At 43.9% G+C, this 72089-nt stretch overlaps 2 protein-coding genes and 2 pseudogenes across 2 annotated transcripts in view; 3 read left to right on the top strand and 1 right to left on the bottom strand.

The window, feature by feature from the left end:
• LOC124694718 (ADP-ribosylation factor-like) overlaps positions 1-3485 on the top strand; it is a 5866-nt gene extending 2381 nt beyond the window's left edge. The window contains exons 2-5 of the mRNA XM_047227671.1: positions 2092-2290; positions 2826-2896; positions 3064-3183; positions 3363-3485. Of these exons, the coding sequence (XP_047083627.1) occupies positions 2143-2290; positions 2826-2896; positions 3064-3183; positions 3363-3485 (462 nt within the window). The 5' untranslated portion in view covers positions 2092-2142. The remainder of the gene's footprint in view (positions 1-2091; positions 2291-2825; positions 2897-3063; positions 3184-3362) is intronic.
• A 32616-nt stretch (positions 3486-36101) lies between these two features.
• LOC124694717 lies at positions 36102-42393 on the top strand (annotated as a pseudogene).
• Positions 42394-48247: 5854 nt separating this feature from the next.
• On the top strand, positions 48248-49114 carry LOC124694714 (probable tRNA-splicing endonuclease subunit Sen2). Its single transcript, XM_047227667.1, has one exon. The coding sequence runs from the start codon at positions 48248-48250 to the stop codon at positions 49112-49114; it is 867 nt and encodes a 288-aa protein (XP_047083623.1).
• Positions 49115-49680: 566 nt separating this feature from the next.
• LOC124694362 lies at positions 49681-51467 on the bottom strand (annotated as a pseudogene).
• Positions 51468-72089: the final 20622 nt, after the last annotated feature.

The raw sequence follows: 72089 nt of genomic DNA, 5'->3' as shown, positions 1-72089 counted from the left end.
GTACAACATCTTAAATGCGGCTTGTTTGGCCTTCCATGCCTTCCCGTACTTGACGTCGTAGGCAAACCGGGATTTGACCATATCTTGCACGGACTTAATTCTCATGATAGGAAGTGATGATATCTCCGCCGAGAGCTTGTATGCAATGAACTCGGATGTGAGTTGACGGTGGTCCGGCTGCGCATCCTTGCCATCAAGCTTCGGCCCCCGGCACATGTGAGTGGCTACACAACTTGTTATGTGCCAAGAGGGCCCTTTTTGAAAGGTCTTGCACGGACAACCCATGGGCACCTTTTATCCACACATTTTAGCGTGTACCGCTTCTTCAAGTCGGAGTGAACAACAATGTAAGGGCGATGATGCTTAATGGAGAACTCCTTCAACCATATCTTCAATTCCAAGAAGGTATCAAACGTGAGCCCTTTAGAGATCATAGCCGTCGTAGCATCCACATCTCTCTTCGATATTGGCCTAGCTCCAAGAAGAAAACTTTTGCCACCATCAACCACGGCTCCATCCGCAAGACTAACATCACGGAACAATGGTACCCGGATATCCCGTCCGGTTACCTTCTTGAAGATCTCGGCTCTTTCGGCTTCCTTAGCCGTCAAGCCATCCTCATCAACCTCCTCTTCGGGTCCATCATCATCCGAGTCCGACGCATAGCATCGGGAATAAGGAATGGAGTGGTCCATCTCCTCTTGCGTCCAATATTTATCCAAATCACCGATATTGTTGCCATTCATCTCGAAACCATCATCACCATCGTCATGCTCGTCATACTCATTATCCAACGGTGGTTGTTGGGCAATGGGAGATTGGACAATGGGAGATTGGGTGGCTTCTTCTTGGCTCATGGGTGGTGGACTCCTCTCTCGAACGGGGGAGGATGGCCGGTTAAGGTCAAGCTCGATACGAGCATCAACCGTCTTGGTTGCAAACAACTCCAAAGCCTTATCTTGTGACCCGGCCACCGTCTCCTTGTAAACGGACCAACGTTGCTCGGAGTTGATCCGCATTGTCTTCCAACGGGTGTGCATTCCAAACCCCACATTATGCCTTCCCTCTAGCTCAACACCATCATTTGGCTCATTCCAATTCAACTCAACCCTCACTTGTGCTACCACCTCCGCAAAGCTAGGGCTAAGGTCAAACACCAAGTCAACCTCTTCCGGGTCCGGCTCTATGTTTCCCTTCAAATAAGCATCCTTGTCCACATGATGAACATGAACAATTCTTTCCATCCCCCTAGCATAATGGGAACAACACATACACACATGTGTTCATTAGTTACCATAATCAACATAGTCTATCCATACAAACTAGCACACTACCATTTCTCCTACTTCAACAACCCTAACATCCAACTAAATCCATCTCCACCCTCAAATCAACCAAATCCACATCTAGGGTTTGACATTTAGATTCAACCAATGGCACAAAATCAATGGATGAAAAGAAGGGGAACGGAGGAGATTACCTCAAGGAACGAGTTGGGAACGATCTCCACGGACAGATCTGATGATTTGGTGGTGGATTTGGTTGGGGGGAGAGGGGGGAGAGAGAGACGGGCGCCTGTGAGGAGAGAGGACGAACGGAGGGAGAAAGAAAGAAGAAGAGGGTCGGGCTGGCTGGGCGCGCGCGGCCAAACTTAAGTGGATGTGTGGCGCCCTTCCGAGCGGCGCCACACTTTCAATGTGTGGCGCCGGCGTGAGCGGCGCCACACGGGCTGCCACGTCGGATCGGCTCACCCAGCTCAGCGTCGACGGGCCACGTCGGATGGGTGTGTGGCGCCGGCCGGACGGGCGCCACATGGGCATGTGTGGCGCCCATGAGAGGGGCGCCACACAAAAGGGTTAGATGGGTGAAATAGTTTCGCCGGAGGGTCAGTCTGTGCTTTTCTTTCACTTTTGGGTTATTTTTGTGCAAATCGCCACTCGTTACCATACAATAATCAGTAATTTATATATATATTAATATTTATTATACATATGCCAACATAAAAAAAGATCCGTGTTTTTGGAGAATCAGTGTATCGGCGTGGTTATCCGTATCTGAGACGAGGTGGGATCATGTTTTTGTGGGCTGCAGGATATATAGACGAGGTGGGAGGAAGAAAGTACCTGCGCTGGAGGAGAGGAGATGGGGCTGACGTTCACCAAGCTGTTTAGCGGCCGGCTCGCCAATAAGGAGATGCGGATCCTGCTGCTGGGTCTCGACGCTGCCGGAAAGACCACAATCCTCTACAAGCTTACGCTTGGCGAGGTCGTCACCACAATCCCCACCCTAGGTGAGCATCTGGACCATGGCGCGATTGTGTGCCTTATTGACTTAAATGATTATCATAATTCATAACTTTGGAGAATGTGAAAAATTTATTTTAAGCTTTTTTGGCACTTCATGTATTTTGTTAACCGGTTTAAATTATACACTCTATACTCTTAAATAGATAAAAAAAAGTGGCTTATATGTTCTCCATTATGCATCTTTGCCGATTGGTTTTTGTTGGTGCATGTATGTTAGAAAAAATTTGTGAATATTTATTATAAAATGTCTAATTTACTACTGGACCCCACCAAGTAAAAATAATTCCTACTTATTAATATTCAAATTTGGAAAAAGTTGACGGGACGCGTACCGAGAAGTTTCCTGTCTATGGGCCAGATTTTTTATATATAAGTGTCTACCATCGTACCTTACTTTTTTTTGTCCTCCGGCGTATGTTTATTGTAGTTATATAACAGATTGAATACTTCCTCTGCAATTTTCGTTCTCCAGGATGATTTATCCAATTTTTCACAAAACTGATTTTCCTCCTAATACAGGGTTCAATGTTGAAACAATGGGGTACAATAACATGAGCTTCACTATGTGGGACGTCAGCGGTCATGCCAAGGTACATAGATAACAATAACATAGTCTGCACCTTTTGACAAATTTATTTTCAGGAGAATATCTTCAATTCGCTTCCATTGATATCCATTGATATGTTATTTCTTTGAATTCCCCCGCAATCTTGCTGTTAAACTGGGTTCTTAAGTTGTTGTGTATTTGTAAAAACAGGTCAGGCCTTTGTGGACGCATTACTTCGGGAACACCCAGGCTATCGTCTTTGTGGTGGACAGCAGCGATAGGGACCGTGTTGATGATGCCCGGTGTGAGCTCCACAGGATGCTGAATGAGGTATATTCTTAGATTCGACCTATCAACATAACTATAAATTTATCACCTGGCAGTTAGGGGAATGCAGCGTGTATGGTCTCCTCTGCAATGCTTTTTGGACTTTCTCCTCTGATTTTTTTTGCAGGATTTCTCCTAGTGATTTTGGAGCTCACTATTATTCACATGTCCACTGATTGCAGGATCGGTTACGTGATGTTGTGTTGCTTGTGCTTGCTAACAAGAATGATCTTCCAAATGCTATGGATGCTGCTGAGATTACTGATAAGCTTGGGCTGCACTCCCTTCGCCGGCGACACTGGTAGCTATGCGCCTCTTGCTTGCCTTTTCAATATACTGAGGGGGTGTTTGGTGTGGCTTTTTTGACTTTTGAGCTTTGCAATGCACGCAAAAGACCTAAATAGGTGTTTTTTTGCTTTTGGATTTTAAGCCAAAAAATAGGATCTTTGTTTTTGGCTTCAAAATCCAAAGCTAAAAAAGCACTATTTAGGTGCTTTTGGTGAGCTTCTTAGCACAGCAAAAAGCCACACCAAACACCCCCTGAGATGCGACTGTGATGTTTCAGCTGTCACTTTAATTGGCTGATTTTCCCATATATTTCTTATTTATTTCTTATTTTTACCGAAGAATGTATATCTGCACTTTGGCTTGCTAATTGGCATAGCTACATCTTGCTTTGTAACACAGCAGATGACGTTAAGCATTTTTTTTTCTTTTGCTTGCAGGCACATCCAGAGCACTTGTGCTACAACAGGTGAGGGATTGTATGAAGGTCTGGAATGGATGTCCAACACTATTGCTAGCAAGGTATGCATCAAATTTGCTTTTTGGTTCTCTGCGAGCCTTTTTCTTATGTATGTGTGCATCCTCCTTCTGTGAAAAAAAATTGAGTACCTTGTCGGTTCTCTCATCTTGTTCATTTTAATGTCCTCGCAGGCTATATTTTCGCTGAGATTTTGGATGAATGAGCTAGGAGCTTTGGTTAGATCGTTCACCCGGAACCTAGGGGCTTCGTTTCAGGATTTATCTAGACATGAGCGCGACGATACCGCTTAAACTAATCCGCATGTCCAAGCGTGACGTCTGTATAAATTGGTTCATCAGAACACAATGAGCAGACACTAGCTAGTTTGTACACTCTGCTATTTCCTCTTTGCAATACTTTGTTACATATACATTTCTAGACATTAACAATTTTTCATTTTGAGAGAAAACTTGCATATAGTCTGTACTCCATATGGCAACGGAAATAACAATAATCTTTATAATTCTTTTTCTTTTGCATTTCTCTTCTCTTTGAAAATACAAACTCCGTATAGACTGCGGATTCAAGTCATGATATTTCAAACTCTGTATAGATTGCGGATCTAGCAACAAAAACTCATCACGATCAGAACCAGCATCAACAACATTCGATGCTTGGCTACACAACACGATGGCCAAGCTAATTTTGACTGAATCACGCAAAGGAGTGATGGTTTCCTCAGCTTCCATGTCAAACTCAAGCAGCAGGTTTTGCTAAGATCGGTTCTTGCAGACACCCAGAAAACAGAGGAAATTTCATTTGGCAAAGCTTCTATACAATCTCCAGCCGTCAGTCAAGCCCGAGAGAGTTGAGAGAGGTTTTTCAAACCTACTCAGCAGACCTCAGTGTCTTGGCAACCTCAGATTTATAAGACTCATTGAACAGCAGTTTGAAACTGCCCTCGATAGCCTGATTGCCATACAGAAAAAAGTTGTATTTTCGATAATGGATGCTTTATTACTTTTAAAAGAAATTAAACATGGGTTATCTTTCAAGAGTGCTTTTTTTAACGCCTTTCAGCTAGGCGTAGAAAAAGAGCTAGCATCAAGTATTTTTAAGTGAAGAAGCATCAAGATGCAAATTCAAAACCCATTTAAGTCTAACCCACTTCCTATGCATAGAAATCTTGTACACACAAAAATTCACAAAGAACAAAGTGACAAGCGTAATAAGATAAAACAAGAGTAACTTCAAAACTTTCAGCATATAGAGAGATGTTTTAGTACCATGAAAAGTTCTACAACCATATTTTCCTCTCTCATAATAACTTTCAGTAGCATCACGAATAAACTCAATAATATAACTATCACATAAAACATTTTTATCGTGAGCCACATGCATAAAATAATTACTACTCCCCACATAAGCATTCTTATTAGTTGTAGTGGGAGCGAATTAAACAAAAGAGCTATCATTACTATTCTCATCACCATAATAATCAAATATAGGAGACATATTGTACTCATAATTAATTATGTCCTCAATAGTAGGTGGAAAAATAACATAATCATCATTGTAATCATCATATATTGGAGGCATAGTATCATCATAGAAAATTTCCTCCTCAAAAGCTGGGAAACAAAAAAGATCATTTTCATAAAAACTAGCTTCCCCAAGCTTAGACTTACCATAGCATTAGCAATAATGGTGTTCGAAGAATTCATACTAATACCATTGCTACCAGCATGCAAGTAAAATCATCATTGTAATCATCATATATTGGAGGCATAGTATCATCATAGAAAATTTCCTCCTCAGAAGCTGGGAAACAAAAAAGATCATTTTCATAAAAACTAGCTTCCCCAAGCTTAGACTTACCATAGCATTAGCAATAATGGTGTTCAAAGAATTCATACTAATACCATTGCTACCAGCATGCAAGTAAAGTTCCATAGGTTTTTAAATTTTCTCTTCAAACACCTCATGTCCTAACTCAAGATAAATAATATAAAGCTCTCTAATTTTTTGTTGTTTTCCATTAAGCCTAACTAATGAAAATAAAAACAAGAAACAAAAAGATGTAATTGAAGAATCTAAAGGAAATAACTTCGAGCACTCACCAGCAACTAAAAAACTTAGTAGCCAGAGGATGTGAGTACCTTTTACCTTACCTCCTAGGCAACGGCGCCAGAAAAGTGCTTGATGTCTATGCACGCTTCTGTTCTTGTAGACAGTGTTGGGCCTCCAAGTGCAGAGGTTAGTAGAACAGCAGCAAGTTTCTCTTAAGTGGATCAACCAAGGTTTATCGAACTCAGGGAGGTGGAGGTCAAAGATATCCCTCTCAAGCAACCCCGAAATTACGATACAAGAAGTCTCTTGTGTCCCCAACACACCCAATACACTTGTCAGGTGTATATGTGCACTAGTTGGGCGAATAGATAGTAAAATACAAGTAATATGGATGATTGTAAGTGGTAATTGCAATCTGAAATAAAAATTGCAGCAAGCAAACATGTAGCAGAATTGGTTGTAAATGGTGTTTCAATGCTTGGAAATAAGGCCTAGGGATCATACTTTCACTAGTGGTCAATCTCAATAATGATATCATAAAGGAATATAAATATAAGCACTTCACTATGCTACTCTGAACTACTCCCTGGTTGGATAACGAACACTAATTCACCGTGTAGGGCTGCAAAAGAAAACCTTAAAGATGTATTCCCAAGTACTAATGAACACCCCACGATGCCACTTTGAGCATTCATAGGATATACTGACACACCACAATTTTATAAAGACATCCAACTCAAATCATAATTCAGTGAACAAGTATTCTGTGAAATATAGCCTAAGAGACCCACACGGTGCACACACTGTCACCTTTACACACGTGGGACAACGAGTCTCCGGAGATCACATAAGTAAAATCCACTTGAATAGCATAACGACATCTAGATTGCAAAGCTCATGATCACATAAAGATCACACCATGGGAGAGAGAGATAAACCACATAGCTACCTGTAGAGTCCTCAACCCTGGGGATAACTACTGCCTCTCATCATGGGAGTCAACAACGGTGATGAAAATGGCGGTGGCGTCGATGGAGATGGCTCCGGGGGCAATTCCCCGTCCCGATAGGGTGCCAGAACAGAGACTTTTGTCCCCCGGATCTTGTCTGCGACGGCGGCGGAGCTACGGAACTTTTCGTGGACGGAGGCGGATTCCTCTAGGGTTTTTGATTTGGGAGCTTTATATAGGCGGAAGGGCGAGGTCGGTGGAGGCCCGGTGGCCCTAGAGCACCCCTAGGCGGGGTCCAGGGCCAGGCCGCGCCTAGGCATGGTCTGGCCACCCTGTGGCCCTCCTCCGTCTCTTCTCTGGACTCCGTCTTCGCTCCGGAAAAATAGGAACTTTGGCTTTTGTTTCACCCAATTCCGAGAATATTTCCTTTACAACTTTTCTTAAATACAAAACAGCAGAAAACATGGAACTGGCACTGTGGCATCTAGTCAATAGGTTAGTTCTGGAAAATGCATAAAAGTGCCACGAAGTGTAAACAAAACATATTGCAATTAGTGTAAAACAAGCATGGAGCATCAAAAATTATAGATAAGTTTGCAACGTATCAGGCCACGCCACCTATGCTCATTTGGCCCTCGGGCCTCTCCATGTGTGCTTCCAGGGTCCACGTTGTTTCTCCCAATGAAAAAATGATGCTCCAAAAATCACAGGTCAATTTGACTCTGTACATGTTTCTAAAAGTGAAAATTATGCAAAACAGGGTTTTCCTGTTCTTCAAGGTTATAAACCAAATAAAGGGGAACATTGGTAAATCCTCATAAATCAATGTAAAACATGATATTATGATCATATATGTTTTAAATATGTGGGAAGTCAATATGGTAAAGGACAAAGTTCATGTATGCATTTTACATGCATCAGCCGCCTTAGGTTCAGGAGATTTCTCAATATTCTCTTTAACAGATCAAACATATTCATATAAATCTAAGCGCATCTCTCATCACGGCTTTAAGTTCCCATGTGATGACGGCTATTAGCAACGCCAAAAAGATCTCGATATGTTGGGACTCCAAGTGCAAAGTGTTGTATCAGTAGAGTATCTTCCCCACAAGGGTGACTCGAGGGTTTATATCGAACTCTCGGGGAACTAGACAAAGAGTATTCTCTTCTCCCTTCTTCTAGCAATCCTGCAAGTAAAATAAAAGTCTTGTGTCCCCAAATCCAGCGTGTGGTTGTCAAGCACAAGGTTTCACGTAAGTAAATAAAACACAAGTAAAAATAAAGCGAGTAAAACTAGATGAAATAAAGTAACCAAGTAAAAAACTGTAAATAGGTTGATAGTTTTTGGTGTTTTGGATGGAAATAAGAAAAGGAAATATTTTTGGATTTTTGGATTTAAATACTGTAGCAAATAGAAAACAAGATAAAAGCAATATAAAGGTGTTTCTTATGATAAACAGTGGACCGGGGTTCATGGGTTCACTTGACGATCCTCTCTTTTAAGTTGCAGTGGACAAATAGTAATTTATCAATGAGATATTAGGATGCAAAATAATAATATGAGTAAGATAAGCATTCATATGGGCATCACGTCCTAACATAGAGATGATGCAACACATCTCTCTTATACTCCACAAGAAAGGGAAAACTCCATGCAATCTTGTATTAAGAATTAACAGAGCATAGCAATAAGTATGTTGGCATGATGTTTGAATATCAAATATGCTACCTTGAACAAAAAAGATCCACTACTATCACGTGACGAACATAGCACATGCATTTACTTCATTCCTATTGAGGTAGCAAAAGAAAAGGCAAAGCCATAATAGATCTTGAATTTATTATCACTATCCAATCACTAAAACCATGCTACTCTATCTAATACACACATGACTCCACACACGCTCTTGCATAGATGTTGGATCAAAACAAATACTTAAGAACGGGGCACATACTATGCATATATCAATACATCTTACACATAATACAATGAGATCTCATAGCACAATATCATAGAATAAGGATCCACCACATAGGTATTAGAAATATGACTATAATCATGTGACGCAACTCATATGGCACTAAGAACTATGAAGAACATGAGAGAAATAGATCAAGTTACTGCCACAAACCCGTAGTCCAGAGGTGGACTACTCTCCCTTGATCATGATGATGATGATGAAGACGTTGAAGAAGGTGGAGATCCCTCTGGCGGTGATCCTGGCGGAGTTCCCCCTCCAATCTTCTATGCTGCAGCCTCCATTTCCGTGTTTCTGTATTTGTGCGGCGCTCTCCTCCCGAGAACTCTCCGGGGCCATATATATAGTGAGTTTTAGGTCAAAATACGTCGGTGGGTGAAAGAACCAGGTCGATTGGATGATCGACGGTCGAAAGACCATAGGTGGCGCACCCTACATGTTTGGGCGTGCCACCTGTGCTATTTTGGGCCTCAGGCCCACCCAGGCCTCCTCCAAAGCTCCAGGGTGCTTTTCCCGATGAAAAAGTGACGCTCCAAAAATTACAGGTCAATTTGACTCCGTATAGGTCTCTGAAATTGAAAATAGACAACACAGGGAATTCCTGTTCTACAGATTTATAAACCAAATAAAGAGGATCATTGGTAAATCCCCATAATTCAATGTAAAACATGGTATTTTCATCATATATATATGTTGCAAATTTGTGGGAATTCAATATGATAAAGGACAAATTTCATGTATGCATTTTACATACATCAACATCCCCAAGCTTAACCTATGCTCGTCCCGATCATCAAGGTGATAAAACTAACATGAACTTTGGAGTTTATAATATATTGCTTCTAAGTAATCATGCAAAGTATCACAAGGTTCAGTCAATAAAGAATGACAATAAGTAATATGAACTCATCAAGTTATAACTCTTAAATTCTACAAAGCATGCATAATAGTAAATAGCATTGTAAGAAACATGAATGATAAGTAGTATCAATCATAAAGCATGCTTAGGAGAATCCTATTGAATTGTTGGAAGACTCTTTGTCCTCTCTTTTCAGGAATATTTCTTTTGACTCTTGAACACAAGAAAGTAAGAAGGGAATGTATGTGCTAAACCTCCAACAAAATAAAAAGTAGAGAGCATAAAACATGGTTTTGAGCTATGCAATTCATGTCAACAATAATAATAAGGATGGGGTACCAAGTATCTAATGTATGAAGATATCTATGTGTCATGAGTTTGACTTCTTATGAGTAAGTTTTGCCTCACTTTTTTGAATGCTAAGGACTACACCTCTCGTTTCACAACTTCAGGGTACCAAGACCTTTCAACATACATGTTTCAATAAAGTATCACAATGGGGTACCTTCATGCCGCTTGTACAAAGGACCAAAGCAAATGTGTATCTCAACTATAGGCCATCCATATCGGGACAACATGAACAACAAATGTTGAGAATCCTCTTTAACTCTCTCTCACTTCTATTCTTTTCCACTCTCTTTTTTCACAACTCTTTTTCTGTTACTTTTTTCACTCTTCCTATTAAGGATGCTCATTGCTGAAACTTCCACTATAATTAGGCATGGCTTCGGTTAGCGGCCCATTGCTCTTCTCTAAAAATGCATGCCTACTTGCTTAAAATAACCTCCATTCATTCCATGAGAGATAGCCATCAACAAAACAAAATAAATGATGATCAACGCAGGGTGCAATACCCCAAAAGTGCAATGTTGAGATACTTCCCCAGAAAACATGGTTACGGTCTAGCTCATCGCTCATAATCAGTCAAACCAACAATATGCATAGTGGTATTCCTACCAAATCTTAATTTCTTATGAGCTTTAAATTACACAAAAAGGAAATCTTGAAAAGGTTGGAGGCAAAACACACACATTATACTTGGAATAGAAAGTGCTATATAGTAGATATGATAGACATTAGATTTGAGTTGAGCTTAGAAGCAAGTCTATGGTTGTGTAAGAATTCAAATATTTTGGCTAGCAAGAGGTCTAAAAGCATGCAATAGTGTAACATCCCAAATTTCAGTAAATAAAGAAAAGGAGTTTCCGAATATCAAAAATGAGAACTAACAAAAACTTTTTATTAATACATGTGCTATGCATAGTACCTAGGTAAATTCTTGTGCAATTTCCATGATGCTTGTTTGTATGCGTAGCAATGATGCTAAAACCCTAAGAGATGATCCAAGGATCAAGAAATAAGAAAGAGAAAGAAATAGAAAAATCCAAATTCAACACATACATGTGCTTATGGCCATTTTGCAAATCTTTGATCTAGGCCCCTTTGGCTTGTGCCATTAGTTTTAGAATGTTACTAAACACTTATAAACACTTTTGGAATCAAACAAACCCAAATAAAATAATATTTGAATGCAAATTGTGCTCACATGCACTAATGGTCAAAACTGCCAGTTTTAACCTGATACCTATTTTGAGCCCCTGTATTGGGAGATTTTCAAACTAAACAATGCCAACTCTTTGCACCTCATCTAAGACAACATCAAGGTGAACAACTTTTCACAAACACACCCCTGCAAATTCTTGCTAGATTTCAAATGATGATCAAGCAAAGTTGCAACATTGAAACAAAAACAAGATCATACACTTTTTGGATTTTTGCATTTCAACTTAATTTTGAACACCACCACCACCATTGTGTGTCTTTGATCATATGAATCAACTCCACCAAATTTCATTCAAAAATTTGAAAATATTTTTCATGCGGCCATTATGTCAAACACCTTGTGGGCAGAATCAAACCAGATCAAATTTCACTATTTAAAATAGTGTTTGGCCCAATTTCTGAAATCAACTTGATCAAACATTGTCCCCTGGTCCCCTCCAGCACTTTGCCCCTACATTGCATCCCTAGAAGTGGGCAGACATGGCAATGCCACTGCCATGCCGGCCACACCTCACATACAAGTTGCCATCTCCCACTCCCTTCCTCTCTAGCCTTGCCCACCTTGTCTACCAGCTCCACCTCACTCTACTGAACAAGTCTGGGCTAGCCATTGTCGGAGAAACGCAACACAGCGACCAGCACACGTCGTGCCCAGCTTCCAGGGCATGCCAGGGTTGGCATGGACGCCGTCCCTGGACGCACCAGAGCACGCGTCGCCTCGACGCTCCAGACCTCCCCTGGACCCCCTCTTCCGCCCTGAGACTCACCACGGTACCAGGAACCTCACGGACACCTCCTTGTCCCCGACCCGCGCCCGCCGTCACCTGAGAAGGAAAAGCCCCCCCCCCCGCCATGGACGCGCAGTACACCACGAGCTCCCGACCGCGTTAGGCACTGCCCAGCCGCGCTGTTGCCGCCAGGAGGACCGCCAGGAACCGCAGAACAGTGCCATGCCTTCGCCTACCCCCTCTATGCCGCTATATCCATGTCGCCATGCTCGACCTCGCCGCAGTACCCTGCTCCCCTCCGCCACTATATAAAGAGAGCTCCCCCGCTCGATCTCTCCACACCAGTCAGCTTCCCTCTCATCCCTCAACCTCCTCGACCACCTCCCACTCTCCAATTTCCACCGGAGTTAGCCAATTGATCGCCGGATTCCGCGACGGTGCTGAGAAGGATGCCGTCCATTGAAGCCTCCCCAGGAAGAGCCGCTGGTACCAGTCGACTCGCCGTCATCGACAACGTCCTCGTGCACACTGCCAACCCTCGCTGGAGCACCGGTGAGCTCGCCGGACCCCTACCCTCGCCACGCCAGTGAACCCCTCTCGCCGTCGACGACGACGATCATGATCCGTTGGATCTCGTTCTAATCATGTGTCCCACATTCACCGTATCGCTTCGCGTTTTAAACAGAGGCCGACAGGTGGAGCCCACCTCGTCAGGCAGCCCACGCGTGCGAGACGCGTGGTGGGCTGGCTTCCTCCCATTTAAATCAATTCGGCCCAGTAACGTTTCCCGCGCTGGCCCAAAGTTTGAATTTCAAATTTCTGTTTTAAATTAATTAGCTCTCAGATGCTTTTTCAAAATTGAATAGAATCAATTTGGCTAAACCAAATTTGAGGAATTTTATATGGTTGGAAAGCTTGTGAAAAGATCTACCCAACCCCACTGGTCTCAACCTTTGATCTTGTGTAGAATTAATGTGACAAAAATAACAAGGCAAGGCCTTTTCAAACTACAAACTTTATTTAAAGATCAACCAAAAATTCTTTTGAGTTGATTCCAACTCTCATAAATCACATTTCACATACTCTACATGTTTATGTAAAAATATCACATGGTTACTTTGTATGATCATGGCCTAGATTGAATAATGGCTCTATGGCTATTCCTAGTCCATTTTAATTTACTCAAATTTATTTATTAAATAGTATGGGAGCTATTCTCTCATTTAAATCTTGCCTCAAATAATTCAACATGAGGTCGTGACCGTGGTCTAATAAATCTCATATTGTATCATTTGATGATATTAAATTATTCATAAGGTAGTATTAAATTGCATGAGGTATATTCCCTCATTTAAATCATTTTTCCAAATGATGATTATGAAGAGTTGACCTTGGTCAACATAGGTTCATACATTATTATTTGAGGAGTAACAAGGTTCAGTGAGAGGAAATTATTTCTCAAAGAATTAAATAGAAACCCTAATCAATATATGTAATGAGAGGAAATTATTTTTCTTAAGAAGAAAACAAAGTCAACCAACATGATAATAATGTGGTTGTGATGCTAGAATAGCTTGTGTGCATCATTGGTGTGCTTAGTCTAGTTCTTAAGCATTGTTTGGTGATTGTGTATTCCGTATGCGTTTTTAGACGCTAGTACCGAGGAGTACCAGGAGGAGGAGGAGGTCTACTTCCAGGGAGAAGAAGACCACTTTGATCAGTACACCAACCAAGGCAAGCTAATATTCTTGCAAAGTGCAAAGCTCTACCAGAGCAAGGCACAATCATCTTTTTCCTTATGCTTCATGATCCAATCCAAATTTTTATTCTTACAAGCTTTTACTTTGATTATTAAAGCTTACTTTTATAGTTAACTTTGGTCTAAGTATAGAGTACTACAAGAGTATCAAACTTATCCTAAAGCATTACAAGCTAGTTAGCACCCCTCATGACTAGTTGCTAGTGCTAACAAATAAAATTGGCTACTCTAGATGGGAACATGTGAAATGAAATGACTTTGAAAGGTTTTGAAGGTGAATATGACTTGAATGACATGATGAATTTTGATAAAAACTGATGGTTGGGTTCGGATGCGATACCATTCCAATTAATTAGTACCCCCACAATACCTGATTATGGGTAGGGCTTAACTAGAAATTTATGTATCTTAGTATGGGTTCCCTCTAAACAAGCGTCATAGGTGTTATGCCGAGGCTGCCTCCATTGAAAGTGAAATGATGTGAAATGACGTGAAATGAGGTGAATGTCCGGCCCAAGCCCTGTGCAGTTCCCAGGCTGACGATTTGTCTTCACTGGGAGGCCAAGCTCATGGGGAGAGGTGCCTATACTAGGGTATGTAAGTGAAAGGTTATGGTTGATGATCCGCATACTGAGTTACGATTATTCAGGGCTATCCCTGACGGATGTAATCAAATGTTGTGGCATAAGAGTACAACCTCTGCAGAGTGTAAACCTATTCGAATAGCCATGTCCACGGTTACGGACGGTTGGAAAGGCCATACTGTTCCGTTGTCAGATGTTTCTTAAAAAGGAATGGTGAATAGAAATGGTGACTTGACTTGAATCAAAATGGAGTTGTGGGAATGACACTAATGTTCCCACTTGAGTTAGTTAGCAAATGAAGAGTCTTTTACTAAACGCTTATGAACTAAAATTAGCTTTATGCAAATAAACCTAGAGCTTAGCACCCCTTGAATAAAATTGATAAGTACTTACATTAGTATTAGTTTGCGAGTACTTTAAAAGTACTCACGGCTGTGTCCCTGGCTATTCAAATGGCCAGACTATGAAGAGGAGTGATACGTCTCCAACGTATCGATAATTTCTTATGTTCCATGCTACATTATTGATGATATCTACATGTTTTATGCACATTATATGTCGTATTTACGCATTTTCTGGAACTAACCTATTAACAAGATGCCGAAGAGCCGGTTGCTGTTTTCTGTTGTTTTTGGTTTCAGAAATCCTAGTAACGAAATATTCTCGGAATTGGACGAAATCAACGCCCAGGGTCCTATTTTTGCACGAAGCTTCCAGAAGACCGAAGAGGAAAGGAAGTGGGGCCACGAGGCGCCGCCACAACAGGGCGGCGCGGCCTAGGTCTTGGCCGCGCAGCCCTGTCATGTGGGGCCCTCGTGTGGCCCCCTGACTTGCCCTTCCGCCTACAAATAGCCTCCGTCGCGAAACCCCCAGTACCGAGAGCCATGATACGTCCAAAACGTATCTACTTTCCCAAACACTTTTGCTATTGTTTTGCCTCTAATTTGTGTATTTTGGATACAACTAACACGGACTAACGCTGTTTTCGACGAGAATTGCTTCAGGTGTCTCGTTTTTGTGCAGAAATCCAACTTTCGGGAAAATCCTCGGAATTTATGCGAAGGCCCTATTTTACCGGAATGCGACGGAGCCAGAAGGACAAGTGAGGTGGAGGCCCGAGGGCCCCACACCATAAGGCGGCGCGGCCTAGGGGGGGCCACGCGGCCCTATGGTGTGGCCCCCTCGGTCGGCCTCCGACGCCCCCCTTCGGACTACTTATCGGGTTCGACCTAAAAACGCACGGGGAGAAGTCGAAATCGCCAGAAACCCTCCAGAGAGCTGCCACATCGCGAAACTCCGTCTCGGGAGCCAGAAGTCCCCGTTCTGGCACTCCGTCGGGACGGGGAATTGGAGGAGATCTTCACCGCCATCACCGCCAACGCCTCTCCATCGACCAGCCATGTTTCCCCCATCCATGTGTGAGTAATTCCCCCGCTGTAGGCTGAAGGGGATGGTAGGGATTGGATGAGATTGGTCATGTAATAGTCATAAGATTGTTAGGGCATAGTGCCTAGTATCCGTAGATGTCACTTTTATGATATTGTTGCAACTTGTTATGCTTAATGCTTGTCACTAGGGCCCGAGTGCCATGATCTCAGATCTGAACATGTTATTGATTCATGAAGATATTCGTTGTTTATGATCTTACCTGCAAGTTGTATACACATGTCGCTGTCCGGAACCAATGGCCCCGAAGTGACGAAATCGGGACAACCGGAGGGGATGGTAGTGATGTGAGGATCACATGTGTTCACGGAGTGTTAATGCTTTGCTCCGGTACTCTATTAAAAGGAGTACCTTAATATCCAGTAGTTTCCCTAGAGGCCCGGCTGCCACCGGCTGGTAGGAGAAAAGATGTTGTGCAAGTTTCTCATTGCGAGCACGTACAACTAAATATGGAACACATGCCTATTGATTGATTAGTACTTGGATACCGTTTTATTATTATCTGCAAATGCCCTCGCTTTGATTGTTACATGAGTTTCTCTCATCCATGCAACGCCCGTTAATCCGTCCATGTGCCTACGGTATTTTAATCCTGCTCGTTTACTATAATCACTACTTCGCTGTCTTTATTTCACTGCTCGCTTGTTATTTCACTACTTCTACTGCTATAAAGCGTCACTACTCGATAAACTCTTGCGAGCAAGTCTCGTTTCCAGTGCAGCTGAATTGACAACTCCGTCGTTAAGGCTTACAAGTATTCTTTGTCTCCCCTTGTGTCGAATCAATAAATTGGGTAATACTTCCCTCGAAGACTGTTGCGATCCCCTATACTTGTGGGTCATCAAGACTATTTTCTGGCGCCGTTGCCGGGGAGCATAGCTTTATTTGGAAGTTCACTTGTATTGATATTTTTCGCTGCAAATTCTCCATCATGGGTAAACCTCGCGATACTAAGATCGCCATATTACCATCCACTACAAGGAAAGGTACAACTCTTAGTACCTCTACTGCTCTTGATTCACCATCTGTGATAAGTAAACTTGTTTCACCACCACAAGCTTCAAATGCTGGTACTTCTGCTGAATCCGAAAATTCCTCTCATAATTGTGATGATGCTTCTGCTGTGCTTGATAATGATGGTTCGTTAGGATCTTTTCTAGATGCTACAATTGCTAGGTCTAGGCAAATTGAAAATACTGAAACTCCTAATGAAAATGCTGCTACACCTGTTAATTCACCTGAGTCTCGTTGAATATTCTAGTGATGATCTTGATGAAGATTATGTAGAGCTTGATGATGATTTTATTGAAAAATGCAATGCTACTACCGATGCAAGAAAAATTAAAAAATTGCTTGCGGAACATGCTCGTTAGATATAAACTATCTCCTGATCCTAAATTTGCCACATCTCCTATAAACATTAGGGATAAAGATTATGATTTTTCTCTTGATCTATCTCATATAGCTATTGTTGAGAAAACACCCTTTTGTGGTACTGAAAAAGAAAGTGCTGTTGAACACATGACTGAGTTATCTACTCTTAGTGACTTGTTTTCTGATGATGTTAAGATGCGTACTTATTTTGTCGCTAAAATTTTTCCTTTCTCATTAAAGGATGATGCTAAAACATGGTATAATAATTTGCCTCCTGGTTCTATTAAAAGTCCAAAAGAATTGCTTGATGTTTTCTTCCGGAAATACTTTCCTCGCTAGTGCTCAACATGTTGCTTTGCGGAGAATTTATAATTTTGACCAGGAAGATGGAGAGAAATTGCCCGAGGCTTGGGCGAGATTTTGCTCTCTTATTAGAGCTCAGCCGACCATGATTTGGAAAAGCATGATTTACTTGATATATTTTATAGTGGACTAACCATTGAGTCTAGGGCATACCTGGATAGTTGTGCTGGTTGTGTTTTCAGGAAAAGAACTCCAGACGACGCTGAAGAATTATTGGCTAAAATAGGCTGGAATCATGATGATTGGTCTACACCTGAACCAACCCCGACACCGATATTGAAGAAGAGGGGTATGGTTAAATTAAATGATGAAGATATGAGGGAAGCCAAGAAGTCTCTTAAAGAGAAGGGTATTAAACCTGAAGATGTGAAGAATTTACCTCCTATAGAAGATTTATGTGAGATAACTCCCCCTTCATCCATGATTGAGGTACACTCTCTTCAACGCTTTACTAGGGAAGATATTCCGTATTCAAAACCTCCTGCTCAATGCTTAGATGAGTTTGATAATTATATTGTTAAGCAAGAAAACTTTAATATGAGAGTAGAGAATCATTTAATGGAAAATTCTCGAGCTATTAGTGAATTGCATGGTATTGTGGAGAGAACCTCCAATGAATTGGTCGGAAGCCGGAGAGATCCAAGTCTTTGGACCAGATGTTCTTCGAGAAGCTGAAGAGAAGGTGCACAAGATCCGCGAATATCTCAAGACTGCGTAATCAAGACAGAAGAGTTACGCCGACAAGAGACGCCGAGATGACCTTCGAGATCGGAGATTTTGTCTATCTTAAAGTATCCCCCTTACAGGAATGCAGAGATTCCAGCTCAAAGGAAAGCTCGCACCCCGATATGTCGGACCCTTCAAAGTTCTGAGTCGCCGCGGAGAGGTATCTTATCAATTGGAACTACCGGAAGAAATTTCGGCTGTGCACGACGTGTTTCACATCTCATTACTCCGGAAGTGCTTGGAGGTGCCCGAGAAGACCGAGGTTTTCAAGAATATCGATCACCGATCGGTAGATATCAACAAGGACTTGACGTATTGCGAAGTGCCTATTCGCATCCTGGAAGAAGCTTTCAGAACCACCCGCACCAGGAGCATAGGAGCATCAAGTTTCTGAAGATTCAATGGAGCAACCACACCGAAGAAGAAGCCACTTGGGAGCGAGAAGAAGATATGAAGAAGGAATACCCAGATCTCTTTAGTACCTAGTTTTTTCTTTAAGATCTCGGGACCGCCAGGAATCGCAGAACAGTGCCACGCCTTCGCCTACCCCTCTACGCCGCTGTAGCCATGTCGCCATGCTCGACCTCGCCGCAGTACCCTGCTCCCCTCCGCTACTATATAAAGAGAGCTCCCCCGCTCGATCTCTCCACACCAGTCAGCTTCCCTCTCATCCCTCAACCTCCTCGACCACCTCCCCCTCTCCAATTTCCACCGGAGTTAGCCAATTGATCGCCAGAGTCCGCGGCGGTGCTGAGAAGGTCGCCGTGCATTGGAGCCTCCCCATCAAGCGCCGCTGGTACCAGTCGACTCGCCGTCGTCGACAACGTCCTCGCGCACACTGCCAACCCTCGCTGGAGCACCGGTGAGCTCGCCGGACCCCTACCCTCGCAGCGCCAGTGAACCCCTCTCGCCGTCGACGACGACGATCGTGATCCGTTGGATCTCGTTCTAATCGTGCGTCCCACATTCACCGTACTGCTTCGCGTTTTAAATAGAGGCCGACAGGTGGAGCCCACCTCGTCAGGCAGCCCACGCGTGCGAGACGCGTGGTGGGCTGGCTTCCTCCCATTTAAATCAATTCGGCCCAGTAACGTTTCCCGCGCTGGCCCAAAGTTTGAATTTCAAATTTCTGTTTTAAATTAATTAGCTCTCAGATGCTTTTTCAAAATTGAATAGAATCAATTTGGCTAAACCAAATTTGAGGAATTTTATATGGTTGGAAAGCTTGTGAAAAGATCTACCCAACCCCACTGGTCTCAACCTTTGATCTTGTGTAGAATTAATGTGACAAAAATAACAAGGCAGGGCCTTTTCAAACTTCAAACTTTATTTAAAAATCAACCAAAAACGCTTTTGAGTTGATTCCAACTCTCATAAATCACATTTCACATACTCTACATGTTTATGTACAAATATCACATGGTTACTTTGTATGATCATGGCATACATTGAATAATGGCTCTATGGCTATTCCTAGTCCATTTTAATTTACTCAAATTTATTTATTAAATAGTATGGGAGCTATTCTCTCATTTAAATCTTGTCTCAAATAATTCAACATGAGGTGGTGACCTTGGTCTAATAAATCTCATATTGTATCATTTGATGATATTAAATTATTCATAAGGTAGAAAAAAAAGAGAAGGCTGGTGCTTCCCTTGTTGAGGTAAGAGCAAATGATCTTATTCGCGATTTCCTAAGAATTGAGTTAATCAAGTGCACTATTTCATATACACGAAAAAGGTATGATAGGACAAGTGCAGGACCAATTCCTCATAATAGGTTAGATCGCACCAATCTAAATTCCTTTTATTCGAAGGCGAAGATTGAATCACTTAGCCAACATCAAGAAGCTATTGGCACCTTGTTGAATCGAAATAAAGAATACCAATCTTTGATGATTTTGTCGGCATCCAACTGTTCTCAAATTGGTTTATTCAAGAACCCAAAACATCCCAATGGTGTATTCGCTCATATAAATCATTTTCCCAAATGATGATTATGAAGAGTTGACCTTGGTCAACAAAGGTTCATACATTATTATTTGAGGAGATTAAATCTTAACAAGGTTCAATGAGAGGAAATTATTTCTCAAAGAATTAAATAGAAACCCTAATCAATATCATGAGAGGAAATTATTTTTATTAAGAAGAAAACAAAGTCAACCAACATGATAATAATGTGGTTGTGATGCTAGAATAGCTTGTGTGCATCATTGGTGTGCTTAGTATAGTTCTTAAGCATTGTTTGGTGATTATGTATTCTGTATCCGTTTTTAGACGCTAGTACCGAGGAGTACCAGGAGGAGGAGGAGGTCTACTTCCAGGGAGAAGAAGACCACTTTGATCAGTACACCAACCAAGGCAAGCTCATATTCTTGCAAAGTGCAAAGCTCTACCAGAGCAAGGCACACTCATCTTTTTCCTTATGCTTCATGATCCAATCCCAAGTTTTATTCTTACAAGTTTTTACTTTGATTATTAAAGCTTACTTTTATAGTTAACTTTGGTCTAAGTATAGAGTACTACAAGAGTATCAAACTTAGCCTAAAGCATTACAAGCTAGTTAGCACCCCTCATGACTAGTTTCTAGTGCTAACAAATAAAATTGGCTACTCTAGATGGGAACATGTGAAATGAAATGACTTTGAAAGGTTTTGAAGGTGAATATGACTTGAATGACATGATGAATTTTGAAAACTGATGGTTGGGTTCAGATGCGATATCATTCCAATTAATTAGTACCCCCACAATACCTGATTATGGGTAGGGCTTAACTAGAAATTTATGTATCTTAGTATGGGTTCCCTCTAAACAAGCGTCATAGGGGTTATGCCGAAGCTGCCTCCGTTGAAAGTGAAATGATGTGAAATGACGTGAAGTGAGGTGAATGTCCGGCCCAAGCCCTGTGCAGTTCCCAGGCTGACGGTTTGTCTTCACTGGGAGGCCAAGCTCATGGGGAGAGGTGCCTATACTAGGGTATGTAAGTGAAAGGTTGTGGTTGATGATCCGCGTACTGAGTTACGATTATTCAGGGCTATCCCTGACGGATGTAATCAAATGTTGTGGCACAAGAGTACAACCTCTGCAGAGTGTAAACCTATTCGAATAGCCGTGTGCACGGCTACGGACGATTGGAAAGGCCATACTGTTCCGTTGTCAGATGTTTCTTAAAAAGGAATGGTGAATTGAAATGGTGACTTGACTTGAATCACAATGGGGTTGTGGGAATGACACTAATGTTCCCACTTGAGTTAGTTAGCAAATGAAGAGTCTTTTACTAAACGCTTATGAACTAAAATTGGCTTTATGCAAATAAACCTAGAGCTTAGCACCCCTTGAATAAAATTGATAATTACTTACATTAATATTAGTTTGCGAGTACTTTAAAAGTACTCGCGGCTGTGTCCCTGGCTATTCAAATGGCCAGACTATGAAGAGGAGCAGCAGTATGAAGATGACGACCAGCAGGACGTCTACACCAACTATGAGTTCTTCTAACGTCAAGCGTTGGCCTGTGGATTAGAGAGTCCACTACTACTTCGCTTCCGTTATTTGTGATGTTCGTTGATCAATAGATGAACTATTGTTGTGATATTGGATCATGTGATCTACTTTTGTAAGACGATTATGGTTTGTAATGAATGATGACTTATGATATCAACTGTTATGTCTCGCAACAACAATCTTCCTGGGATTGCGATGTATGGCATAATAGGCATCTGACTTAAAAATCCGGGTGTTGACAAGTAGTATCCATAGACTATTCATTCATCATCAAGCAATGATACTTAAAATTAAACATCTATGTATATTATAAAGAAGTAGCACTAAATAAGGCAGATAACAAATCATCACTCAATAGAGCATGTGAAACTAGAAATACCACCACAAAATAAATTTCAACTTCTAGGCATTCCTCCTTTTCTTCTATAATCATGCAACTTATTTTACTTTGAACATTCAGAGATAAATAGTTTGGTGCAGTAGCTCATGCATATGCATTATAAACACTCAATATGACGGTTCTCTCATTTTAAAAATAAAACTAGACACAAATAAAACAAGGACGCTTCAAGTTTTTTGCGAAAATTCTATGTTGCTCAAAACACGGAGTTTAGAGGTGCTCCAACCAGGAGTTTTTAAATGAGTCCAGTGGGGTGTCATGGGCATACCCAAGCTTAAAATATTCATCATACTTGAATCATCTTAGTGTGATATTCCTCTATTCCCTGCGAAAAAACTTCAACGCAAACTTTTATGCCCATTCTTTTCTATGGGGTGATGTTAGAGATACAAAGAAATCATGGTTCCTGCTATTTTACTCAAGAATAAAATTATATCTTCATGAACCAGAGAGAAAATAATGTTCTAATCATTCTAGTATATCAAAAGTTCCAAGTAAAAATCATTTTGATACTCAAAAGAATGGATCTAACAAAGTAAGACAGAATCTGTCAAGATTTTTTGTTGTGGCAAAACTGAATTATTGGCACAGCTTAGACACCCCAAAAAAATTAGCCAGTTTACGTGCATAGAGAGGATGAAAATCTACATCTGCTGTGATTTTAACAAGATTTTAAGAGTTACCAAACAAAATACAAAAATCGTGCACTAAAAAGTGCAGCTCAGAAATCAGCAACTCCATATTATGTTTGCATCTTTAATCATCCAAATGGGTAAAAACTTGATACTTTATTTAAAAACCAGAGAGTAAACTAAAATAAAACTAACATGCTATAGCAAGAATGCAAAAATAAAAACCAAATATAAAAACATCTTGGGTTGCCTCCCGTAAAGCGCTTTCTTTATAACCATATAGCTAGTCTTACTTACTTGATACGGTGGATCCAAGCCAATCCACCTAAGTTGATGCCCGATCTTTCACGGCGAGAACCTGGGGTAGAGAATCCTCCCAACAACGCGATAAACGCAGCCTGGAGAAGAGGGAACGAATCCAGCAAGCAACAGATCGATGGACGATACGCCTCAAACCAAGAGCTAGACAATTCTTGATGAACACAAGAACCTTCGCAGCGGATAATAATATAGATAAACGGCAGCGCCGTACCCCCGGAGGGATGATACACGTGAACACACGCAATGGGGAAAACCCTAATCTTTAGACTAAACTTAACTCTCCTAAACCCTAGCCGCCCCTCCACCTTATATGAGGGTGTGGTGGCCGGCCAGCCCTAGTGGGCCTCTCTAACTTGGTTTGGACAGGCCCAAACCAAAACTAACTCGATTTATTAAAAACCCTAATTGGCCCACATATGACCATTACCTAAACTAAGATAATTAAGCTGGTGGAGTCCTGAATCTGGGCTCCGCATAGGCCTCCATGCCCATATCATCCTCCCCCCTTCAAGAAGCGTTGTCCCCAACGCGTGAGGGTCTTCTGGAAAAGGTGACGTGATATGAACATGACACGTCCTCGCCGTCCTCAAGTCTTGCTTGCCTTCCACACCACATCCTCCCTCGCGGCCTTCTAGACTTGATACAACACTTGGCGCCTCCTTTCTTCTCCATATGAGCTTGGACTTCGGCGCCAATTCCTTCTTCTTGCGAATAAGAAATATTTTTTTATTTTCGGATTAAATAGTGCAGCAAATAGAAAGCAAGATAAAAAAATATAAAGATGTTTCTTATGATAAAAAGTGGACCGAGGTTCATGGGTTCACTTGACCATTCTCTCTTTTAAGTTGTAGTGGACAAATAGTAATTCGTTGACGAGCGCGAGTAGAGGCACCCCTAAGAATCTTGGGCTGCGTACTGCTTCTCGAGGGCCTTTGTGACCAGAGCTTTTGTGTACTGGACGTAGACTCCATCTTTGCCATTGTCGTTGAGGTAGGCGATGGCGGCTTGCGCGGCAACGACGTCGTCCATCGGCAAAGAGTGGATAGGGAGGCCGTTGGTATCGACCTCTGGCAGGGGTATGGTACGACCCCCTGGTGGCGGTGGTGGTGGAGGAGCCGATCGGTTTGCGGTTGCTCGATCAGCGGCCACTCGGCTCGTTTCTGGCGCTCCGTTGTTCGTACCTCATGCCATCGCATGTGGAGTGCAATCGTCGAAGTTCAGGCGAGTGTTGGGGAAGCCTTGCTTGAGGCCGCAATCGATACGCTGGTGGTGAATCGAAAACGCTCTCACTGATTCTTGCTCCGAGCGGAACTTCTGGCGTTCCACGAACTCCTTCTTCCTCTGCTCCTCGAGGGCCACGCGGTGGGTGATACGTCTCCAACGTACCTATAATTTCTGACGTTCCATGCTTGTTTTATGACAATACTTACATGTTTTGCTTGCACTTTATGATGATTTCATGCGTTTTCCGGAACTAACCTATTAACAAGATGCCACAGTGCCAGCTCTTGTTTTCTGCTGTTTTTGGTTCCAGAAAGGCTGTTCGGGCAACATTCTCGGAATTGGACGAAATCAACGCCAAAGATCTTATTTTTCCCGGGAGGCTCCAGAACACCGAAGGAGAGTCGAAGGAGAGCCAGGGGGCCACCACACATGTGGGCCGCGCGGCCCCAGGCCTGGCCGCGCCGGCCTAGTGGGAGGCCACCCTGTCAGCCCTCCTGCGCCTCCTCTTCGCCTATTTAAGCCCTTTCGACCTAAAAACGCAGTACCAATTGACGAAACTCCGAGAAAGACTCCGGGGCGCCGCCGCCATCGCAAAACTCCAATTCGGGGGACAGAAGTCTCTGTTCCGGCACCCTGCCGGGACGGGGAAGTGCCCCCGGAAGCCATCTCCATCAACGCCACCGCCTCCATCATGCTCCGTGAGTAGTTCCCCCATGGACTAAGGGTTATAGCTGTAGCTACTTGGTATACTCTCCCCCATGTACTTCAATACAATGATCTCATGAGCTGCCTTACATGATTGAGATTCATCTGATGTAATCGGTGTTGTGTTTGTTGGGATCCGATGGATTGTTACGTTATGATTGTCTATCTACAAAGTTTGTGAAGTTATTGTTGCTGCAATCTTGTTGTGTTTAATGTTTGTCACTAGGGCCCGAGTGGCATGATCTTAGATTTGAGCTCTATAATTATTGCTTAGATTGTATCTACAAGTTGTATGCACATGTCTATGTCCGGAACCAAAGGCCCCAAAGTGACGAAATTGGGACAACTCGGCGGGAAAGGCTTAGATATGAGGATCACATGTTTTCACGGAGTGTTAATGCTTTGCTCCAGTGCTCTATTAAAAGGAGTACCTTAATTTCCAGTAGATTCCCTAGAGGCCCGGCTGCCACCGACTGGTAGGACAAAAGATGTTGTACAAGTTTCTCATTGCGAGCACGTATGACTATATATGGGAAACATGCCTACATGATTAATAGACTTCATATTCTGTCTTAATGCTATTTCAATCCTATCAATTGCCCAACTGTAATTTGTTCACCCAACACTTGTTATGAGTTACCACTAGTGTAGATAGCTGGAACCCCGGTCCATCTCGCATCATCATATACTCGTTCTACATGTCATTGGAAGTAGTATCAACTATTTTCTGGTGCCATTGCTCTCATATTGCTATTACTACTGCTGTGTTACTGTTACTACTGCTCTCATATTACTGCTACTTTCACGTCACCCCTGTTACTAGTGCTTTTCCAGGTGCAGCTGAATTGACAACTCAGTTGTTAAGGCTTACAAGTATTCTTTACCTCCCCTTGTGTCGAATCAATAAATTTGGGTTTTACTTCCCTCGAAGACTGTTGCGATCCCCTATACTTGTGGGTCATCAAGACTATTTTCTGGCGCCGTTGCCGGGGAGGCATAGCTCTACTCATAAGTTCACCTGGGGAGTACACTCTACCTCTCTCTCCGCTTTTATTTTATTTTGTCTTGCTAGTTTATTTCTGTCTAGTTTATTTGTGCTTAGTTTATTTATGTCTAGTTTTATTTTGCTTAGTTTACTTTTACTTAGTTCTTTTTGTCTTGTTTTATTTTCCCTATATACCCGAAAATCCATAAAAATTTGAAAAACCTAAAAATTAAAAACTGCTGTTATGGGAGAACCAACAACCTACTTGGAGCTTATAGAATGTTATAATAATTATAGAGAATCAAGAACTGGTAAAATAATGAGTGCTATGATAGAAAAATTGAATACAATGGCTAGAATCTTGCTTAGACGCCATGATATAAACTGTTGCTCTCAACATGATACTAAACATCTTAAATTTCAATGTGGCTTTAGTGAGGAATTTTTAATTAAGAACTATAATCGGAATTCCTATATTCATTATGGGTTCGAAGAGGTAGAACAATTTGTCTTATTTATGGGAGCCTCCGAGATAGAATCCTTCATGGTTGAGAATTATGAAACTTGTGCTATTTGTAAGGACCTTAAAGATTATGTCTCTACTATCCTTAATTCTTGCATAGAATGCTACGAGTAGGAATCCTTATCTCCTTGATTATAAAGAGAGACGCATTAATGCACAAGAATGCACTCACAATCTGCAGGAACCTGTGGAAGAAGAAATTGATGAACCTGAAAGCTCATTGGATGAAAAAGAGGAGGAAATTGATGAACCTGAAATCTCATTGGATGAAAAAGAAGAGGAGAGTGATGAACAAAAGGAGGAAGAATGGATTAGCTACCCATGCCAACCTTCTAATGAGAGTAACTCTTCATCTCTTACACTATTTGATTGTCCTCCATGCTTACCAAAAGAGGTTGAATGTTATGTTCCTGTGGATTCTCTTGAAATATTTCCTATAAGTAAAACTTGTGAGAATAATTATGCTGCTGTTATATATCATATGATAAATATTTCCTATAACCATGCTACTTTGATAAATCTTATGATAATGCTTTGTTTGTGCCTGATGTCGAAATGCATGGTACTGAAGAATTTTGCTTGGCAAATGTTTATGATAAAGCTCTAGATGATGGTCCTATGTTACTTGATTATATTAATTGTACTACTAATGAAAATGGGATTGGAAAAGTATTGACTTTATTTAAGAGTCCCATATCTCTTGAGATTGATCGATCACCTTGTTATATTATTGATAAAAGTGAGTTTGGAAGTTTTGATCCTACTATATTTGAGCTTGATAAAAATTATGTGTTTGGAAATCATGAAAAGTATGCTGCATGTGATAGTTATATTGTTGAGTTTGTTCATGAAGCTACTGAAAATTATTATGAGAGAGGAAAATATGGTAGTAGAAATTTTCATGGTACTAATACACCTCTCTATGTGCTGAAATTTTTGAAGCTACACTTGTTCTATCTTCCTTTGCTTGTTACTTTGCTCTTCATGAACTTGTTTATTTACAAGATCCCTTTTCATAGGAAGCATGTTAGGCTTAAATGTGTTTTGAATTTGCCTCTTGATGCTCTCTTTTGCTTCAAATACTATTTCTTGCGAGTGCATCATTAAAACTGCTGAGTCCATCTTGATGGCTATAAAGAAAGAACTTCTTGGGAGATAACCCATGTGTTATTTTGCTACAGTAATTTGTTTTATATTTGTGTCTTGGAAGTTGTTTACTACTGTAGCAACCTCTCCTTATCCTAGTTTTGTGTTTTGTTGTGCCAAGTAAAGTCTCTAATAGAAGGTTGATACTAGATTTGGATTTCTGCGCAGAAACAGATTTCTATCTGTCACGAATCTGGGCTTATTTCTCTGTAGGAAACTCAGAAAAATCTGCCAATTTACGTGCGTGATCCTCAGATATGTACGCAACTTTCATTAGTTGTGAGTTTTCTGATTTGAGCAACGGAAGTACCATTTTAAAATTGGTGTTTACTGGCTGTTCTGTTTTGGCAGATTCTGTCTCTGTTTTTTGCATTGTCTCTTGTGGACTTTATGTGAGGCTTTCTAGACGTGGAGAGCTGTAGCTAATGTTTTATTGAGTTCTTGCAATGTGTCACTACAGGACCAAGGTGGACTAAAGTTTTTTGAGTACTAACCCCGCTAATGAAGTTTATGAGAAGTTTGGTGTGAAGGAAGTTTTCAAGGGTCAAGAGAGGAGGATGATATATGATCAAGAAGAGTGAAAAGCCTAAGCTTGGGGATGCCCCGTGGTTCATCCCTGCATATTTCAAGAAGACTCAAGCGTCTAAGCTTGGGGATGCCCAAGGCATCCCCTTCTTCATCAACTTATCGGGTTTCTTCTATTGAAACTATATTTTTATTCGGTCACATCTTATGTGCTTTACTTGGAGCGTCTGTGTGTTTTTATTTTTGTTTGTGTTTGAATAAAGATGGATCCTAGCAATCCTTGTTTGGGAGAGAGACACACTCCGCTCTTTCATATGAACACTTGTTCTTCGTTTTACTTTTAATGTTCAATGATAAAAGTTGGAAGCTACAATACTTATTGGTATTTGTTTGGAAATAGAAAATGCCTCATAATGTCTTGAATAATTTGACACTTGGCAATTGTTTTGAGCTCTCAAGTAGATCATGATTAAGTTTTTTCATGTAGTTTAAACCTATTAGTGGAGAACTACCGTAGAGCTTGTTAAAATTAGTTTGCATGATTGGTCTCTCTTAAGGTCTAGATATTTTCTGGTAAAAGTGTTTGAGCAACAAGGAAGACAGTGTAGAGTATTATAATGCTTGCAATATGTTCTTATGTAAGTTTTGTTGTACCGATTCATACTTGTGTTTGCTTCAAATAACCTTGCTAGCCTAAGCCTTGTATCGAGAGGGAATACTTCTCATGCATCCAAAATCCTTGAGCCAACCACTATGCCATTTGTGTCCACCATACCTACCTACTACATGGTATTTCTCCACCATTCCAAAGTAAATTGCTTGAGTGCTACCTTTAAACAATTCAAAATTTATCACCTCTGATTTGTGTCAATGTTTAATAGCTCATGAGGAAGTATGTGGTGTTTATCTTTCAATCTTGTTGGGCAACTTTCACCAATGGACTAGTGGCTTCATCCGCTTATCCAATAATTTTGCAAAAAGAGCTGGCAATGGTATTCCCAGTCTCAAATTAATTAACAAAAATAGACACTCCTCCATGGTATGTGAATGTTGGAAGGCACCCGAAGGATTCGGTTAGCCATGGCTTGAGAAAGCAAAGGTGGGGAGGAGTGTCATCATAATAAAACTAAAATAAAAAGGCACTCCTTCATGGTATGAGATTGTTGGCGGGCACCCGAGGATTCGGTTAGCCATGGTTTGTGAAAGAAAGGTTGGAAGGAGTGCCACCCAAAAATAAAATAAAATGGGAGCCGCTCTTTGAAGGTTTGTCTGGCAAGGGGGTTAGAGTGCCCACTACCATTCGTTGACAACAACAAACACCTCTCAAAACTTTTACTTTTATGCTCTCTTTATGTTTTCAAAACCAAAGCTCTAGCACAAATATAGCAATCGATGCTTCCCTCTGCAAAGGGCCATTCTTTTACTTTATGTTGAGTCAGTTTACCTACTTCCTTCCATCTTAGAAGCAAACACTTGTGTCAACTGTGCATTGATTCTTACATACTTGCTTATTTGCATTCATTATATTACTTTGCGTTGACAATTATCCATGAGATATGCATGTTGAAAGTTGAAAGCATCCGCTGAAACTTAAATCTTCCTTTGTGTTGCTTCGATGCCTTTACTTTGAATCTATTGCTTTATGAGTTAACTCTTGTGGAAGGCTTTTGATGCTTGTCTTGAAAGTACTCTTCATGAAAAGTTTTGCTATATGTTATCTATTTGTTAGCAACTATAGATCATTGCCTTGAGTCACTTCATTCATTTCATATGCTTTGTAATAGTATGATCAAGGTTATGTAAGTAGCATGTCACTACAGAAATTACTCTTTTTATCGTTTACCTACTCGAGGACGAGCATGAACTAAGCTTGGGGATGCTGATACGTCTCCAACGTACCTATAATTTCTGACGTTCCATGCTTGTTTTATGACAATACTTACATGTTTTGCTTGCACTTTATGATGATTTCATGCGTTTTCCGGAACTAACCTATTAACAAGATGCCACGGTGCCGGTTCTCGTTTTACTGCTTGTTTTGGTTCCGGAAAGGCTGTTCGGGCAACATTCTCGGAATTGGACGAAATCAACGCCAAAGATCTTATTTTTCCCGGGAGGCTCCAGAACACCGAAGGAGAGTCGAAGGAGAGCCAGGGGCCACCACACACGTGGGCCGCGCGGCCCCAGGCCTGGCCGCGCCGGCCTAGTGGGAGGCCACCCTGTCAGCCCTCCTGCGCCGCCTCTTCGCCTATTTAAGCCCTTTCGACCTAAAACGCGGTACCAATTGACGAAACTCCGGAAAGACTCCGGGGCGCCGCCGCCATCGCGAAACTCCAATTCGGGGGACGAAGTCTCGTTCCGGCACCTGCCTGGACGGGGAAGTGCCCCGGAAGCCATCTCCATCAACGCCACCGCCTCCATCATGCTCCGTGAGTAGTTCCCCCATGGACTACGGGTTCTAGCTGTAGCTAGTTGGTATACTCTCCCCCATGTACTTCAATACAATGATCTCATGAGCTGCCTTACATGATTGAGATTCATCGATGTAATCGGTGTTGTGTTTGTTGGGATCCGATGGATTGTTACGTTATGATTGTCTATCTACAAAGTTTGTGAAGTTATTGTTGCTGCAATCTTGTTGTGTTTAATGCTTGTCACTAGGGCCCGAGTGGCATGATCTTAGATTTGAGCTCTATAATTATTGCTTAGATTGTATCTACAAGTTGTATGCACATGTCTATGTCCGGAACCAAAGGCCCCAAAGTGACAGAAATTGGGACAAGCGGCGGGAAAGGCTTAGATATGAGGATCACATGTTTTCACGGAGTGTTAATGCTTTGCTCCGGTGCTCTATTAAAAGGAGTACCTTAATTTCCCAGTAGATTCCCTAGAGGCCCGGCTGCCACCGGCTGGTAGGACAAAAGATGTTGTAAAAGTTTCTCATTGCGAGCACGTATGACTATATATGGGAAACATGCCTACATGATTAATAGACTTGATATTCTGTCTTAATGCTATTTCAATCCTATCAATTGCCCAAGCTGTAATTTGTTCACCCAACACTTGTTATTGGAGAGTTACCACTAGTGTAGATAGGCTGGGAACCCCGGTCCATCTCGCATCATCATATACTCGTTCTACATGTCATTGGAAGTAGTATCAACTATTTTACGGTGCCATTGCTCTCATATTGCTATTACTTGCTGCTCGTGTTACTTGTTACTACTGCTCTCATATTACTCGCTACTTTCACGTCACCCCTGTTACTAGTGCTTTTCCAGGTGCAGCTGAATTGACAACTCAGTTGTTAAGGCTTACAAGTATTCTTTACCTCCCCTTGTGTCGAATCAATAAATTTGGGTTTTACTTCCCTCGAAGACTGTTGCGATCCCCTATACTTGTGGGTCATCAGTGGGCCTCGATGTTGGTCGCCATCGCTGGAAGCGGCTTGGAGAAGGGGTCGGGCGGCGAATCCTCGTTGGCTATGAGCATGGTGGCGTGGCGCTGGAACCGCGGAGCCTCGACGGAGTCGGCCTCCGAGTAGCTGTTGAAGATCGGGAGGATGGAGTTGTCCTCGAAGTCAAAGACCGGGGTGATGGAGTCGGCGATTGACGCTGCGATGATGGATCCGTCGACTGATGCCGCAGCCGCCAAGTCGGTGTCTTGCTAGGGCCGACTCGTCCTCGACGTTGGTCTCCCCCGAGATCGGGAGAGTGGAGGTGAGGAGTTGGTCGGGCGCGTAATGCTCATGCAGCTGGCCGGGGCGGACCTCGGCGGAGTTGGTGATGCCGGCGTAGCCGACGAAGAGGTTGTCCGTGCCGACCGACACGATCCAAGCGTGGGTGATTGGTGATTACGCCGGGTGATACGTGCTCGGCTGGATGTGGAAGAAGCCGCCAGTGGCGATCATCCGACCGAAAGCGATCGGCTGGCGGACCGGCGAGTAGGCCTCATCGTAGATTTGAGGACACACACCCCAAGCCCCACGGTGGGCGCCACTGTTGTGGGTATGACCACGACAGGTACTACAGGGTGTAGCACTTCATTGATGCGGGGCAAGGGAGACGTAGCCATCTACGGACCGAGGTGCACATGGACACAGGTTTAACCCAGGTTGAGCCCCTCCGGAGGAGTAAAAGGCCTACGTCCTGCTAGATTATATTTCTCGAGATTGATTACAATGGGGGGTCTCAGTCGGCGTGGCGACTGAGTGCTATGGAGGTGAGGGAGAGTGAGATTGGATCCCTTCTAGGGTTTAAGCCAGGGGTTTATATAGGCACCCCTAGTCTAGGGTTACATGGAGATAAGATAATGCATATCCAAATGCTATAAGGCCGGGATCCTTTGTTCCGCACCGAAGTCTTCAACCATCTTCAGTCGCGCGGGCTTGTGGGTCAGTCGTTGTTCTTCAAGGTTTTAGGCCCAGTCGCCCAGAGTTTAAGCCCAGTCGAGCAATTGGACTCTTCTGGTCCTTCTCCCCTTCGGCGAGTGAGCCCAATGGTGGCCCCCTTGGGCACATCCCCATCAATCGTGGTTAAAACTAGTGAAACATATAGGTGGGCTGCACAAGCTTTACTGGTCTTCATGGAAGCCCTTGCTCGGTGAAGCTGAGAACATGCCCATCGACGAGCCTGCATGGCGAGGTGGTGGCGGTGGCAGAGCTTTGGCGTCGAGGGAATGGGGCATCTCTCTCAGTGGACGAGGATAGGGTTTAAGGGGCCTTCTGATGCAAATTTGACATGTGCCCCTTCACAAATGTTGTGAGGAATTATGTCGCGGACCCGCCGCCGTATGGTCGTCCGTGCCCTTACCACAGGTCATTAGAGCTTCTCTTCGTTATTTTGAGCGTCTAGTTTACTTGTGGCGAGATCACTTCTCAGCTTGTAACTCTGAACCCTAAACATGCCTTTTTAGTTTACTTGGCTTTTCGCATCATGTGATTCTTCCCATACATGCTCACATTTCTTCCTTAATTTGTTTATTTCTGTAAGATAATAAGCAGCCTGACAGATTTACACATCCATATAATTTTAGTGATTATTGGAAGGTAGAGAAGTTTATCTCATCAAAATATTGATAACTGAGGATAAAAATGAGTGTAAAGTTCACTTATCCTGGTCCAATACGACAGTTCCAACAAGTTGGGGACAATTGAGTTGGGATATGGAATACATCGGAGGAGAAACCCAGCGGGTACCCGTTGAACTAAGGAACCAGCCCAACTTCATATGGACCCGGCCGGAGGAGGCTGGGTATTCCGGCGTCTAGAAGCTAGGTTCCTTGTGATTGCACACACCGGCTGCATGAGGAGTCCAGCGCCAAGTTGCGGTCTAGCACACGTGCAAGCAGCCTCTGAAGCCTGAACCAGTCGCGCTAGCTCTCTCCCCGTGACCTGTGTATCGAAGAAATCGTCAGCTTGATGCCTTGATCCGATCTTCAGGGAATGGAACGTTCGACGGTGGACTTGTATGCGTGCCGCGTGCGACCTCCAGGTACGTAGTACGCGAAGCAAATCAATCGATCGACCATCAAGGATTAGATGCCAAAGGAGAGCTATGTCGGGGTGCACGCACTTTCCTGGCACTGACGATCGATGCCTGATGGATGACCTGCTTCCTAGCAACTGGGCGTTGTCCGTCCGTGACCTGCTTCCTAGCTAGCTCCATGGATGCTTCCCCTGTCAGTGTTCCGTTCAAAGTTTTAAATAGCGCGCTATCTCTTCGCTATAGCATCGCTAGAGCAAATTCAGACCTACTCCCGCTAAAGGTATGCACTTTTAGCATTAAATAGAATATCTCTCTAATAGCTCGCTAAATTGCGCTAAACGCTAAATAGGGCTGAAAAATAGCGCCATTTCTCATGCTAAAACCAAATATTTTAACATTTAAATTTAAAAGTTAAATCTAATTATGTAATATGAATTTATGCACTACTTTTATTACTAAATCATCATAATTATTGAGTACAAGTTTGCAACCATTGAATCATTGAATTTCTTGTCATATTTATAGATGATATAAATGTTTGATGACTAATGTTTTCTAGAAGTTTTCTTATTTTATAAAAAACGCTAAATGACATAGCGCCTAAAAAATATCGCCGCTAAGAAGCATATTTAAAATATTGGTTCCGTTGCTACTACTTGCAGTTAGCATGCGTGCTAGCCAGGGCAAGGACCAGTCGTAAACGGAAAAACTAGAAGTATACTCCCTGTGGAAGATTCCGAGAAAATATCGCATAATGCAGCTCTGACTTGCCTAACTGGCTAAGCTGACGGTGGTAAAGAAAGAGACGCACGGGGCGGGCTTGACTAGTCGGAGTAACCCAACCTGCAAGGCCATGGACGACCGTTGACGATCGACCTTGAGCAGTACGTGTATATTCCGACCATCTAGAACACATGTGTGGAAGCAGACTAGGAGATCAGTATATAAGCAGAGCCAGGAGATCCACCATCTTAGTATTAACTTGCACAGACATACCTCACGTTTGCACTTGCAACAACAGCCTCAGCTGACATAAACCCCAGCTAGCTAGCTGCAAGCTTCTCTACAACACCTAGCAGCAGTGTCTAGCAGACCGATCGAGGTATACGGGCCGCAGCCGTGGCCATGGAGGCAGGCGTGGGGATAGGGGCCCTGCCGGGGGCGCTGTCCGGCAGCCGCCGCAGCAACACGAGCTGGAGCTCTTCCTTCGCGCGCTCGCTCCGGCAGCCAGACACGGACGACCCCTTCCGGCGCGCCTCGTCGCGGCACGAGGAGGACGACGAGGAGAACCTCCGCTGGGCGGCGCTCGAGAAGCTGCCCACCTACGACCGCATGCGCCGGGCCGTCCTCCGCGGCGACAACGAGCTCCATGCCCACGACGAGGAAGGCACGGGGCTGGTGGACATCCAGCACCTCGCCAGCGGCGACGCGGGCCGCGCTCTGCTGGAGCGCGTCTTCCAGGACGACAGCGAGCAGTTCCTCAAGAAGCTCAGGGAGCGGGTCGATACGGTCGGCATCGAGCTCCCGGCCATCGAGGTCAGGTACCAGGATCTCTCCATCGAGGTCGACGCCGTCGTTGGCAGCCGAGCGTTGCCCACACTATGGAACAGCGCAACCAACTTCCTACAGGTATACTATCCTACGTGCTCATATTCTTCTAAAACGCGACTTCAGATTTGCAGCATATACATGTTTCCAGATCACTTTACGGCGCGCTAGCTAGTTAACTGGCTCCGCTTTTTTTTTACTATTGTTTTTGTTTACCACTAAATACTAAAAAAGAAGCCACGCCCTCTCGTCCTCCCTCACCTTCTTCTTCCTCCCCATCCCCATATATATCCTCTTTCTACCTTGCAAACAAGCTACAGCTAGCCTTACCTTCGGTCGAAATCAACACACACCAGACTATGGGTACCGTCCTTCTCGCCGCCGGTCACGGACTCGCGGTTCCAGTAGGTGGAGGAATAAGCTGCCAACAACAAAATTCTGGTGAGGGTCCTCCGATGAGGGTAACATAGGCAGGGGGCAGGAGAGCAAACCAGAAATAGGCAGATGTTCTGCGGGTTGAAAACAAAATTATGACATGTCTAGATCCCACATCGGAAGACTCCAGTTAAAGGGAGCGCCATGTAGCTGCTCGACCAAATGTCTCTGAGAGCCCGGGCCGAACCATTTGTAAGGCTTGGCTTGCTTCATAGGGGAGTTGATCCAATCAAGAAAACCCAGTGTCGCTTCTCACTTTGAAAATCAACTAGTACTCCTCTGCCTTTGCTTGTTTCTAACATTGGTGTCCATTATTACTTCTGAATATGTATGCATCATCATGGATGAACTGAATACCATGATTCGCTTATACAACACAATGATGACAACAGGACCTTATTGGACGGCTTGGCTCCTCCAACAAGAGGACCATCCACATACTCCAAAACGTCAACGGCATCCTCAAACCATCAAGGTAACAAACAAATATTTACATTCTTCTTTCCGCTGCTGCTGATTCTGTTGTTGCTTTATCATTAGTACTACTACTGTTATGCTGCCAATATCAGAATCCATATAACAAGCCTATTATCTCTCACCCACGTGTCTCTCATGCATCTTGCGCCAGTATCAATTTGTTACAGCTGAACTTAGATAGGCCAGATATTTTCCCAAAATCAGTTTTCAGTAACTACGAATCAACCTTACCTTCTTGCATGAAACATTACTTGTTACTTTCCTCTAAATGTACATTAATCTCACATGCATGTTGTTTCAGGATGACTCTTCTTCTTGGACCTCCTTCTTCCGGTAAGAGCTCACTTATGCGAGCCCTTACCGGGAAGCTTGACAAAAGCCTCAAGGTTTAACTTGTCTTCTTATTATTTTGCATATGCTTCATGGCCACACGTAGAAATAAAAATAATCGCTAACGTGTTGATATTATAACACACCAGGTGTCTGGCAGCATAACATATTGTGGCCATAAGTTTTCGGAGTTCTATCCTGAAAGGACAAGTGCATATATTAGTCAATACGATCTCCACAATGCAGAGATGACTGTAAGGGAGACATTGGATTTCTCAAGACGGTGCTTAGGCATCGGTGCCAGATATGACATGCTTGCAGAGCTCGCTGTGAGGGAACGCAATGCTGGCATAAAGCCAGATCCTGAGATCGATGCTTACATGAAAGCTACTGCGGTGGAAGGACAAGCGACTAACATTATTACAGATCTTACTCTCAAGGTGTGGCTCTAACTATTATGTTCACTAAGAAATTCTCCAATAAAATTGTTCTTATTGATTCTAAGAGAATCCTCGGTTGCAGGTGCTTGGGCTTGACATTTGTGCCGATACCATGGTTGGTGATGATATGATTAGAGGAATTTCTGGTGGTCAAAAGAAGCGTGTCACAACAGGTATGCATGGACACGGCACATAGATAGTAAAATGCATAATTAGTGAATTGATTGTGGAAAAGGAATTTTTGTTATGCTTATCTGATTTCTACTTCCAATGATGGCAGGGGAGATGTTAACAGGACCCGCAAGGGCTTTGTTCATGGATGAAATTTCCACTGGTTTGGATAGTTCTAGCACATTTCAAATAGTAAAATATATAAGGCAATTGGTTCATGTGATGAATGATACTGTGATGATCTCGCTCCTACAACCACCCCCTGAGACCTACAACTTATTTGATGACATAATTCTGCTATCAGAGGGATACATAGTGTACCATGGGCCACGCGAGAACATCTTGGAATTCTTTGAATCTTTTGGATTTCGATGTCCTGAGAGGAAAGGAGTTGCTGACTTCCTTCAAGAAGTCACTTCGAAGAAAGACCAGCAACAATACTGGTGCCTTGCCGAGGAGCAGTACCGTTATGTGTCAGTCCCAGAGTTTGCTGAAAGTTTCAGGTCATTCCATGTAGGCCAACAAATGCTCAAGGAGCTGCAAATTCCTTTTCAAAAATCCAAAACCCATCAAGCTGCGTTGACCACCGAGAAGTATGGGCAACCTAGCTCGGAGTCACTCAAGGCACTGGTGTCGAGAGAGCTGCTATTGATGAAACGTAACTCATTCTTATACATATTCAAGGTCACCCAATTGGTCATCCTCGGGCTCGTGGCCATGACTGTGTTCCTCAGAACAAAGATGCCCCATAGACAGATTTCAGATGGTGCCAAATTCTCCGGAGCTCTGTCTTTTAGTTTAATCTCCATCTTGTTCAACGGGTTTGCTGAGATTCAACTAACCATAAAGACACTTCCTACATTCTACAAACAAAGGGATCTATTGTTCTTCCCCCCTTGGAGCTATGGACTGGCAAACATCATTTTAAAAATTCCTGTTTCGCTTGTGGAGGCTGGAGTATATGTTATCCTCACATACTATGTGATGGGCTTTGCACCTGCTGCAGGAAGGTATCCATCCGTATATAATATGTGTGTCCTCTTCATTATTTGCATTTAAATTTAACTCCATTGTTCATCTTTCTACTCAATGTAGGTTCTTTCGTCAGCTTTTAGCTTTCTTCGCTACACACCAAATGGCAATGGCATTGTTCAGATTAATGGGTGCTATTTTGAGATCAATGGTTGTGGCGAACACTTTTGGGATGTTTGTGCTCCTTATTGTTTTCATATTTGGTGGATTTCTCATCCCTAGAGGTACACATGTTGTCATGATAAAATCATTTATATAACCCTAGATAGGCATGCACCTCATTTGTATGGATATAAGTAACCTTTTACGTCTCTATTTTTCATGTGAATAGGTGACATTAGACCATGGTGGATCTGGGCTTATTGGTCATCTCCTATGATGTACAGTCAGAATGCTATATCGGTCAATGAGTTCCTTTCCAGTAGGTGGGCCATTGTAAGTTATCTCAGAGCCCTGTATTGTATATATTGTTTTTATAAACTCGGGTACAAAGGGAAGCATTGTATCCAAGTATCATAGAGGTGACAACATCTTAGCTTATGTGATTCTTTTCTTTACTACAGACAAACAACGACACTTCTATTGATGCACCAACAGTAGGCATGGCAATTCTTAAAAAAGGTGGCTTGTTTACTGAAGATTGGGGATTTTGGCTCTGCGTAGGAGCCCTTGTAGGATTTACTATTTTGTTCAACGTCTTCTATCTTTTGGCCCTTACATACTTGAGCCGTGAGTACCATTATTTTCTTTTGGCCGAGATTATTTTTTGATGCCCTCAAAAGCAGGGTGCTTACACAATCATATGATGTTTTTCTTCCAGCTATTGGTAGCTCAAAAACACAAGTTCCAGATGAAGAGAATGAGAATGAGACAAATGCAACAGCTACTACGACATCGACAATACCTATGGGTGTGTTCATCTTTGTTAGAATATAGCAACGTCTATTATATACTTAAGCTTATACAATATTTATCAATCCAATTGATATCTTAATATAATGATACTAACTAGTCACTTTTCATTTGCATTTTCTGCAGGTACTAACGAAGATACAAATAGGGCAACCCAGTCACGAATTGTCTTGCCTTTCCAGCCTCTTTCACTTTGTTTCAACCATATGAACTATTACGTGGACATGCCTTCAGTAAGCCTACCTACCTTCTTCCTATCACATTTTTTTTTTGACATAACCGTGTCGGTTGTATGATAGGCTTAGCAACATATATGGATAAAAACATAGTTTAGCTCCGATAATAAAATGTGACATCTTGTGTTTCAGGAAATGAGGGAGCAAGGATTCGGAGAAAATCGTCTCCAGTTGCTCTCTGATATTAGCGGTACTTTCAGGCCAGGATCTTTGACAGCATTAGTTGGTGTGAGTGGAGCTGGGAAAACCACTCTAATGGATGTACTGGCAGGAAGGAAAACTAGTGGATCTATTGAAGGAAGTATCACACTCTCCGGTTACCCTAAGAAACAAGAAACTTTTGCCCGCATTAGTGGATACTGTGAACAGACTGATATCCATTCACCAAATGTCACTGTATATGAATCCATTCTCTTTTCTGCTTGGTTGCGTCTTTCATCAGATGTTGACGACACGACGAGAAAGGTATATATTCAAGATACGATTCAAACTAAAAAAATGCAACGTTATACATATTTGAAGCATCAAATCAATTCTAATAGTTGTGTTTAATAATTAATCTTCAACCACATAGATGTTTGTGGAGGAAGTCATGACCCTTGTAGAGCTTGATGTGTTGCGCAATGCTATGGTTGGTCTCCCTGGGGTTGATGGCTTATCAACTGAACAAAGAAAGAGACTAACAATTGCCGTGGAGCTGGTAGCAAATCCTTCAATCATATTCATGGATGAGCCAACTTCTGGTCTTGATGCTAGAGCCGCAGCAATTGTCATGCGAGCAGTGAGAAATACAGTCAACACTGGGCGTACTGTGGTTTGTACAATCCATCAGCCTAGTATCGATATATTTGAGTCTTTTGATGAGGTACTCTCTCTCTCTCTATGTATACTTTTATGCATATCTCCATATTATAATGTGATAACTACTTTTGATCAAGAAATATGAATAACTCACAACTGGGTTCCTTTTGTAGCTTCTGCTTTTGAAAAGAGGAGGACGTGTTATTTATGCTGGTGAACTTGGTCCATGCTCTCAGAAACTAGTTGAATATTTTGAGGTGAACTCCTTTGGTGGTACATTTCAGTTATGGGGTAGCCAAGTTTTACCAGTTCCAGTTAGAAAAATAACTTGCTTCCATTGAACAAAAACGGGACCTGGAAGGCTGGAACTCCTTACAGGTGTAACAAAAGTAATAATAATAACCCATGAGTCAATGATTGAATTGCAGGCAATTCCAGGTGTTCCAAAAATCACAGAAGGATATAATCCAGCAACTTGGATGCTGGAAGTTAGCTCCCCTTTAGCTGAGGCTCGCTTGGACATGGATTTTGCTGAAATATATGCTAATTCATCTCTTTATAAGTAAGTACCTCAGTCACTAAATGTAACCATTCATCACTTTAACCAGCGGTTGTCATTTACATTAAAAGAATACATGATCTCTTGAAATGATGCACTAAAAATGCAGTTATTTTCATTGGTACTATCCACACTGAGATCAATTTTTTTTAATATGACCAGGCACAACCAAGAACTTATCAAGGAATTGAGTGTTCCCCCACCAGGTTCTCAGGATCTCTCTTTTCCTACAAAGTATTCTCAGAATTTCTACAACCAGTGTGTTGCGAACTTCTGGAAGCAATGGAAATCTTACTGGAAGAATCCACCCCACAATACCATGCGCTATCTTATGACGATACTCAATGGTCTTGTATTTGGCACGGTGTTTTGGCAAAAAGGATCAAAGATGTATGATTCCATTTTGTGGCTATTGTTCAGACTTGGGATTAGCGCTGTTGAAAGATGGTACATTCAATCTTATGAAGGAACTAATAGTTTTTTTTTTGTGAACAGAGAATCACAACAAGATTTTCAAAATCTACTTGGAGCCACTTATGCTGCTGTCTTCTTCCTTGGTGCTGCTAATTGCATCACAGTTCAACCTGTTGTGTCAATCGAGCGAACAGTTTTCTACCGTGAAAAGGCGGCAGGGATGTACTCTCCACTAGCCTATGCATTTTCCCAGGTAATTTATTGACCGCCTTAATCTAATAATCATTTTGATTGAAATAATAGTGCTTGGATGCATTGGGCTTGTTTCTGATGAAAGGAATAAGCCCTCCTATTCAAAATATAAGAAGCATACATTTCCAAATATTTATGATTCTCGATAAGTCAGCTGGATAACTGGGATCCAATTATCAATCTCTATATGAGGATGAATACAGAATACTAGAAAATGAACGAATTAACATTAATATACTTTCTGAAAAAGATCGAGTTTGAGAAACTAAAGGTTGTGATTTCTGGAGTTCGTTTGTATAGTGTGATTGAGCTACTTGTTGAATATTTTGGATATGAACAAATCTAAACCCATCCATTCTCAACACTGTGCATATATTTATATCTGCAGACATGCGTGGAGATCGTGTACAACATCCTGCAGGGTATTCTATACACAATCCTCCTCTATTCGATGATTGGATATGATTGGAAAGCAGACAAGTTCTTCTATTTCTTGTTCTTCATTATTGCAAGCTTCAGCTACTTCACACTGTTCGGCATGATGTTGGTGGCAATGACTCCATCTGCAATGCTCGCGGGCATAATCGGAGCATTTGTAATGCCTCTTTGGAACTTATTTGCTGGGTTCCTCGTTATAAGAACGGTGAGAAACCATAGATTAACCTTGTTGCATTTCGATTAACCAAATTTACTAATGAATGATCATAGTGATGGATGTTTGGATGGTTGTTGTTGCAGGCAATACCAATTTGGTGGAGGTGGTACTACTGGGCTAACCCAGTGTCCTGGACAATCTATGGTGTTGTTGCATCACAGTTTGGCGAGAACAATTCTAGGCTCACCGTCCCTGGTGGGAGCCCCGTGGTGTTGAAGCAATTTTTGGAAGATACTATGGGAATGAAGCATGATTTCCTTGGCTATATTGTGCTAGGCCACTTTGCCTACATCATTCTCTTCTTCTTCGTCTTTGGCTACTCCATCAAAGTCCTAAACTTCCAAAAACGTTAGGCAATGAGCATTTTTCTTTTCTTGTTGCTATGAATAAATCCAGTGTGTGATATTTGTGTGCATTTGAGTTATTCAGACATTCTATAATCTCTACTACTATTAAGTAGTAAATTTAGTTCAATAGCGATACACCTGTTTTGCTACCATTATTATATGGGAAGTATAATGTCTATTCTGTCTCTTATTATGTATCAATTATTGCCAAAATCTAAGTTCAGTTTTCAATTCTACACCAAATTTACATGACCTTGTAGTGAGAAAATCATGTAGATTTGATCCATTGTCCCACTAAAAGTGGTCATGAAGTGACCGTTGATGTCATACTTGATCCAATTGGTGGCACATCGCATATATCTATGAAAGCACATATTTTTCATATGTCTATAGGGTGTTTTATCTCCGATAACAAAAAAATAATATAAGTGACCGCATATGCCATTGCACTTGTCTCTACTTGCTTACACATCACCAATGTGTTGCAGCACACGGCTGAAATGGGCCGTCGCACACGATAAACCAAACCGTCGCTATGCAAGGGTATGTGATACATCAAAAGAATGCACACGGTTTCAGAAACCGTGTGCGATGAGGCATCCTTGCGCACACAATTTTTTTGATCCAACCGTGTGAATATGAGCCTTCGCAGACAACTTTTCTCTTTTGAGCGTGTGCGTTTTGTACGGTCGCAAACGTTTTGAGTTTTTAGTCGTATGTGTTCATCTTATTTCGCACACGAACTAGTTGTGATAGATAAAAAAAAAAGAGAATAGATGTGTGGTCATCTGAACACTCATGGAAGTATGGTACCAAATCTCAGTTATATTCTATGGATAGCATTACATATAGTTGAGATAGATTAAAAAAAAAGAGAATATGTGGCTTTTCTTGGTTACGTCTTTGTCTCCACGATGATGATGTACCTTGCAAGGATATTGGTAGCATCACCATCGGCTTGGAGCACAATTCAGTCGTGATACTACTTCTCCCATGAAGGTAGCATCATCATCGGCTTGGAGCAACATGCAAATATTGCTCTAAGGATCTTAAAATATAATTCAAAATGTTATTCAATGTGATAATATTATACACAAATACAAATGATGATCACGCACTACTAGAAAAAACCTTACGGGTGGCGCACCTATATTGCCTACCAGTGGCTCACAATGGGACGCCACTACTATCATGCCATTACTAATTATTAGCATTGGCGCACCAGGTGGTGCGCCATTGGTAAAATAAATACCAGTGGCGCACTACGTGGTGCGCCACTGCTAGCATATAGGTGTGCCACTGGCATGTGGTAGTGGTGTGCCACCAGTAGTGATAGAAGTGTGCCACTGGTATTTCGTATAGGTGCGGCTTAGCAGTGTGTCACTGGTACTGGTTACTGGTAGGGTTCCGGGTGCGCCACTAATTGCAACAGGTGGTGTGCCGCTGGTAATGGAGGAGGACGCGCCACTAGTATCCAAACTGCTGCGTCAGTGGTAATAATTCGAATATTCCACTTATATTTGCTTTTCTAGTACTTGTACAGGTTACACAATACATCACAACATATACAGTTTGCAATACAGTATATATAGACAAATTTGATCGTACCGGTAATAGGATAGTCTCAATGATCATAATCCATCACATTAGCCTCCGAATTCGAAATAGGGAACAAAGTTCAAATATTAGACAAGTTTAAGGTCTCAAGATCGAGTAGCAAAGTTGTCGTCACATTACAAGGTCGATCATCTAAACTAGCATTAGATAGAAGAGAGTTGCAGTCGCGATGGTTGTCATCGCGATGCAAATGGTCTTCATCCGGTTCCTCCTCCGCTCCCTCCTCTCTTATGCTAGAAAGCGTGCATATTTGTCTTTAGCCTCCGCCCTAGTGGTGTATCCTTTGTAACTGTTACCGCTGAAACGGTGAACCTGTCTCCGACACTCCTCCCAGTCGTTATAGACTCCGGAAACCCTGCCCTTGTACACGACATACGACGGTATCTCTATGCACAAGACGAATGAAACATCAGTAGCAAGTTTATAGATTAAATACCCAGGAAAGCCGAGCGGTCTTATTGTTGCGAACCATGACGCAGTGAAGTGCTTGTCGACTGTAATGCTCGTGTGTGCCGACATTGCAGTGGCAGGGGGTTTTACCTTGGCTAGCCGAGGAAGCCGACTCGTTGGCGACGCGTGGCACGAGGGAGCAGGGCGAAGAGGCTACGCGTCGATGAAATGGGAGGAGGCAACCTCAGGAAAGATCTACACACCACTATGCCACGACCAACCGTTTGTGATAGGGAGAACAACGACAGGCTGGAATAAAGGTTCGTCACATATGAGTCCCACACGATGTTGCTTCCTTGACCTGTTTGCGAAAAACTACAGACTGTTTTTCCTAATTTTTCTGTGTGCTACCCTTTTGTTATGTCGCGCGAAAATATTTAGTGTGCGTTCTGTTCGGCCATGGGACTGCCTGGACCCGCGCACAAAATTCGTGGTCTGGGCTTCAACATTGGTTCTCACCACACAAAAATGGCTTTCCGTGTGACATGGGGTTCTTAAAAGGCCCGATCTGTACTAGTGACTTATTCGAGTTCCACTAAATATCTACATGGAAGTGGGGTGTACAACTTCCACATGTTTGCCATAGACCGATAGAGGCCACATATAATATTTTTTCGCGAAAGAAGATTTTGTAGTTCTTGTCGTGCCCTAGAGTGGAATGTATGATTCCCCCTTAATTTATGTACTAATTATGATGCATGGCTTTCCAAAACGTCTGCCAACAAAGAAGTTGGAGACTTGTTGTCCTCCAAACCTTGTACTTTGTAACTCACGATAAGCAACCACACGAGGCGGTTCCAGTTGCAGGTCTCTCGCCGGTGTTTTCCGTCGCTCTCCTTCGCCCCGATCACCGTGATGTCATTGCGAGGGGAGGGGTTCTCCTTCGTGTGCATTTTAGTCCTACGTTTTCTAGGTTCCTCCACTATGTCATGGTGGAGCAGCTGATACTAGTGATGCTTCTAGGAATGATGTTATCTCAGTCCGTGCTGCTGCTCGTCGGAGGAGTTGCCGACGCCGGTGAGAGGCTTATAGATTCCAAGCTTTTGAAGTGGCTTCGATCTAGTGATGCGACATGGTGTAGGGCAAGAATGCGCTGCTCTTGGAGTGTGGAGGTCTTGACTGCTACGTGCTTGAAGAAAAAGGTGGGGGATCCGGCCGCCTGAAAGGCGGGGTGGCGCTCGCCCCGGATCCGGCATTGAATAGGTCGGGAGGGCTCTTCCGGCTGGTGTTCCTTATTGGGTTGGATCCAGGGGCGGAGCCAGGAATTAGACATAGGGGGGGCAGGGTGGAGGTTCGAAAACTTAAATTTCTCCATAACATATTACACCTTGTAATACAACTAGTAGAGCAATTTTAAGTGATTTTTCTCCATTTCTATACATCTAGAGGTTAATTGAAAGTAAATTCCCACTGAACGTTACAATATAGCCGTATACAGGAATTAGATGGAATACCAATTAGCTCATAGTATTTTGGAACACCATTTTTTTGTTGTAAATTTAGGTTGTTGTAGAAAAGGCTTTTTCATGAACACTTTAACTGAATCAACAATAAAGAAATATACTGTAGGAGATATAGGATCAGCAGTTGATCTATTTTTCTAAGAAACATCTAAATGGAAAATCGATCGACTGCCACTAATGAACTAGACTGTCAATCTGCCAGGACGTAATTATAGTCTATCAAATAAGAACTACACCGAGAACCAACCTGAGGTTGGGTGGTTAGGAGGGTGGTTGTACCCCCAGCCCACCAGAGTTCAAATCCCAGATTTGACATCTATGTGTCTCATAAAGATGGAATATTCATTCAGTGGGAGGCGACGTTCCCGTCGACAGCGAGTCGCCTGTGGTGACTTCGTCAATTTCAAGATCCAATCCGCCGGCTCAGTCTTCCGGAGGTGCTCATAGGGGTAGGGTGTGCGTGTGTGCGTTCATAGAGGTGAGTGTATACGCGTGTATGTGAGCGTCTGCGTTTGTACTGTGTTTCTCAAAAATAAATAAGAACTACACCAGCAGCGTACCTTTAGAAATGTGAGGGCATTGAGCTGATCGGAATCGACATACTTTGGGGCAGCACAGCTCCGCAGCAGGATCAACAAATTAAGCGGCTGTGTCCTGAAGACCTGATGCGGGTGGCTTCCTAGCCCGGCGGCCGGCGTGGGAACTGGGAATTTGGCAAACACCATCCCAGCGAGCGGAGGAGGCAGGTGCCCTAGGATATTTGGCAGTGAGATCGATCTGGGCGATAAACGTCTGCAGTTATGGAAGGAACACTTTAGGCTTCGGAGATTGCTCCCTACATAAAAACATGGGCTGTTTGTTTCCCTGCTGGGCTTCGTATGTATATACAAAATGGATCAGTAATAACTCTGGGCTCAGATACTAGATAATCAGTACATACAGGCAATTAGTACATAGCACAATATAGTATAATAGTATACATGCGCTGCAACATATTGAGGGGGACCACACATTGGGGGGGGGGGGTCGGCCCCTGCTCCCCCCCCCCGCTCCGCCCCTGGTTGGATCCACTCTTATGGGTCCGTGGCTATCTTTGTTCCTTCATGCCTCCTAGCAAGGAGTTTTTTCAACGCCAAAGAGTGGACCAATTGCCGGTGCATTTCTTCTCGAGCAACGGCGGAGGACGTGGGTTCTTGGTAGTTGCCGTGGTGACAGTTTGCAACACTATGACCGTTAGTATCCTCATTATGTTCTGTTACTTTTATCCGTAAAAACTCTATATTATTATGTTTATGAATATACAACAAAAAAAACATCCAATTACGCTCCACAGTGTACGCAATGCATAAGTGTGCCGGAGCAGTAGATTTTCAACAAGAACTTAACCTGGCATGCTTTTGTAAAATCCAAAAATGAGTAGGTCCTTAATTTAGCAGTACGTGAAAAGTTAGTAGTTAACATTGTTTTAAGTGGATTTGTTCTTCGACATGTGTTTCGAGTGGAACTGGACCGCCTTTAGCCTAAGGCCTTCTTCTTCAATTCAGCCCAGCGACCCCAGAGCAGCACAACATCCCTGCCCGGAGTCCACTGTCGGCCGCGCCGCCGCCGCCGTGCTGAGGCGACAGGAGGAGCACCGCCGCCTACACCCCCTCCCACGCCGAGTTGCGCACTCCCGTAAGCTGGCCTTCGTCTCTTGGCGGCGCCGCCTTGAGCCTTTGACCATCGCCCGCCTCTCTCGGCGGCCGCTGCTGTCGCCTCCCCGCCGCCAGGTCCGTCCCAAATACTCCTCACTCCCGCACCATGCGGCACTGTCTAAATAAATCGATGGGTGTTTTGGTGTTTACTCCGTGGCCGTGGCGCTCTTACTCGTCGCAGGCATCATCCATTCCTGTTCATTTACCCCCAAATGGCAACATCCTGAACCTAAGAACTCACTTTGGTACTATCTGTCAATCCATACACCGACATGCGAATGCACATCCATGCTTTGATGTTATCTACTTTGGTGCGTTGTTAAGCATCAGGCCCAAAGTCCATGCTGAATGTGTGGCAATGCCTAGGTGTTGTTCCTCCCCCTTTTGGCGTTACTAGTTATACTTATACCCGGGTAGTTTTCAGCTCGAGGCACGGCCATATCCTGGACTAACCGCAACCTAGCCTCCTCGTCACAGCTCCTTGTTATACCCCAATCTTAAAGCTGCATTCTAACTCAGTGGAACCGAAAATAGCACTGAGCACAAGCTAACAGTTCCATGTACTTCTAAAAAACGAAAACCTTTTCCATTTCTTGTCGATATCTTAACACCTGCGGCGTTGTGTTCTCAGCTTACATGTCATGTCCGAGATGGAAGAAGGGCAAAGACGGCAAGGATTTCTCAGCTCTAGCAGCAGCTAGCCCCATGTCAAGCATTGTTGCCGAGCTCCAGTCTTCACTGAAACGATCTAGACCCGTGGCAACTATATCTAGCCACGGCAAGGACGCTATTCTTGGAGTGAGTCCACATCAAGCTATCCTCCTGAACCAAGCTGCCTTTGGCCGGTTCGTGGAAAATGCCGGAGCAGAGAAACAGTGGTTCCAGCTGGGCGCCGAGGAGGTCTTCTACCTTTGCCATGCTTTGAAGTGCGTTGTGGTCGAGTCGGAGAGCGGGAAGCAGATGAGTGAAGGGGAGCTATGGGATCACTTGTGCTCCGCATCAGAGTCGTTTCCTGAGATGTACAAAGCATACTCACATCTCAGATCAAAGAACTGGGTAGTGCGGTCAGGTTTGCAGTATGGTACAGATTTTATAGCTTACCGTCATCACCCAGCGCTCGTACACTCAGAGTTTGCCGTGGTTGTGGTTCCAGAAGGAGCAGAGCTTGGCGGTAGGTGTGGCCGCCTGAAGGTGTGGTCCGATCTACTATGTGCACTCCGAGCTTCCGGCAGTGTGGCCAAGACACTGCTGGTTCTGACAATCTCCAGCAGTATCTGTGAACTGGGATCGCCAGATTGTTTGGAGCAGCTGTTTGTTCATGAGAGGACAATTACAAGGTGGATAGCGCAGCAGTGCCGTGAGCAGCGATGTGAACCATGCAGAGTAGAACCAAGTAAGGAAGAAGAAGGTCACACAAGAGAAACTGTAGTCTTAAACTATTGGGGTGTAATACTAGGCTTCACGGTTCTTTCTACCCTACTTGTATACAAGCTGAGATTCTGACAATAAATCTTAATATTTCTCTGTACTTCTGTTTGTTCCGGTACTCTTGTGACGTGTGAGTCTTGTTAGATTTCTAACAATGGTGCATACATATATCCATACAAGTATTTGATTGCAGAGGAACACAACATTCACATTATGATATGGGGTTAAATCTTCTATAGATCTTAAAGACAGCTCCGACGAGGCATTTATGTACTTCAAGTAATACAGGACTGGAATCTTCGGCCTCCTAATGGCCACCATACTCTAGCCTATTGAAGAAAAGAGGTACACTGGACACATTTTCTTCAAATACTGTTTTCCCTATATACTTCCAGTGTTTAGTACTTCAATACATTCAGGTCTTCAGTATACATCTTGTAACATCAGAGTCGTACAAAAGGACTGAACAGACTATTTCCATAGTAAAGCAAGTATGATCATAGACAATAGGGGCACCATGAAGTCTGTAAATAGACATATTATATTATGTATATATTCAACAATTTGACCTGATTTGTCTCTGAAGTAATAAATCTGCGTGTGGTAAATAATTCAATCAGCATAAGTACAAGATCATTAGATCATCTTAAAGGCAACTGTTGAATAACAGTACGCACAATGGTAGCTATTGATTCTTTCTTCCAATTGGAGACTCCCATCTTTACATGCACACCACACTCGAGGTACTTCTCCTATATGCTAGCCTCGCTGTCGTAGCTCACTGAAAAGACTGCTTAGCTCCTTGTTCCGTAGAGCCCCTTTGCAAAAATAGGAACCTGTAAAAAATGTAAATAAATGCTGCATTGCAGTATTAATATATGCTTCTGTGTTAGAGCATCAATGTTTTATTTCAGTTCTTACAGGTGTAATTTTTCAGACAAATGAATTCTGAATGTACTTGTAAACTGAAATTAGGTGAAAGATTTTAGGATCACGTCATCAGTTTGCACCTCCATGAAGATGGAGCCCAGACCATGCTCCCAGTCGTTCACAACCGGTGTTTGGCAGCATATCTTTATCTTACCTTGTGGTGTCAGTCATTGGCCTCTCAATTATATCCTTCGCTGCAACTTCATTATTACCAAGCTTCCTAAGAAGTACCCTGAAGTTTTTACTGAGGCGAATCGCCTACAAGAAATGCTTGGGGATATGAAAAATTATCTGCATTTCATTCCATGTGTAAATTCTTAGTATATTGAATGGTCCCTAGAACAGAGTAACTTGCAATCATGTATTATATACTCCTGCTTGCTTATACATGCGGTGCTATTAATTGAGTAAATGCATTGTTGTCTATACTTAGTGAAGCGAGGTACTTGACATGGCTTGCATGTTGCTTTTTCTCACCACACCTTTTCCAGCTCAAGAATCCCTATGATCCTTAGCTTTGGTGCAGTAAAAATAAAATTCAGTAAGTCACCCTGGTGGACATCCAATTTTTTTGGTCGATACCAATGTTCTTCCAGGATTTATCAAATAACAGCATCCTTTGCACTTTTATTTCTGGGGCACGCTGAGAGTTCTATCAGTCTTAGGGTGTCAATTGGGCATGGAGTAGTTATTTGCCAAGGGCTGTCTAGCCTTGAATTGGACAACACATGGAGCCATAGTGAGACGAGTTGAATCGTCTCAGGCTGCCCCTTTGGCTGGTTTGACACATGGACGATGACATTCCTGGTTACATCAGCTAGTGTAAGGGTGAAGCCATTGTACTCATCAGTTTCTTTTGCCACTTGAGTTGCAACTTTAAGTGGTCCCTTGTAGCCCTGCAGGATACACATTATGTGGATCATGCTTAATTGTGGAGGGGCAATGTTATGTTTTCAGGCTCTTCAGGTCCCACCGACCATTCCAAACTTTCAGGGCAAACTGGAGGATTTGTGGCTGACCGTCTGGCTGACATTAAGCAGGAGAGGAAAGGTTTGGATTCGATCAGTATGCTCGTCAGCAAGAATATCTGAAAACAAGATTCTTTGGTATCTTGAATCAGACACGGTCGGCGCACAGGCCGGTGGCCCTTATTTTGGATGAAATTGAGCGGTGCAGAAATGCAGGAGAGGTGGCTTTTGTGACTAGCTCGATTGAGTTATATGGAGGGATGTTCTCTTCTCTGAAATTCAGCAGCAGAAGGATTTGTGAGTAGCTTGGTTGGTTTACTCGTTCGACAACGGCTGGCATGGAGAAGCCTATTTACAAACTGACGATGACGAAAAGGTTTCCGAGTCTGTTTCCAAGTCAAATCCTGGACGTACGAGAGCACGCCTCGTCCCCTTGTTTACCTGACCAGTCTCGCCTCCAAGGAAAAGCCAAAAATTCCAGGCCCTAGCTGAACCACCGCGACGCGCGCGCTCAGTAAGGCAATCTCCATGGATGGTCTCCCAGAGGAGCTGTTCGCCGACATCCTCGGCCGCCTTCTGCCTCAGAACCTCGCCGCGTGCCGGAGCGTCTGCCATGACTGCCGCGCCTGGATCGACGCCCGAGGGATGCTGCTCGCAGTCGCGGACCTCGTGCCCCGCCGTATGCGCGGCATCTACATCCACCAGGTCAGCCAGCAGCGGTCATACGCGCACACATGCTTCTTCTCCCGAGAGCCAGCAGCAAGCCCCGGCATGATCGATGCCACGCTCCGTTTCATGCCGCGGGACGGGCCGCTAGGCTCTGGATGCGTCCTTGATCACCGCAACGGGCTCCTTCTGTACATCAACGTGAGTACTAGCTTGCGGTACGTGTGCAACCCGGCGACGCGGCGCTGGATAGAGCTTCCCGCAATGCCCTTCGATGGCCTGCGTCTGCGTGGCTCCGAGCATCTCGTGTTCGACCCAATCATGTCGCTGCACTACGACGTGCTCTTCTTCCCCGAGCCACCTCGTGAACACGGACGTGGCATCACAAAACACGCCTTCGAGAGGCTCTTCCAGGAGTGCCCTTCTTTGGGAGAAGACTGGGGGGAGCATGGCCGGGTAAGCATCTATGCCTTGGCGTCCATGGCATGGCCACCCGTCTCATACCCGGTGCAAGTGTTCTCGTCCAGAACCGGCCAGTGGAAGGAGAAGCGCTTTACCCGCGAAGACGATACAGCGGTTACCGTGTCAGACGTTTGGTCAGATCCCTTGGGATGGATGGGCAATATGGTAAGGTATAGGGTTGGACGATACCATGCCGTGTATTGGAGGGAGGCGTTATACCTCCATTGCTTTGGTGGTTTCATCCTAAGGTATGTGCTCTAGTACTACAATGCTATGGAGATTATAACTATTTTCCTCTTGTTCATACTAGGTAGGCAATTAATTTAGCTATACATGTTATTGATTAGTTAACAATATTTGGCTTCATATACAGGTTCTCATTGCAAAAGGAGACGTATTTAGTTATCAAAACACCAAAGTTTGTTTGCCGTCCAAGGTCATTAGATTCTGATGAGCGCAAGAAGGTTACTTTATGGCGTGTGTACCTTGGAAAATCGCAGCAAGGAATCTACTACACATCGCTATCCAAGAATCAACTCCGAGTGTGGGTACTTCGTGAAGCAGCAGATTCACGTACAGTGCCAGAGTGGGAGCTAATTCATCATGCTGACCTCAAGCCTTCTTTTTCACAACACTATGCACGGCGACGTATAGAAGAGAAAATTGACGAGTCATGGAACTTGGACCGTGTTGATCAGAAAGGGTGCACAGAGGATAGAGGAGGCAATGAATGGGACTCTGATAATGATTGTGCCATCGATATAGGAGGTGGGGAGGATGGAGAAGGAGTAGGATCAATATCTGATTACTGGGATCAGTGTGTGAAAGTGAGGACAGACTTGTTGGGATTCCATCCTCACAAGGAGATTGCTTTCTTCGGAAAACGTTTTGACGGATTTGCTTACTACTTGAGTAGCTCCAAGTTGCAGTACTTGGGATCATTTCGACCAGACGGATGTTACCACAAAGGGGCGGGGACATATAGGTCATTCATCTACACTCCTTGCATGCATGATATGCTTCCTTTACGGGAAGAAGAAGAAAACCAAGATGAGGATGATGAAGATGATGATGACGATGAAGATGCATGATGAGGATGATAATGATGATGGAAAGAACTATGACAATGAGGATGATGATGGTGAGGAGGAGGACGACGAGGACATACATTGGATCTGACCACATGTCACATGCGGTAAGCTACCTTAAAAAATACAAAATAATATTATCGAATGTGGTACTTTTTTCGGACAAAGGCCAACAATATATTGCATTGTCACTTGTTTTCATATTCATTCTGTTAGGAGACCGCGGGCTTATTATTAACTTAAACCATAGTGCTACAATCATTCATAAAATATATTCAGATACGAGTGTGCGGATTGCTTGATGTAGGCGGTGGAATGACAATAGCGTTTTACCTTGCAATTTTGAAATATCCCATTAACGGAAACCTCAATGGATTAATTCATGCCAGCAGCCGGCTTAAGTCTAGTACAGGTCGTTGATCAGGATGATTTCTGTTCTCGGCTGCTGATCAGGAAAAGCAGGGATTTTTTTTTTTTAGATCAACAGGGGTCTCCCCCAGCTCCATTTTCATTGAAAAGAAGCCAAGTCTTTTACAGAAGATAGCTAAACAACGAAAACTGAAAGGAAAGGTCAGGCAGTTTGCTGGGAAAACTGGTTGCCATCCCAACCAATTTTCAACACCCAGCAAGGCCTTGTACTAGTTTCAGACTAGGAAAGTGGAAAAGCAGTGATCGAGCAGGCCACCGACAAAAGGCAAAATAACACAAAAATAAATCCATGCCAACGGCTGCCCGTTCTTTTCGTGGACAGCAACTTCTAGGTCCCCAAATTAATGCAATGACAAGACAGATGAACATGGGATTGCTGATTTTGATTTGTATCGATTTTCTCTGGGAGTATAGTTACAACAACGAGATGTCACTGCTGCTAGAAAGGTGCTTCTGTTTGTTACTACTTTGCGCTGCAGTGTACGTCCTAGGATTTTCCACGGGAAGGTGAGGTTTTGTTCACTGGTGGAAAAATGGCCTTCGGTCGCGGTGCGCAACTGCCATTAGTCGCGGTTGCGCAACCGTGACCTATTATTCGCGACTAAAGGCCCCCCCTTTAGTCGCGGTTCGCCTGGGCCCAGGCCTTTGGTCGCGGTTCGCCTCCCGAACCGCGACTAAAGGTACCATTAGTCGCGGTTCCTTTACCTTCGCGACTTATGGGGCTCACCGGAAGCCTGTTTTTCTAGTAGTGGTTCCAGGAGCGGCGGGAAAGTGATTGACCGGGTTAAGTCAAGGAAGTTGGCTGTGTGAAGCTAAAGGGGGAGCTTTGCCAAACTGAATTAAATCTGGCATGGCATGCATGCCAAACTGAAATCTGGCCGTGAATTAGTGCGAGTCATGTATTCAGTTGCTGAGTGCTGACTTTGGTGACGTCAAGCTCCACGAATATTCATTTCGCCTAGCCCGTCTTGGGAAATAATGGTACCGAAATGCAACTATACGTTATCAACTCGAACGATCGCCTTCTCTCCAATGATGTTGTAGGACTTCCAGATTTTGTACCTCCGTCTAGCTCGGCTGGCTCTATTCTTTTGATCCCTACAATTGGTGGCCAAGCGCGCGTTGTTTGTGATTATTATTATTGTTAACACAAGAATACTACAATGAAAATAAAGTGTAACTTTAGTAACATTGTGTATTAATTCAAAGATAGTTGCTCATCACTGAAGATAAACGTATGCATTCAATATATATGAAGTATGAGAAGATGATGGATCAATTTATCTAGATGAATTGGTCGCATGCATAGCAGAAATTGCAATTTCTTACGTGTGAATCAATTAATTTGAGGCGTAAACACTGAGCGGCTCTAGGGTTTCGACGTAGTTGAGCGTCCGGTACCAGTCCCCATCAAAGTAGTGATAGCGGCCTATCATCTTTGCGACCAGTGTCCCATGGTCTCCATGCTCGACCCGTACCACGCCTTCCCGTTCTATCTTCCAGCTCGACGGCGGCGTGCTCTTCGGCATATGTCCAAAGAATCCCAACCCGTCGCGCCTTGTGAGGACGCAATCTCCAAAGACAAAATGCGGCCGTGGGATACCTACATGGAGCTTGTACCGAAGGCTCCACTGCTGCGGCCCCCGCTCCAAAACCCACACGTCGGGCAGGATGACAAAACCCAGCCTCCCGTGCACCTCCGTCAGGTGGTAGTTCAGGTGCTTGTCGAGCAGACGGGGCAGCGGCGTGGCGGCGGAGGTGAAACACTCGGCGTCGAGATCAAATGACACGACCCTCGTGTCGCCGCCCACCATTACCCAGTGTGTTACGCCGTCGACGCTAACGACGCCGGCGGCAAGATCGCACCACGCGCCAATGGCGGGGGGCGGCAGCTCCCGCCACGCCGTCTCCCCCAGCGTGAGCACCTGCACGGTCCCGAAGTCGCAGAGCCGGTCATAGCTGCAGGGAACGTGCACCACCTTGTACCTCCCCGTCGTCGGGTGGTACGCGAAGCTGTACGCCGCGTCCCACCGCTCGTAGCCGCGGCGCCCGGCGAATACGCCGGCGCACGGCAGCGGCGGGAGACGCATCGTTTCGCCCGTGGCCGGGTTGGTCACCGTGAGGGCGCCGCCGGCCCGCGCCTCGTTGTAGCAGATGCAGAGCAGGCCGTTGCAGGTGCCAACCGGGTAGGAGCGGTGGCTGACGGCGGGTAGCTTCGTCCTCCAGAGCGACTCTGACGAGAGGTCGCGGATGACGTAGGCCACCCCGGCGTCCCAGATCAGGGGCATGGGTCGGCTCTGCATCTCCGTGGTGCGCTCGTTGACGGCGTCACGCCAGCGCCGGCAGACAAGGCGTGCCCGGCGGCGGCTGCTTGGCGGCAGCTTCCGTAGGATCTCCGCCAGCACGTCCGTGGAGAAGCTCTGCTCCGTCGCCATGGCTTGGTCGTGTCTTGTTATTTTCTTTGATTTGACGATTCCCGTGGTTAATTCTCGTGTCCTTTTTAGGTACAGTAGAACTGTAGAAGATGCCAAGATGGGATCAGAGTTCAATCAACTTGGTTGCCATGTTGTTTGGTATATTTTGTTGGAAATAACCTAACGTAGCTGTTAAGTTTTCCATGAGGTTGGGGTGTAAGTCGAGACCGTGATGGATACGACTGGCACTCTAGTTTTTTTTTCCTGTGAGGCTTTTTTTTGTTGTGTTTTCAAAACTGATATGAACATTCACTCACATAACCTCTACGAGGACCAACAAGAAAGTGAGTTGGCTGATCTTGGGATACACGAAGTCATTACAGACGTCTCACTATCAACAAAAATATCACCTACCACAAAAAAAAATTCCATATTTATAAGACACCAAAGTGCCAAACATAAACCGAAAGATACAATGGTACACAAGATCGTGCCAAATCCATTATGGGCTCAAATCTTGCACCGGGCACGCCTGTCTGCCACCTGTGGGAGCGGCGTCATATAAATCTCAGTGGCTCTATGGTCTCGACATACGTTGCACGACAACGTTCCAGAGGAGGGCCTTGGGCCTGACAAAGAGGCCAGCACATGACGTAGATAGTAGCGGGACATGCAGGGCAGCGTCTCGCCGATGGCTGGGTTCACCATCCTGATGGTGCAGTGCCGCTAGGTACCTACTCGGTGTTGCTTGCACAAGCAGCCCAACCCATTACTCGTCATCGCCGGTTTAGTATTATTATTATTTTAACTAGGGAGGTCCCGAAAAATCTAGAGCTACTTTATATTCCAAGCTGTGGTTTAGATTTTCATCGAGGCCCCTAATAAAGTAAAAGATGTAGAAACCAGGACCTGGAGTTTTACATAAAGGACCCAGCAATACAAATTTAAAAAGAAATCAGGGATGAACGAGTTGTGCACCGCGGAGCCAAAGTGCACGACGTCTAAACCTGTCCCGCCGCTACTAGGGACAAACCACTTGGAGCACTGTTACGCGCTAGGATAGAATGGATGAAGATCCTCCATATTGGCCTTTCGCCTGGATGAAGTGCATCCAACATCTCGTGACTAAGGACAGTGGCTAGGCGACAACGGCCATCACAAGTCCCATGTTGATCTTCTCCAAGGAACAGTAACAACTCAAAGACCTCGCCATCTTCTAGCACCGACGCATACCGAGACTCTCTCTTCTTCCCCCTTCTCTTATTGCAACTCATAGAGTATCAAACCATGATTGCATACCCTCTCTTAGACTAGCTCTAGCTCTCTTCATTGTTAAAGAAAATAAATACTTAAATCTAGCCATGCACCTATTAACATCTTAATCATTCTTATTAAAAATATCATCATTTTTTTGGTCCCACAATCTCCAACATCCTGTGATGAGTATCTCCATAAAGAAACCCATGGAGTTATCTTCTTTAGGCTTATTGTATTTTATCATGAATATTCATATCTGAGTTACATTCAAATCCAATGGCCCACCAGAAACTTTTCCGGAAGCTGCATTCAAAGAATAAGTGCATAATGGTTTCTTCATGGTAGTTGTTGCAGAGGATGCAATCATAAAATTCAAAGAAAAAATTCTTCTATTTCATAAGTTCATTGGTATTGAGTATTTATTTTCAAAAAAGTTGTGCAAAAAGTTTAAGTCTTGGCAGGTTGCATGATTTCCATATGTTTAGAATTTCTTCAGGAGTCTCTGTTGTCCAATTAATTTCTTGTATGCTTTCTTCATCGAGAAATAACTACCCCAACTTAATGTCATGACTTTCATTAATATTGAGGTCTTGAAGTTCTTCTTGAAGGCCATGTATTTCATCCGAGAAATGTTCTCGCTATTATTAGAGCATGCTTTTCAACTGTATTATTCTGGTATTTGGCAAAGGAATATATATGTTGGTATTGTTCTTCTTGTTGGATATGGTGCCCTAGAGCCAAACAATAAAGAGTATTTATTATATATCAATAGTTCATAATATTTTTATGCCATGCTATAACTGTATCAGCCGGAAACATTGGTACACATGTGATATGTAAACAAACCAGTGTTCCTAGCAAGCTTTATATGAACTAGCTCATTGTGGCCAAACATGATTGAGGTTTCACGGTTATGGATATTTATGTCAATTGGTAATGAGATCATATCATTGGATGAATGATATGATAAACATTTCCAATATAAGTATTGCAACACAATCAAGTAACGAAGTTCATCGTTGCGATATTTATGAAAGCATAGTAGCCTAATCCTTAAATCGTGAGATCATATTTAATCACTATCCTTGATGCTGCTTTGACTACATCAACCGTCACACCGTAATAGGGTGATCATAAAGGTGTGCATTGGGTATTCTGAAGGCATGTGTTGACACGTATGTATCAAGAGAGGGATTTATTCATCCACGTGACGGAAGATACTCTGAGCCCACTCGGTGAGATTACATCTATAATGTTGCAACATATGACTAGGTCACGAGGGTGGAATCAGACGGGAATAAGTTGAATAGTCTTGTTTGTAACAAGATCGACCTAGGTATAGTCATACCGATACCGATGATCACATGTCGGACAAATCTGGTATCGAAGTAACGGAATATGACTCAATGATTGCGGTTCAATGACTTTATACATTCGTAGAATACACGTGGATCATTATGTTTCTCCAGAATCCCCTAGTTATCATTGCTCAGAGAGGCGTCTCGATCATGTCGGTGTCAGGTAAACACACTTAAGGGTTCAACGAAACTTCAGATTGTTTTGGATTCATTGGAAACACCGAAGAATAGAGAAGAGAGAACCGGAAATGGTTCCGGGAGAATCGAAAGGGTATTCGGAGTGGTTTGAGATATGTCTCAGATCAGCGGGAAGTAAATAATATTTAATTATATATATATATATATATATATTAATTAAAAGGAGCAGCCCACCTTAATGGCCCACTCCTAGAGGGGGGCCCATTAAGTGGACATCCACTCCCATGGGCTGATGGGTGGGGCCGGCTAGGGTTGGAGTGTGCGTGGGGGCATGGGCCTTTCTCGCCCACTCGTCCACCCCTCTTGGCCCAGCCATCCAACCCCTCATCTCCCTTTAGTCCCACATTGCCTAGCCACGAGCATCTCCCCTCCCCTTACCCTATATAGTGGGGTTCTTGAAGGAAGGAGGACACACCAAAAAAGGGCAATTCCCTAGAGGAAAAGGAGACCTCCTTGGGAGCTTCTCCTCCCCCTCTCTCTAGTTCTCTCACACACACGGTTCCTCGAAGAGAAGCGAAGGAGTGATTCTACACCACCCAATACATGGGAGCGCCACTGGATCCGAATCTAGAAGATCTAATTTCGCATCTCTGCTGGAACGGAGAATGGGGAGCGTCGTTGAGCACCGCATGTGTGCAAAACTATGAGGTGTTGACTTGCGGTATTTACGTCATACTAGGACTACTGCACTCGACCCTAAGGTCAGAGACGAGTATGACCACATCATCCATGTTCTAGTGGAACGTTAACCGCTTTCGGTCTACGAGGGTACAATATTAGTCCTAGATAGATCTAGGCAACCGGAGTGCCCTAGTTAGAATTTTTTTTGTTTTCTGCTATAAATCCCTACACTTCTCTGACCTCATTGTTCCATATATCTTTCCATAGGAGAATTAATTTTTCATTCTGGATGTCCACATTAGTCATGCTTTTATATTTATTAGAGAGTGATAGATAGTCTTTCAAACAAAGCTTGATTCTGCGGTATGCGTTTCACTATTCCAAAACCTCATTGACGTTTACATTTCCAGATCATATCCCATTTTGCAAGACACTTACCTTGATTCTTTTTTTTTTCTAAACCAAAGAAATTTTCTACCACCTTACTAAAAGTGAATGATGATAGTGACATGCACTTTGAAAGAACACATGGCATATATTGGCAGAGATTGAATCGCCGAATTCAAAAGTGTTAGTTTACCCGTATATGATATCAGAAATGAAATACAAATCAGTTTTTTTTTGTCAATTCTTGAGACCATAGGCGCATCAAGTCATAGAGAAGATGGTCTAGTAGTACCCAATGGCAAGCCAAGATATGTAAATGGCAAACTTTCAACCTTTCATCCAAATAAACTGGCTCGAGCATTTGCCCTGTCATTGTCAATATTAATTAGGACCAATCTTCTTTGATGAAAGTTGACATGCAATCCAGTTGAAGCACTAGACATATTAAGGATTTCCTCTAGTTGAAGTAACTGGTTATTATCTGCTAGCATAATCATCAAGGTGTCATCAGCATATTGCACAAACTGGCTATTTTTGTCCAAAATCATCCAAGATAGGTAAACTAAGAAGTCAATTTTACCATGCATCTTTAATTATCTCCTACAGTAAATCTGCTGAATTGACAAATAATATTGGTGAGAGTGGATCACCTTGCCTTACTCTTCTCCTGCCGTAATTTGTTTTCCCTGGAACTCCATTAAGAAGCACTGATGTAGAGGCAAAGTGCAGAATATTGGAGATAAGTTGTATCCATTTTGGCCCAAATCCTTTTTCCTTAAGCATGGCAATAATAGCATTATGATCAACTTTATCAAATGCATTCTCAAAGTCTATTTCAGAATAATAATTGGCCTTCTTGACTGGTGAACATGTAGATATTCAAATGCCCATCCAAGGTAGTCGTGGATATTTCTCCCTTCTATGGATCCAGGATATGATGTACAATTGGTATAATTTCTTTCTACATTCTATGAGCTATTTATTTTGTAATAAATTTTAGTGGTAAGCTCACCAAAGAAATTGGCATGTAATCATTCATATTTTCTGGATCAGCTTTATTTCGGATAAGTGTAATGAATGCAGTATTAATACTTTCCAAGTTCATCTTCCCACTGTAGAAGCCATCAACCAATTTATAGAAACACTCCTTAGTTATGGGCCGACACTTTTTAAATAATTGCCCATTAAAACCGTCAGTGCCTGGTGCTCTGTCAAAGGGGAAATCTTTAACCACATTGTCAATTTCACCAGTGGTGAAGGGGGCAAGGTGAGCAGATCATGTGGCCGCACAATTATATCTTGTTGGAAAATCATTTGTGCATTTTCCTATATCCCAATCCTACCCTTGTAGGACTCCCATATAATAGTAGCTTTATGATCATGATTGTAAAACATGTTTCCATCATTGGCCTTGATGAAAGTGATCAAGTTTCTTATGTAACTCATTGTTGCACCACTATCTTTTTTTGTATTTTCATCTCCCATCATAGCCCATCTTATTTTAGCTCTTTTTTCAATAGTTTTTTGGCATCCAAGAATTTCCTTGTGTGTTCTTGTACAATTATTCTGAAATCCTTCTCAGCAGTAGATAGGTTGCTCTTATATTTAAGACTATCAATCCATGCATGAGTGAAATTTCATTTGCCAATAATATTGCTGAGATTTGATAGATTCCTACTCCATTTATTGAAGCCATATCTAAAATTCTTGAGCTTTCAGTTGAGTGATAGAGCTGCATCATTACTGTATGTGGCATTGCCCTAGTAGTTGTTACCAATATCATGGAATCTTTTAATCTGTAGCCAGAAATTTTGAAATTTGAATACGTTGACACAAAAAAACACATTTTCTTTTATCTATATAAGGCCACTAACATTGATGGAGAAAAAATGATTATAGTTTTACCTCGTCAGATGATGCTTATTAATGTGAATATTTCATGCAGTCATAGAGAAGGAGGCACCACATGTAAGACATTTAATTGACTTGAAACACAAGAGAATTTTCACATAATTAATCATATTATTTATTAGTTGGCTTTGTTTTCTTGATATCTGAAATATGAGTTTGTGGTCTTGTATACAAGAACAGAGGGGCTAGAGTATATGTTGCATAGTGCCAAATCTAGTAGAATAAGCGATTGAAGATACGTGCGGGATCTATAAACCGTACCAAAGAGGGACTAATGTTATCAGTCCTAAATTGCATCAACAACATAAATACAATGACACTAGATTCCTATGTGAAAAAATCCTACTTGAGATACATAGATCGAAGCCATCTAAATTTTCTTCCGCTATCACCAAAAGTGAGATGCAACATGCTCTTCTCCCGTGACTCCTTGAGCACCAAGGGCTTCCATATGTGAAAAATTCACTACTATGCAACAGTAAACATGGGACACAGAACTCAGAGATTTTGACAATCTCGGAGAAGTTGTGGAATCACAATTTGAAGGAGACAAGATGGTAGATATTAAAGTTCATAACCTAGGAGATGCACCTCTTTGTTGATGACAAGTTTCTTCCTTCAATTTCTTTCTCTTCTCACATGTAGGCTACGCTCATAGGTTCGTGGCGCGTGGCCGCGTAGGTGAGCATGCAGAGGGGATATCGATGACGATGTTTGGAAGATGACGTGACCCAAAAGAAAGACCATTGAAATTTAAAAGCTTTCCAAAATGCCTAAAATTATTTAGAGTTTAACAAAGAACCATTTAGATCAAATAAGTCAGGGCGCTCCTACACAGGTCGCATGAACCATGAAAGGAATACGGTTCCCTTGCATTCCTTGTCCAAGAACAAGACAGACTGACAGAGAGCATGGAGACGCGAGTCAGGGCATCTTCAACGGGGGGCGATGCATATCGGACGCTCAAAAGTGGTTGCACGTGTCCGTTTGCATCATCCCGCGAACATATTTTGACAGCGCGTCCGTTTGCGTCTGGGTGTGCTCCCAACGGGGCGATTCATTTTTATTTTCCAATAATATTTAAAAAGCATAATGTACTACAAACTAAAGGAGATACAAGCCCTAGGCTACTTGCTGCCTGACGGCCCGGTCTCGTCGTTGCATCCCTCCCTCATCTGCTTCTCCGCTGCACGCCCTGCAGCCGCTAGAGCTCGGTGAGTCGTCGCGTCCTCTAGCAACCGTTGCCGCAACACCTCGTTCGCGGCATCCTCGTCCTTCTTGAGCGTCTTGAATGAGTCGACTAACGCCCTCTGCTCCGCCGCCCTCTCCTTTGGCGAGGCACATCAGGTCATTAGAGGACCAATCGATGTCGGAGGAGTCTGTCAGATATCGTGGAACGATGCGTACCCTTCTAGGGCATCGTTTGCATGTTTATATAGTGTAGGGAAAAGCCCCCATACATGGAAAATACAAGGTTGGTATGTGTACATCGGAGTACTACTCCGTACACGTACACATACGGTAGGACATACGCTAACATCCCCCCTTAATCTGAAGCACGGTAGAGGTTCAGATTACGCTTAAACTCTGCTAGACCCCTGACAGGGAGGGGCTTTGTAAAACCATCGGCTACTTGATCTTTAGTGGAAATGAACTTGATAGCTAGAGTGTTGTTAGCAACTCTTTCCCTGACAAAATGAAAATCAATCTCGATGTGCTTGGTACGAGCATGGAAAACAGGATTGGCAGAGAGATAGGTAGCACCCAGATTATCACACCAGAGACAAGGCTTTTCCTGGAGACGCACACCAAGTTCATGGAGAAGAACTTCAACCCAAATTAATTCAGCAGTGGCATTGGCAAGAGCTTTATATTCGGCTTCAGTACTGGAGCGAGACACAGTAGCATGTTTTCTGGCACACCAGGAGACAAGATTGGGACCAACAAAGATGGCAAAACCACCTGTGGAGCGCCGGTCCTCAAGACAGCCAGCCCAATCAGCATCGGAAAAAGCACTCACGAGAGTAGAGCGAGAGCGCATAAAAGTGATACCAGTGCAAGTACTGTCCTTGACATAGCGAAGAATGCGTTTGACAGCAGTCCAATGAGCAGTAGTAGGAGCATGTAAATATTGACAGACCTTATTGACAGAAAAGGACAGGTCTGGACGAGTGAGTGTAAGATACTGAAGCGCACCAACCATACTGCTGTATCGTGTACTATCATCAGGGCCAAGAGGAGTACCGTCATAGATAGATAGGGATTCAGAAGAGGATAGCGGTGTAGGTGCAGCCTTGCAGTCAAGCATATGAGCCTTAGCTAGAAGATCATGAGCATATTTTTCTTGTGTGAGGACCAATCCATTAGGTATCTTCTTCACTTCAAGACCAAGAAAATAATGAAGAGCACCCAAATCTTTGATACCAAAGTTGTCATTCAAGTCCTTGAGCAATGCAGAGATGGCATAATCAGAGGAGCTGGTCACAATAATATCATCAACATATATCAGAACAAAAATAGTGACACCAGACTTGTGAAAGAGAAACAGAGATGTATCAGCCTTGGAGGGAGTAAACCCAAGAGCCTGCAACTTGGAGCTCAATCGAGAATACCATGCACGAGGGGCTTGCTTCAAACCATAGAGAGCTTTGTCAAGTTTACAAATATAGTGAAGAGCATCAGGATGGGCAAAACCTGGAGGTTGTTTCATGTAGGCCTCCTCTTCCAGAACAACATGAAGAAACGCGTTCTTGACATCTAGCTGCCGTAAACTCCATCCTCGAGAAACAGAGATAGAGAGAACAATAGGAATTGTAGCAATTTTAACCACATGACTAAAAGTATCCTCATAATCAATGACATACCGTTGTTTAAAACCTTTTGCAACAAGACGAGCCTTGTAACGATCAATAGAGCCATCAGCCTTCCGTTTAATGCGATAGACCCATGACGTGGGTACTACCCTTCGGGTAACCGATGTTGTCCTATCCTATATTTCCTAGCTAGAGGCCCATGAAGGCACTTGGAGGCGAAGCGTCCCATCCGGATGGTGTACCAGAAGATTCCTTGGCAAGCAAGACGAAGAAGCAGCCGAACAAGGAAAGATTAGATCTAAAATTGCTGTAAACCTAGTCGTACTCGGCTAGACCTCTTGAGACCTGGCCTCCTATATAAAGGCCAGGAGAGGGGCTGCCGAAGGACACAATCAATCTTAGCAATCTTAGCCACAAAAAGCTTAGAGCTAGGTCATCGTAAAGCTTAGCATCTCGACGAGATCTCAGCCGAACTATTCGGCACCCCTTTGTAATCTGTTATCATCATAATCAAGAACAGACAAGCAGGACGTAAGGGTTTTACCTCATCGAGGGCCCCGAACCTGGGTAAATCGCTCCCCCCGTTTGTCTGTGAACCGATGTCTCGTGTCAGCTTGCAGGATTCCATCAACCCTAAGCCCCTATCAGAGGGCATTGCCGAGGAGCACCCTCGACAATTGGCGCCGTCTGTGGGAAACCTGCTGGCACAGGATCGGTCATCGGCAGATCCAGTCATGTCATCGACGTCTTCATCGACACCGTCATCACCACACCTGGGAAGCCCGATTCGATTCGGCTCCTATGAATTCACCCCGCACAGCGATTCTTCTCGCTCAAACTTCTCGGATCTGCAAGGATACATGGAGATGACCATCGGCAGCGTCCACTACAACGTCAACGCAGAAGGAATTCTTCAGCTGCTGGAATCACCCACCTCCAGATCAACGAGTCCTAGCGCGTCGTCATCACTAGACCTTTTGGCTGACCTGACATGATCGATGAGTTCGCCCGCGCCCTCAACTACCCGTTCAGCGTCCTCCATGTCGGTAGGATCCGACGATCCCACATCTTCGGATCTAACCTCTTACTACTGCTTGAACGGATTGGGGTCGAGCGACACACCGTTCATCTGCAATGCCCAATATTCATCGGGAGAGGACAGTGTCGATAGCATCGTCCGAGGAACCACCCGAAGAACGGCACACCATCAAGTTTATGCCGCCAACAACACGGGAAACACAAGGAACAGAGGAGACAGAGACCACATGCCTCGTTCTAGTAGGCGAGCAAGCTTCGAAAACAGCGCCAGCAACCGCGACAGCGATTACACCATCGCAGATGAGGAGTGGGCGACAGCCAGGGCAGCCGTACTTAACAACACCCCGCTCCCTGCAGGAACCTCGGTTGGAACCCTAAATGCCTACCGCTCTATACTAGAGAAAAACCGGGAGCACCTGTCGAGAGAGCAAGCCACCCTCGAGAGACGTCTATCTGCAGCAGACCGATCCAGCGAACGACGGAGAGTTTCGCAAGGAAGCGCCTCTCGAAGTACTCATGGGGCAGACAAGCACCGGTCAAGGCTGTCCAGGCTCTCGGAAGACGACGCCAGAGAAATAACGTCGAACCTAACCAAGTCCTTTATGACCACGGACACCGCGGGCATGCCACGGCCGAAAAACATTGCGGGAGCAACAACTAACCTCGCTGCGTACCTCATCAACCAGCGCCCTGAAGGATCCATGGCTCAAGCTCACCGAGGCGCCCTAGAAAGTCTCGTGATATTGGGGAAAAATCTAGTTCCGCAAAAGGAAAAGACCACAGTGCAGGCTAGCGGTTCAAAACATCATGTGAGAGATGCTCGGGATGAAATCACCCAGAGCAGGATCGACAAAGCAAGGCGACGACGCGCCGCCAGGAAGGACAACGACAGCGATTCCTCGGATGAGGATCAGGAGTACGACAGCGAACTCAGGGGAGCCGATTGTTTAAGTTAAAAAATCCGCGAGACGATGCCACCCAAAAAGTTCAAGCCTACTCCTACCGATGCTGCCAAGTACAATGGGCAGCAGGAACCAAGATCTTGGATAGACAATTACCTGCAGACTGTGATTCTGCATAAGGGGAACCAGATAGCAGCAATGCAGTGCTTGCAGCTCTACTTGAAGGATTCAGCGCGAGCCTGGCTAAGGGGGCTGCCGAAGGGTTCCATTGAATCATGGGACGACCTAGTAGACGCTTTCGTTGCCAATTTCCAGGCAACATACAAGAGACCCATCGGGATTGAAGAGTTACGCAACTGCCAGCAAAAGCAGAGGGAGTCGATGCGCTCATACATCGGGAGATTCACCAAACTCCTAAACGCTGCCGAAGATGTATCTGTCGACAGAGAAATCGATGCTTTCAGCGATGGCGTCCGACGTGAAAGCTACATAGAAGAACTTGGACGCAAAAAGCCAAAAACCATAACCAAATTAATGGAAATCGCCAACAGCTGGGCTGATGGTGAGGACAACGTACGAAGGCCGCGACATCGCAGTGACGACGAAGATGATGACCAGCCGAAGCATGACTCGGGTGGCCGAAGGGATCGTCACAAGAGAAGGAAGAACCGCAACTATGATGACAACAACCTGGTAGCTGCAGGATACTCTGATCGACAGGACGATCGATACGACGAAAGAAGAGATGATCGACAGGACGGTAATCGGAACAACTCTGGGAACCGCGGCAACTATAAACCACGGCAGCAGAGGACTCCTGAGCTACCCTACGCTGAGCAGATCAACGCCCCCTGTTACCTGCACTCGTATGTCGATTCCAAGGACGACAAAACGAAGTCGAGTCACCTGCTCAGGGACTGTCGGCAGTTCCTCGACATGCACAAACTCATCCAGCAGTCAGGACAGCAACCGTTACCACCTCCACCCCCACCTCCACCGCAGCATCAAGTCCATCAGGCTCAACCTCATCAACCCAAAGAGGCGTTCCCACCACCACGTGGGCAGATGAGCATGATCCATAGGACAGGTGTCTCGAGAAGAGAAATTAAGAAGCTCACCCGAGAGATTAACCTAGCAGAAAGCATTATGGCGAACATCCCTGAATATGTCGAGTGGTCCTCTCAGAACATTACGTTCAGTCGAGCAGATCACCCGATGACCATACCAAAGCCAGGACAAGCTGCCTTAGTAGTCGAGGCACAGATAGGGGGATTCAAGATGAGCAAAGTCTTTATGAATGGTGGAAGCGGGCTAAACCTGATATTCGTCGACACAATCAAAAGTATGGGAATCACCATGAGGATGCTTGTAGAGACAGACACCTGCTTCCATGGGATTCTTCCAACTGCTCCGGGTTACTTTCTTGGCAGAGTTTACCTGAACGTCGTCTTCGGCAGAAACTGGAAGTCACAGTATCACGCTATACTCGGAAGACCAGCTTATGCCAAGTTCATGGTTGTGCCACACTATGCATACCTCAAGCTGAAAATGCCTGGGAGCAACGGGACAAACATCACAGTCTATGGAAGTTTCTCGCGCTCGGACAATTGTGATCGCGACTTTCAGAGGATTGCTGCGAAGTTTGGGATCAAACAAGAAATTATCAATCCTCCACCCAAGCTGTCGATACGCGAAAGAGACAGGACAGGGAAATCAAGAAGAAGCCAGCCGACCTTGCTCTTAAAGCCTCGGCAGCAGAAGCTTCAGCAGCAAAAACTTTGGCAGCAAAGGGTTCGGCAGTTGTTGGCACAGAAGGCATAGAAGACAACAAGACGCTGGCAACCACTGCCCAGACCCTTGGTGAAATCAACAACGCTGTAGCAACCACTAACGTGGTGAAAAAGCCAGAAGATGAGAAGAACCCCTTCCTTGCTTAAGCAATTTATTAGCGTTTAATTTCTTCCCTTTATTTTTAAATAGGGCCTTCCTTTTTTCGCCCTCTAGTCTCGTGCTTACCTTATTAATGAGAACTTAAGTTCGATCTTTTGTTAAGCATTGCAGTAATTCAAAACGTCTAAGCTGCATCACCATGCAACATAGTCCGCGGCAGAAGATCGTGTTTCAAAAGAAAAGCCTCTACGAGTGCTAAAAGATACAAAGCAAACAAGGATATTAATCCTTCCCTCTGCTATAGATGCCTCTACGAATGCCGCAAATAGCAAGAGTTCGAAAATACACATAATACAACCAACGTTCGATATTTTACTTATGGAAATATCAAAGAATAACGGGCTCATCGGCAGGACCACTACACCCGAAATATTCGGGAGTGCCTGTCGAAACATACATCGGTTGAAAGCAAAGTTGCGCATACAACAGGCTTAGCAAAACCTGCAACACGAGCTGATCACTCAAATGATTTGCTGACCAACGAGTACACATACATTTACACGGGCAATTAAGATTTGCTCCTTCAAAATTTGCCAACGGCATTAGCACGGTAAAAATACATATACATGTATCTACCGAATATAAAGCTCCGGCTAAACAGTCTTAAACACCTGGATAAAGTAGCCAGAAAATCCTATATACAAAGTAACATCAATCCCTGAATTCACCCTTGAGGAGTTTCCCTTTCTTCAGGTACCTTCGAATCCTTTTCGAGTATGTTGACAATTATATTGGCAGGCAGCAACACCTTCGGATATAGAATCTCCAAGTCACCAACAGCCTTGGCGATAGCAAGCAGATTTGCCGAAGGGTACCGTGCAAGTACAAGGGAAAGTGTAAATCTAGCCCCTGTGAAAACTTGAGCCCGCACCAAGTCTCGAATCTTCTTGGCATTTCCAAACTCAGACATCAAAGTCACCAGCGTAGGGGGAACCGCGTTTAAAGGGAACATTGTCTTCCAAACCACCCTCATTGTTTTGTAGCACTTGTCGAAGAAATGGTGGACTTGCTGAACCCGATCCTGAAACTGTGCGACAGTCGAAGCCTTCGAGTGTTCCCGCCAGAAAATTTCTTCGGCTGAGGATAGCTGGGTTAAAGCATGGACACGCTCGTGAATCCGTTTGCTCTCCTCCGCACGGTTCAGAGCTATGACTGGCAAAGAAATAATTAGAGGATCAGACAAGGCGTTGTTGACAAAAGGCCGTCGGGATTAAGAAACTTACAGTTCAAACTCTCGGTGGCCTTATGCAGCTCCGTAAGGGCATACCGCTCCACGTCGGCTGCAATCTCGCTCTTCTTATTGACAATAGCGGCTAAGGCGTAAGTACTGTGGAGGTCCTTTTCCATCTAAGTGATCTGATCCTTCATACGCTAGATCCGATCACCTTCAGGAAGAGCACCCGAAGAGTCATCGACAAATGAGGGCACTGGGAAAACCTGCAGGAAAAACAGAGTTAAAAAGGATGACAGATATGGTCAAATTGAGCATCCAAAGAAATTCCCATCGGGAGAAGTGCAAGTAAAGATATCGTAACAGAAGCGTGCCAGCAACATTGCCAAACACGGAGTTTATTACAAACACAAGTTTTGCAATAGAACAATGTTTCACAAACAGCCCGAAGATAAGTTCGTTACAAAAATCAAGGAGCTTGGGTCTGAGTCGATAGACTAGGTCCAGTCGATGTTTTTCTTGATGAAACTAGTCCAAGGAGCTGGCATGCACAAGTAAGGGCAAGCGTTGTAAAGACGCTTAGGTCAACGAATTGCCCATCCTGCTCTTTCGGCAGCTCCTTAGTCATCTCTTCGATGTCAGCCTTAAAGCCATGACCCATCATAAGTTGGAAGGCAAGGAGGGCACCATAGGTACGTGAAGTATGCTTGAATACCTCGATAACCTCCTTGGTGTCAACCGCGAAGGCTTCAATCAAATGCCCCAGAGTTTTGTCCTGCTTGATCTTTGGGAAAATCATCAAATGCATCCGCGCCAGGGCGCCCTTCCCCCTTTCAAGAAGCTCTCGCCTGAGCTGGTGGGAGGCAAGAGCCATCGACACACCATTTGCTGGAGAGTTGTTTGGAACCTTGTCCAAGGCAGCGGCAGGAATGTTGGCGGCTTCTGCAAGAAGATAAAAATGGAAAAGATCACTGATAAAGGAACGAATCCGTAAGAGTAATAATCGACAGTGGCGTATAAAAGAGCGTACCAAGAAGAGCCAACGAAGACTGACGAAGGAGCTCATCCTTTTCGGTTGCCCGAGCCTCCTCCTCTTTCAGCCTCTCCTTCAGTTTGCCCAGCTCCTCTTTCAGGGAGTCGACCTCCTGGCGAGCCATGGCAGCCTTTTTAATGGCGCCGTCCAACTTCGAAGAGGAAGATTTAACTTCCTCCTGCAGTCGAACTTTGTCCGCCTCTAGAGAGGTGAATTGAGAGGCAAATGCCTCCAAAGAAGATATAACACCTCGCAAGTCCTTAAAAGAAAAAGGGGGATGTTTTACAAAGAATCAGTAGACAAGGCATATTTCAAGAAATTCGCATTGTATTCAAAAGGGACTTACAGAAGGAGGAGTCATGGTGGCGGCAGGAACATCCTTCCCCTTGGAAAGGGAAGAAGCAGCCGAAGCCTGAGCCGCGGGAGCTGCTTGAGGAGCTGAAGCTTCGGAAGCAGCAGCAGCCGGCGGAGCAGTATCAGATTTAGCTTTCTTGGACGGAGGCTCGACGAAACCTTCGTCCCTGCAAAAAGGGAAATGATCGTTGTAGGTTATGAAAGGAATGTGAGAAATAAGAGGACAAAATATAGCGTCAGAGCAGGAAGTACTTACCAGTCGAGGAGATCATCTTCATCGGCAAAGCCGCCGATTGATCTCTTCGCGGGTGAAGCTTTAGCCTCCTCCACAGTTGCATTAACAAAGGCATCATGATCAGCGCCGTCATCACGCATTGATCCCTCTGTGTTGCAAGCGTCATCGGCTGGGGGAGGAAGATCGGTGTGAACAGTTTCTGAATCTATCGGATCGACATCGCTTTCTGGGCCTGTATGCTCGACAGTGTGAAAATCAATGGGTACTGAGGAGACTCTTCCTTCAGAGGTATCGTTTGGCGAATCGTGCAAATTCCCAGAGACTATGGGAACCTGTCAAAAAAGAAAAACGAATAAGAACAATGGTAATTATGTTAACTAAGAGAAGCACAGTAAGAATTTGAAAGGGAAAGTTACCTCGGGCGGTGGATGATCAGCATCAAGAGGGGTGTAAGTAGATGTCAATGGGATCGAGTCTTCTTGACTGAAGAAAGTAAGGCGACGGACTTCATCAAGCAGTTCCTTTTCCGACAGTTCGGCAGCATTAATCCTGGTTTCGTCCTTTAGGCCTGAATACAACCACATCGGATGAACTCTGGCCATGGCTGGTTGGATCCGACGCTTCAGGAACACTGCTGCCACCTCTGTGCCGACCATGGTTTGGCCATCGGCCTCTTTGATTCGAATAAATTTGGCAAATAATTCATCGGCTGCTACCTTTTCGTCGGGAGAGAGAATGTTCTTCCAGGAATTTTTAGGTTTGGCTTCAAGAACGTCGGTAAAGCAAGGAAGCTGTGATTCGGGTGACGAGGAATCCTTGACGTAGAACCATTTCAGTCTCACCCTGCACAGATTCTCTCATTGGG

Source organism: Lolium rigidum, chromosome 3 (genome assembly GCF_022539505.1).
Source record: "Lolium rigidum isolate FL_2022 chromosome 3, APGP_CSIRO_Lrig_0.1, whole genome shotgun sequence".
Classification (NCBI taxonomy): domain Eukaryota; kingdom Viridiplantae; phylum Streptophyta; class Magnoliopsida; order Poales; family Poaceae; genus Lolium; species Lolium rigidum.
Note: the sequence above shows the minus strand (reverse complement) of the source record. Positions and strands in the feature narration are given on the sequence as shown.

Excerpts from the sequence above, each read along its gene's own strand:
- LOC124694714 (XM_047227667.1), top strand. The coding sequence starts at position 48,248 with ATGTCATGTCCGAGATGGAAGAAGGGCAAAGACGGCAAGGATTTCTCA.